Genomic DNA, 72,089 nt, shown 5'->3' on the forward strand with positions numbered 1-72,089 from the left:
CATATAATGTTGGGAAATGGACGCTTGCCCCTTCCTCCGAGTGGGTGGCTGTTGCAGATCCTCGTGCTTGGTCACTGTCCCTAAGCAGCCAGAACGCAGATGGTCAGGTAGCCATCCAAGAGTTCTCCATGACACCTGGGGAGCTGGCAGGATAAGAGGCCTGCTTGGGTGCTGCTGAAAGGGCACTAGCAGCCCACCTGCCAGGGCAGCCACTGAGACATAACAGCCAGCAACACCTTCTGCCCTCAATAAATTTATTTCTAGAACCTCTGCTATCTGACTGTGTACTCATCCAGCTCAAGTAAGCCTAACGGGCCACAGATTCTCCTACTCAGGGCCCCACGTACAAAGACTTCAGCTGAATGCACTTTAACTCCTTAAAGTTACTGAATATTTACCACCCCACCCCCGGTCTTCTGTAGAGATTTGAAATGTCAGAGAATCTTAGAGATAATAATCAGCACTCATACTAAACTGCAAGGCTCCATGATTCTCTGGGAAGAAACCATGACATTTAAACCTTTGCAGGGATTGTAACCTGGACATAAAAGAGAGAGGAGTTAGAGTTATTGAGGAGGCTTACAGATTCATTTTAAAGCAGTTTTTCTACCACTAGTGATGAATGTGAATGTTACAAGACAGGGGCTCCTCTACTCCTTGGGGAACATGTGTCATTGAGAGGAGCAATATTTCCTGACCAGAAAGCAGAATGCAGATAGATTCTGGGAAAGCCTCATGTAGTTTCAGATAATATGATCAACGAGTTGGGATAAAGTTTGGGGACGTCTTGCTGCTGTGAAGCTGGTGTGAAAAATAAAGAAAGGAGGCACGTCCTTCGGAATAACCCTGCCATGCTGAATCATCAGTTGCTTAAAGCATGGTGCTGATATGGCCCAGGTGGAGTTCAGCCAGCTCCTGCACTTTGAATTGGTCAATGAGAGGCCTGCACAGGTGAGAGGGGATGCCTCGCTGCTGAAAGGCCATTGGCTGCCCACCTGCCAGGGCAGAACAGAGCCTGTTCAGTCTTCTGCTGCACTGGTGTTAAGTAAGAAGACAGGCCCAAAGAAACCAGTCTCCTTTCAAAATCTTTGAACGTTAAACAAGAAAGTGGTGGTGCCGGCTGCAGAGAGAACCAATTCCTTGCAAGTACGGAACGTACCTTACGTAGCACTGGTAAAAGTGTCAGTTCCACATATAGGGATGTTGTACACGAATAAGGGGCTCAGACAAACATTAGCCAATCAGTGCTCCCTCATCACAAGGCAGCAGAGAATTAAGGTCACAATCTTCCTTCTCCATTTTGCAAACTCTGCATCTTGCCCTCAAGAAGATAAGGGAAGAAGATTATATATTTTGTGTTCTCATGTTGTACTTTTATGTTCTGAACTGCCTGTGATTTGCTAATGAAGGGTGGTATACAAATTAAATAATAACCATAGGCAAAATTCCCCATAGCTATTAGGATTTCCCACAAACCCTAATTACACTCAAGTTTCTGGAAGGACTTTCTGAGAACCTCACAGAATAGCCTCTTCTTGGATTGTCTGGGTGGAGCTACTGATGGGAAACATATCTCACCAAAGTCTCTCAGGATGCTATATAAGTAGGCCTGGTGGCCCACATGCCATTCACACTGAATCCTAAAATGTGGGCCAAGATCTTCTTACCATTTGTGGGACTCCTTTGCGGGGCCAGCCTGCACTGACTTCTTCCCAGGCTGATACAGGTGAGTTTGCTTCTCTTTCCTTCCTCTTTGCAGCCTTCTCATGCATGTACCTGAAATCTGGGCATCTGGAACCACCCTTAGAAACAGAGCAATAACAACCTTTGGATTCTCTTACCCCAACTTTTCTGCTTATTTGCCAGCAGTAAACGGGATAGTCATTCCAAAGGGACAGATCCCATGGTTCCAAAACAAATACCCTTTTATTAACATTTGTAAGTGCCTATTTCTGTGTGCTGAGATCTTTGTAGGTTTAGGGGACAGAAGAGACATTCTTCTGATAGGGGAAAAGAAGGAAGGCTCTCACAAACTATGTAGCTGAAATTATTTAGCTGAGATTTCTGCATTACAAGGGGAGGTTCTATCAGGGAGGTTCTATCTATACAGAAACGCAGCTATCATCAAGCCTTGACCGAAGAACGGGACACTCCTTCTACCTGGGATGGTCGTCTTCTTCCAGTGAGCGTGCAGCTTAGGGAGGGACGCACATGGAGCTATCATCAACCCTTGATTGAAGAACGTTACACTCCTATCTGGGATGGTCTTCCTCTTCCACCGAGCGTGCAGCTTAGGGAGGGACACACATGAAACGGGGACACCTGCCTAGCCAGCCAGGTCAGTCAGATCAGCCCTGGCGATCAATGGGGTGACAGATGTCTCAGTGGGATCACCCTCACATCCGTCTTGAGACATCTCCTGGGGCTCCCAAGTTCAATCATGTATGAGATAATGTGTGCAGAACTAGGTATACACACAATGGAATATTGAGTGTGGGATAGCACTATAAAATACTGGTTGCATTTCCATTTTGTTGCCAACCTTTGAGTCTACTCTCTGACCTCCTTACAGACTCTTACAAATCCAGAAGTTCCAACTCTTACATAGGAAAATCAGATCTATTGGTATTCAAATCAGATCTTGAAACCCTTGTATAATTCGAGTCAACAATATATTCATTGCAATTGTCAAAACAGATTAAGGTACATTGGGGGGGAGGGGGAAACAACATCAAGTCAGTTGTAAATATAATTTGCTCCCCCGAAATAACGGGGTCACATATCTCAAAATTAATAATTTCTGTCCAAAGCAGGACCTTTATCTTAGCCCAGCTGAATGTTTTTCCTTCAGCTTTTGTCAAGGGCAGATTTTTAAACATCCCCTGAAATGATAGACATTGTGGATGTTCTTTGAATGTGCCAGACACTGTAGAACATAACCTTTTCTACTGTCCATTTTACAACCTGCTATGCAAACTCATGCTACCTCCCCATTTTTTGGTAGTCTAACATCACGGCACAATGAAAATATCCGATTCTATTTGTCTGACATTAATCTGGAATTAACTGCAAGGGGGTTTGAGGTTTTGTTAATAGTATCTCTTGAAATGCTACGTGACATTCAGAAGACATCTGAAGGCAGCCCTGTTCAGAGAAGTTTTTTATGTCTGACATTTTAGTGTATTTCTGGTCCCTGTGGAAACCCAGCCAGATGTGCGGGTACAACTAATAAATTATTATTATTATTATTATTATTATTATTATTATTATTATTATTATTATATATTTTAAATGTTTTAGGATGCCCTATAGTTGTAATGCCTAGAAAAGTTTTACTGAAGTAAGTAAGTAAGCATTACAGGGGCTTGGACTAGATGAGCATTGGGGTCCCTTCCAATTCAAGAATTCTATGATTCCACAAAAAGAGAATATGCATGGGAAAGAGGGTCAGAGAGAAGGAAAATCACAGGGGTGTAGAGAAGAACAGATGGCAGACAAAAGCAAGACTGGAAGGACGGAGATGAAAAGCAGAGGTTTTAACCTACGGCATTTATTCATTTGCTGATTTTTAAATCATTTCTAAGCTGCTTAAATCTTAAACAGTGCACTAAGCAACATAAAAACTGTAAAGCAATATGTTGTTGTTGTTGTTTAGTCATTTAGTCGTGTCCGACTCTTCGTGACCCCATGGACCAGAGAACGCCAGGCACCTCTGTCTTCCACTGCCTCCCGCAGTTTGGTCAAACTCATGCTGGTAACCTCGAAAACACTATCCAACCATCTCGTCCTCTGCCGTCCCCTTCTCCTTGTGCCCTCCATCTTTCCCAACATCAGGGTCTTCTCCAGGGAGTCTTCTCTTCTCATGAGGTGGCCAAAGTACTGGAGCCTCAGCTTCACAATCTGTCCTTCCAGTGAGCACTCAGGGTTGATTTCCTTCAGTATGGAGAGGTTTGATCTTCTTGCAATATACCCCCCCATAAAAACAGCAATATAAAGTCATTAAAAAACCAGGAATTTTGTTTGTCTCTGTCTATTTTGTTCCCTTAGGTGAAATATTGGTGTGCACTCTCTCTGGCTCTGTCTCCGAAGGCATGATGATTACGTGGCAGGTAGGTGGGTAATCAGGTAACGCCTCCAGCATCCTAAGTGCACGCATTGGGAGCGTCAGCATTGCATTTCCAGACTTTTCGTGGGGGAACAACTACGTCTGTCGATTATCCCTTCCTGGGTCCTAAACAAAAGTCAATGAACCTGAAGGTAAAAACTGTTGACAAAGTTGGGACTTAGTTTTCCTTTGAAAAGCATGGTTTGGGAGAGGGATGATAGTTTCCAGATTGCTTAAGATCCTCTCAGGGACTGACCATTTTAAGACTGCTTCCTCCTTAATTCAGAAATTTATTTCTGCTTTCCATTATGGCCTGTTGAGATAAGAATTTCCCCACCAGTTGCCATGATTTCGGTGCTAGTATTGGCTAAAGACACAACTTGAAACTGCAATCAGTCCGGTGGAGGTCTGAACAGTAATTCTCCTCTTATCTCTGCAGAAAGGTTTTCACCGTTCTTGAACAATACTAAATGCATGTTTTTATCAGAAGGTAACAATGGGAGAAGGAAAGGAAAGAACGTGTATCCTGCAAGGGCCAAGGTGTCTCCCACAATAATTTCCACCCCCATTAAAAACCATTCCCACCTGCAGCCAAGGATCCTTCTAACCTTCATTTGCCTGTTGATGTTTACGCAGAATAGGGTGACCTAGATGAACAGATGGTGCCTTTCTATTGGAGGAAGATTTATATATCCTTACCCTGGTGGCCAAGTCCACACATTTAAGGAGCTCCGTACCTAGTTAGCTGCTCTAGGAGCAACTGTGCAGAGATGGTATCATTGGGTAGGGGAAGTTTTTAGCTATCCTTGGTTTTCAAACCCAGCCTATACACCAGTACCTTCTCTGGGAAGACTGGGATGCTTTTTGTGCTGGGCACTTTCTTTATACATGTTGGGGAAAGGAGCTGTGTAAATATTCCTGGAATCTCCACTATCCCACCGTGTCCTCATCCAGCTCAAGGAAGCCCCATGTATGTGCCACAAATATTCCTACTCAGGTCCACACACATAAGAACTTCAGTTAAATCCCCTTTGCTCCTTAAAGCTTTCATTAAGGATCTACACCCTCTATCTACAGATTAAAAATGTTTGTCAGAGAATCCAGCAGAAAATAATCAGCACTAAATAGTGTCATAAATGTTGTCCATCAATTATGTCTAAACTTAATAGCTGTTGCCTCTCCCTTTCTCTGATACTTCCCCCACCCCAAAACTTAAAAAGACCAAGGGAATCGTCTCCATGAGAACCTCTATCGCGCCAACCATAACAAAAGCAGCCTTCCTCGAGCACTGTTAATCCTCACCGGCATGCTCATATGGATCAATGCAAATGAAGTTTCTGTCCAGTGGGTGAAGAATGCCCTCCCTGAAGGTCACCATGTGAATCCCCAAGTCTTGAAGGGCAGCATCAAGGATTCCCTCTTGGCCCTCAGCCAGGTGGTTGTCCCCTACTCTGACTGGAACAACGGCACTTCATACTCCTGTACGTTTACCCGCACAGCAGGCACCGTGGAGCCCACCCAGAGGCCTGAGGAGAAATCCCACCCAGAGGCTTGAGGAGGAAAATGATGCACACCCCTTCCTCAGCATTGCAAGCTCTTCAGCCTATACTACATTTTTCTCTTCAGCCTATCCCGGATTCAATGATTTCCATGCTTCATCTATAGATAAATAAAATCTCAATATCTCTCAGCTTAATGTACATCACAGGAGTTATCTAATGATAATATAGAGAGGCATAGTAGTGTGTATGCTAACTTCAGCTCTTTGGAGAAACGGTGGGATACAAATCAACACTAGATGAAGCATATCCTACTGTATCCATCCCATCTGGGGGCAAATTTCTGATGAATGGGGCATGGGCCACCTGTCACTTTTTAGATTAGCAAATGGAATGTCCTGAATTCTTCTTATTATGTCATAGTATGATAGAAAGCTTAGGCCATTCATATATAATGCTAAAAGGGTAGTTGCAAAATGCTGCCCTTGAACATGTTGATTTCTGTTCCTTCCCGGAGTGCAGTTCCTATGGGGATCTCTTAGCTACCTGCTACTTAGTATTATAATGCTGCAAAGAACAGTGGAGAGTCATTATCAGATCTCAAAAAAGGAATTAACAGATTTGCTTTGGTGATGCGGTTGAGGTACAGCCCAAAAATGGTAAAGGGCTAATCACTGGCCTCCTAGGATCATGGAAGCCCCTATAATTTGTTCCAACTGCCCAAAGCTCCAAAGACTTGCCAGAAGTTACTAGAAAATGATCAACCAGTAAACCTGAAGATTAATATAAATACGCCCCCAAGCAATGTACACCTGAGAGTAGGTGAAAAGACGGGCAGGGCTCTGTCACTTGCCTTTCATACTCTTCCCCTTTTATTCCACCTTACATCAACTAACCTTGCTAGCACTTAAGGCATGCATTGGTGTCTCAGTCAAAGACATAGCTGATGTATTTCTCTTAAGAGATGTGTTAGCAGAATTAGCCACCAACCTATGTAGACTGTTAAGTCTGGTAGTTTCTGTTTCTGTACAGAGGAGATTCTCAATCTAGAGGGATGCTTTGCTGATTGGATGTTGTGGCTTCTGATAGCTCTACCTTTGTTGCTTCCTATGGGGTACAAAGTAGATACTCTGGAGTGTCCCAGAAATGATCCCCACCCTGTTCCACATGAGTGGTTCCAGCCAGGAGCTCTCTTCATTGGTGGAATTGCTTCTCAGTGAGTTTACCATATTCATGAAGTTTCATTCAGTGAACATCCTTCTCAGAACCAGCTTGATGTTCCAGATTAAGAAATTGCTTTGTTTGCTCTGCATCTTTTGTAGCTGCCCAAATGACAAATATATTTTTTCTGTAAATGGCAGAATGTTAAGTGTGTGTGTGTGTGTGTGTGTGTGTGTGTAGGTTATTCCAATCCCCCCCATAGAATCTATTAGAAATTACCAACATTGTGATATGATAGCAAGAAACATACTCATTATACAAAGGGATGAACAATTTCTACCTCTATATGCAGAACGGTGACAAAATTCTACCAGCACATCCTTGCTTTGGCATTTGCTGTGAACGAAATCAATGAGAAACCGAAGTTCCTACCCAATGTCACACTGGGATTCCATATCTATGATAGCTACTACAATGCAAGGATGACTTATCGTACCACTTTGGGTGTGCTCTTCAAAACAGGTAATTTTTTCCCCTAACTACCAGTGTGACAGACACAAAAAGCTCATGGCTATCATTGGCGGACTTGGCTCTAATACCTCAAATCAGATTTTCCTACACAGGGCCACACGCCCTAAGTATTTCATTATATATTTTACATGACAAAAGCAAGACTGGAAGGAGTTAGACGAAAAGCAGAGGTTTTAACCTACGGCATTTATTCATTTGTTGATTTTTAAATCATTTCTAAGCTGTTTAAATCTTAAACAGTGCACTAAGCATCGTAAAAACTGTAAAGCAGTATAACCCCCCCCATAAAAGCAGTAATATAAAGTCATTTAAAAACCAGGAATTTCATCTGTCTGTCTGTCTGTCTGTCTGTCTGTCTGTCTGTCTGTCTATCTATTTTGTTCCCTTAGGTGCAACATTGGTGTGCACTGTCTCTGGTTCTGTCCCCGAAGGCATGATTATTATGTGACTGGCAGATGGCCAATCAGGTAACACCTCCGGCATCATAAGTGCACACACTGGTAGCACAGCATACCTCACCGTTGCACAACTCGTCGTTTCGCAGGTGGGAGGGGGCAAAGAGAGAGAGGACAAAGTTAAGCCACGCAGGCAAATCTTGAAGTTGGGTTAAAAAGAAAAAGGGTGGAGAGCTTCCTTGTTCTCTGGCTCACGACAAGCAACCTTGGCTGGGTCTCCCTAACCGGTGGCCTCCGCTTGCTCTACATGGGCGATTTGGTGGGTGGGGGAGGACACACACGCCTGCATGGTCTAAGGAGGGTGAGAGGCACCCATTGCCTAAGGCAGTGGTTCTCAACCAGTGTGCCTTGGCACCCTGAGGTGCCTGGAATTGTGGGCAACACTGGCCTCTGTCCCTCTTTCCTTCCCTCCCCCTATGATGGCTCTCAAAGGCTTGCACAGCTGTTTGTTGCAACCCTAATACAAGCTCCACAGGGGAACGCTGCCTCTGGGGCTGGCCATTGGGTGCTGGTTGCCAGGAGGTGAGGTGGCCTTGAAGTAAGCAAGCAAGCGGGCGAGGAGCCAAGCTGGCCAGTCTGCCAGCCATTGCTGTTGGGAATGGACAGGCAAGTGGGAAGCTGGGCAAGCAGGCACCATGCTGGCTTTTATTGTGCTTTCTGTATGCAATGCCTGCCTGGAAGCTGAGTGCCCAATCCTGAAGGAGAGCCTTTCTTCCATGCAGGCCCGGCAGGGCCCACTGCTGCCATAGCTGCTCCCTGGGTAAGACGCTGGCCTCACTATCACCCTTGGCCAGTCTCTGTTGGGCCACCAAGTCTGGGGACATCTTCTTCCCAGGCCCCTGTGGGGCTGTGTGAGGAGGAACCTCTCTTTAGGGCAGGAAGGGGGCAGCTCTGAGACCAGGAGGGGCGGCAATGGCTACCCGGAGTTCTCCCTAGGAGAGGAGGCTGAGAGAACCTTTCACCATGGAGGGTGTGTGGAAAAGGGTGAGAATCTGCCAGCTCTGCAGGCAAGGGTGACATAAATGGGCTTCTGAGCCCCACAGGGGTGCTGCAGAAAGCATGCAGTTGATCAAGGGAGCCATGGACTCAGGAAAGTTGAAAACCTCTGGCTTAAAGAGAAAGCTTAAAGAAGGAGAGGGTGGATGTGTAGGGAAAAGGCGTGAGACACAGTGTCTCTTCATCAGTGGGGAGCAAACAATTCGTTTTCTTTCTCTCTCCTCTTCTGCTTCCTTTAGCCAGCAACGGTGTGTAAAAAGTAAGCAAATGCTCATGTATTAATGCATTAATGGGAGGTTTTTCTGGGTAAACGTAGGAATGTGTTGCCTTTTTAAAGCATCTTTGGCTCTTTGTTGATGCTGCAAACAGGGCGACTTCTCTAGAAATAAATGGCGTAATACATTATTACTGACTTAACTGCAAATTTAAGATACCAGAAAATGCAAAGTTAGGAAATGTGCCTTGATTTTTATTAGTCCCCTCATTGCTTTCCTTTTTGTGAAGGGCTTGTAGAACAGGTTGAGGTTTTTAATTGCTGGTGAACCTGGTGTACGTGCGAGACGTGTACCCTTTTCTTGCACATGCAAGTCTTGTGACCAGTGTCTGATGATCCTTGTGACTTGGCATCTGGCAAAGAATGGGATGATCCTTGGACTGTTCATTGCCTTTTGCTCTGCTGCGTGCAAACTCTGCTAGATTGGTATCAAATATTAATAAAGCAATATTTGTTTTGGAACCAAGAGATCTTTCCCTTGGGAATGACTATCCCAATCTTCTTTAGAGGACAAGATGCAGAATTAGCAAAACAGAGAAGGAACACTCTGACCTTACACCTCCGCTGCCTTGTGACTAGACTCATTAGTGAGAAAGGAATAACATACACGTCCACTGTCCTGAATTTTCTGAGGCTGCCTTGAAAGCAATTAAATAAAAAAACATGGTGTGTATGCATAAGCAAAAGCAAAATAACAAAATGTACATGGAAAGGCTGATTTGAAAATTTGTGGGAATGGCAGTGTATTCAGCCTCAAATGTTACTGAGTAAAAGATAAATGGAGTAGCTAGCCTATAGCATGTCCTTCCAACATAAGTTGTATCAAAAATACTCCAAAAATACTATTGCCACAATTAGGTCACTTGAAATGATAAATAATTGTTGTTCACCAATCTTATTATCAGACAAGCTTCACTGAAAAAATATTTTCTGGTGCCCTGATCTTAATATGAAATTCTATTGTCTCCTAGTTATACCACAACACAAAGTCTGTTGGTTACACCTGAAACACACCTTAAAAGTATGCTGTTACCATTCAGACTGGAAATGTTGCCAAATACTGCTTAGCTAAATGTTACGATACAAATGCCCATAAAATGGGTTAAGCTGATTAAACAACCTTTAAATATAAGAACTCAGGTCAAGATGTGAATTTAGACCTGAAGGAATCATTGTCTTCGAACGGTACCTTTATATATAAGGTTCCCTTGGTCGTAATCTATGTTCAATATTTACAATACAACTTTTATTGTATTGATGGAATTGATTATTTATTTGAGCAGGGTCTCATGGTTTTAAAAATGTTTATAGATCGTATATTGAACAGACAGCAATATTTTTTTTGTGTTTGGCTTTGTCAGGTCTGCAGGCATGCACGGAAGTTTCCGATAAGAATTAATGAGCCTCCAACAGGTTTATAGTCCATTTATTTACAATAACACAGAGAGTGGCATCGAGCCAACTTCTCTCAAGACATCAGTTGCTCAGTCTGAGTTTCCTGCCCTTCCGCAGCACTAAGCGCCAGTTCCCCATCATCCTGCCCCTGTGCTTCCCTTGCTCTTTAACCCTTTCCTGCCTCCTAATCCAAGGGGAAGGAGCAGCATCACCTGCTGCTCTCAGAGGCAGAGCCTTCCAGACGCTCCCTCCCTCCTGGTTACCTAGCAAAGTTCTCAGGGCTGTCTATTTCCCTCAACCTCCAACTGTGAGACTTCTGAATCTGCTATTCTCCCTGTTCCTGGGAATCTTGAAGGAAGCCCCCCCCCAGTTCTTCTCTTCCTCCTCTGTTAAAGGCTGCTCTGTCTGGGACTGTCTTTCTTCCTGGTCAGAGTCAGACCAGTCTCTGGCATCCAACGCTGGCCAGCCCCTGACAGCTTTACAGCAATACACTGATTAAGGAAGTATTTGGAAACAGGCGTTTCATGCTAGCTACTCCATGTTTTTTGCTCATTAGCATTTGTTGCTGAATACACTACTGTTCACATAGAATGAATTTTCAAGTCAGGTTTTTTATGCACTCCCCCCCCCCCCCCGGTTTCTTTATGGAAGCAATTAACCCATCACGGATTGTTCCTTAAGATGGGCTTAAAGAGGCAATGGGCTTGCAGCTACCTTTCACTTTGTAGCGTAGCTGCAATTTCGCCCACGTCCCTTTGAAGAGTCCCTTGGCTCCCCATCTTCCCTGGGCGCTACCTTGACATTGAGATTGGGAAGGGGGCTTGACATCATGAGGGTGTCACTGGGCATACACGGAAAGATTGTCAGTGAACTACCCTGCATGAGGGGATATGGGGTGGGATGCCTGTGTACACATGTGTCTTTCGGGGCACCCCCCATGTCCCATTTACACTGAGGAGCGCTAGTTCCCCCGGCTGGGGGGCTGGGAGGGATACACGCCCAGTGCCTAAGCCAAGTTCTTCCTATATTTGAAAGGTTAATAAAGTTGTGGCCAAATTTCCATTCCATAACACGTTGTCATGAGTCATTATTCCTTTCTGGTTGTCCCTGGGAAGGTCGCCACCTGGTCACGCAATGTTTACCCAGCCTAGGGTGACTTAGATGAACAGGTGGTGCACTCCTATTGAAGGCAGATTTTTATATCCTTGCCTGTGCAGAGGTTATGGGATATGGTGTGGGATGTAATACATCAGTACAGTCATTTACAACATGCTTTGCTTCCTAGAGTGGACACTGTCAGGCGGGTGTTTAACTTCCTGTTCCCCCTGTAAGTGACTCAGCAGATGGGCATGGTTCTATAAAAGGGCAAGTCATGCAGTCATCTTGTCTCAGTTAACTCTCAGTTCATTCTCACAACCATTTTGTTGTCTGCTGGCTCTCAGCCAGCAGTACTTGGGCCCATCCTCACAAAGGATGTAAGCCACGTTCTATGTTTGCACCCTTAAGCTTAAAGCCTGCCTTCTAGGATGTGTACTGTGAACAACTTGTGAGTAAACTTATTGCTATACTTTTAAAGACAGACTTGTGAGTCTTTATTGTATTTTAAGAGGGAGAAAAGGGGACACCAGGAATAAACCATCTAGTGAGGAAAGGAAGTTCCCCCCAAACGTCTGCTTTATAGCTATTATTTACACAATGGGCCCCATGTTATTGGCTAATTCTAGGATTCTCCTGTAGGCCAATCAGGTTGCGTATTCACTTCTATCTGGAGTTGGGTTGGGTGGCTCCTGCGGACCAATCAGACTCCTGCATTCTGGATCCTATTGTTCTAGGACCAATCAGACTGCTACATTCTGAATCCTATTCTAGGACCAATCAGACTGCCGCATTTTGGAGCCTATTCAACTAAGTACATAACATCTACCAACTAGCTTCCATGAATATAGAGGGGATATACTCTGCTACATCACTCACTAGCATAAGTGAAGGGAGGATACTACTTAATAAATATTTCCTTGCCTATTACAGTGGTACCTCGGGTTAAGTGCTTAATTTGTTCTGGAGGTCCGTACTTAACCTGAAACTATTAGCACCACTTTAGCTAATGGGGCCTCCTGCTGCTGCTGCGCTGCGGCAACAACCGCACGATTTCTGTTCTCAAACTGAAGCAAAGTTCTTAACCTGGGGTAATATTTCTGGATTAGCGGAGTCTGTATGGGTTAGCATATGTAACCTGAAGCGTATGTAACCTGAGGTACCACTGTCTCCTAAACATCCCCACAAGGGGGATGTTTTAGCTATCCTTGGTTTACAAACCCAGCCTATGCAGCAACCTGAACATGCCAATACCTTCTCTGGAAAGGCTGGGATGCTGGGTGTCTTCCATATAATGTAGGGAAATGGACGCTTGTCCCTTCCTCCGAGTGGGTGGCTGTTGCAGATCCCCCTGCTTGGTCACCGTCCCCAAGCAGCCAGATCGCAGATGGTGAGGTAGCCATCCAAGAGTTCCCCATGACACCTGAGGAGCTGGCAGGATAAGAGGGCTGCTTGGGTGAGAGGGGATGCTTTGCTGCTGAAAGGGCACTAGTAGCCCACCTGCCAGGGCAGCCACTGAGACATAAAAGCCAGCAACACCTTCTGCCATCAATAATTTTTTTCTAGAACCTCCGCTATCTGACTGTGTCCTCATCCAGCTCAAGTAAGCCTAACGGGCCACAGATTTTCCTTCTTGGGGCCACACGCACAATGACCCCCGGTCTTCTGTAGAGATTTGAAATGCCAGAGAATCTAACAGATAATAATCAGCACTCCTACCAAACTGCAAGCCCCCATGATTCTCTGGGGAGAAACCATGACATTTACAATCCTTTGCAGGGATTGTAACCTGGATATAAAAGAGAGAGAAGTTAGACTTACTGAGGAGGCTTACAGATTCATTTTTAAAGCAGTTTTTCTACCACTACTGATGAATGTGAATGTTACAAGACAGGGGCTCCTCTACTCCTTGGGGAACATGTGTCATTGAGAGGAGCAATATTTCCTGACCAGAAAGCAGAATTCTGGGAAAGATTCTGGGAAAGACTCATGTAGTTTCAGATAATATGATCAACGAGTTGGGATAAAGTTTGGGGACGTCTTGCTGCTGTGAAGCTGGTGTGAAAAATAAAGAAAGGAGGGACGTCCTTTGGAATAACCCTGCCATGCTGAATGCATCAGTTGCTTAAAGCATGGTGCTGATATGGCCCAGAACGTACCTGACGTAGCCCTGGTAATAGTGCCAGTTCCACATATAGGGATGTTGTACATGAATAAGGGGCTCAGACAAACATTAGCCAATCAGTGCTCCCTCATCACAAGGCAGGAAAGAATTAAGGTCGCAATCTTCCTTCTCCATTTTGCTATTTCTGCATCTGGTCCTCTAAAGAAATAAGGGAAGAAGGTTATATATTTTGTGTTTTCATGTTGTACTTTTATGTTCTGAACTGCCTGTGATCTGCTAATGAAGGGTGGTATACAAATTAAATAATAACAATTAAATAATCCCAATTACACTCAAATTTCTGGAAGGACTTTCTGAGAACCTCACAGAATAGTCTCTTCTTGGATTGTCTGGGTGGAGCTACTGATGGAAAACATATCTCACCAAAGTCTCCCAGGATGCTATATAAGCAGGCCTGGTGGCCCACATGCCATTCACACTGAATCCTAAAATGTGGGCCAAGATCTTCTTACCATTTCTGGGACTCCTTTGCGGGGCCAGTCTGCCACTTACTTCTTCCCAGGCTGCTACAGGTGAGTTTGCTTCTCTTTCCTTCCTCTTTGCAGCCTTCTCATGCATGTACCTGAAATCTGGGCATCTGAAACCACCCTTAGAAACAGAGCAATAACAACCCTTGGATTCTCTTCCTCCAACTTTTCTGCTTATTTGCCAGCAGTAAACGGGATAGTCATTCCAAAGGGACAGATCTCATGGTTCCAAAACAAATACCCTTTTATTAACATTTGTAAGTGCCTGTTTGTGATTGCTGCGATCTTTGTAGGTTTAGGGAACAGAAGAGACATTCTTCTGATAGGGGCAAATAAGGAAGGCTCTCACAAACTATGTAGCTGAAATTATTTAGCTGAGATTCCTGCATTACAGGGGGAGGTTCTATCAGGGAGGTTCTATCTCTACAGGGAGCGCAGCTATCATCAAGCCTTGACTGAAGAACCAGTAGAGTCCTATCTGGGATGGTCTTCCTCTTCCACCGAGCGTGCAGCTTAGGGAGGGACGCGTATGAAACAGGGGGACACCTGCCTAGCCAGCCAGGTCAGCCAGATCAGCCCTGGCAATCAATGAGGTGACAGATATCTCAGTCGGATCACCCTCACATCCATCTTGAGACGTCCTCTGGGGCTCCCAAGTTCAATCATGAATGAGACAATGTGTGCAGAACTAGATATACACACAATGGAATATTGGGTGTGGGCTAGCAATATAAAATACGGGTTGCATTTCCATTTTGTTGCCAGCATTTGAGTCTACTCTCTGACGGAATTACGGACTCTGATAAATCCAGAAGTTCCAACTCTTACATAGGAAAATCAGATCTATTGGTATTGACTTGGAACCCTTGTATAATTCGAGTGAGCAATATTTATTGCAATAGTCAAACCAGATTAAGGTACATTGGGGGAATAAACAACAAGTCAGGTGTAAATAAATTTGCTTCCCCAAAATAATTGTATCACATATCTCAAAAATAATAATTTCTGTCCAAAGCAGGACCTTTATCTTAGCCCAAATGAATGTTTTCCCTTCAGCTTTTGTCAAGCGCAGATTTTTAAACACCCCCAGAAATGATAGACATTGTGGATGTTCTTTGAATGTGCCGGACACTGTAGAACATATCCTTTTCTAATGTCTATTTTACAACCTGCTACGCAAATGCATGCTACCCCCCCTTTTGGGCACAATGAAAATATCTGATTAACCTGGAATTAACTGCATGGGGGGGGCTGAGGTTTTGTTAATAGTATCTCTTGGAGTGCCAAATGGCAATATTTAGCGGGAAGAAATCCCAGTGAAATTCCTCATCATTATATATTCTACATGGCTGCTTATTTGTATATATTTTAAATGTTTTAGGATGTCCTATATTTGTAATGCCTAGAAAAGTTTTGCTGAAGTAAGTAAGTAAGCATTACAGGGGTGGGACTAGATGAGCATTGGGGTCCCTTCCAATTCTAGAATTCTATTGTAGCAGGAGACCCCCCCTTCATTACAACGTAATGCACAAGCACCACACACACACACACACACACACACACACACACACACACACACCTCCCACCTCCCTGAGCCCAGAGATGTCCCTTCTAGAGGGGCATCCCCTAAAAGCCTTCCGTAAATAAGGAAGCGCTAGCTTGACAGCTCCGCATGTAACCCCTTTATTTTCGTATATTTTCCCTTAGTAGACCGTAACACTCTACCTCGCCCTATCCTTATTATGGGTAGACCAACTGTCTGAACTCAGGGTCAATCGGCCGCCGTTTTAGCCAATCAGCGTTACCGAACAGCACCTCTTTTGGCGGCCACGCAGGTACTGCAGGCAGCAGGAGCCCGCTTCTCTATCTTTGACAGCTCTCAAATACAAAGTTTCTGAGTCCAATTGACCGTGACTGATTTAATCAAAATGTTGCAAACCGCTTCCGGAAAGGCGAAAGTGCTTTGAATTTCAAGGACAGTATTCTTCATAAATTCACTATAAATCAGCCGTATATCGGATTTTCACGGACCACTTTTATTCTGCTTCGTATTACAAGGACTATCAAAGGGGGGTGGCCTGATACCAGTCGGCCATAATCCCTTGACCGAGCAGGCACGTACTCTACAGCCCTTCCCAGTTGACATGGCAACCTTGATAGTCATCTTGATGGGCTCAGACAGAAGACTATCAAGGACACAACAAACTGCATACACTAGTGTATTCAACACGGACTATGACAAAGGGACCGTGACCGGATTCCCCTCAGGGGGCAGGAAACTGCACCTTTCCGTTTGTTTTCTGAAAATGACTCATGGGGAGGGAGAGAAGGGGCTCCGGCCAGGTGTCAGGATACTCAGATTACCTGTGCAACCCCTCCCCTGACTCCTCCTGTTTTTAATGTAGTCATGATGTAAATATGATGTATTTCTAGGGGTGTAACTTAGGAGATTAGGAGCTAATAAAATTTGGTGTCTTCTTTTGTTCTGGGCTTCCATCTTGCTTTATCTTGTGGGTGGTGGGAGACCTGTCGTGACAGTTTTTCTTCAATAAAGACTGAGCCTACAGGCTGCTGATTTGCTCCAAATTGCTCTGGTTGGTGTCTTGATTTCTGCCCAAGGGAGCCCTCGGATTCTCCGGTAATACTATGATTCCACGAAAAGAGAATATGCATGGGAAAGAGGGTCGGAGAGAAGGAAAATCACAGGAGTGTAGAGAAGAACAGATGGCAGACAAAAGCAAGACTGGAAGGACTGAGATGAAAAGCAGAGGTTTTAACGTGCGGCATTTATTCATTTGCTGATTTTTAAATCATTTCTAAGCTGTTTAAATCTTAAAAAGTGCACTAAGCAACATAAAAACTGTAAAGCAATATAACCACCCCCATAAAAACAGCAATATAAAGTCATTTAAAAACCAGGAATTTCATCTTTCTTTCTGTCTGTCTATCTATTTGTTTTGTTACCTTAGGTGTAATATTGATGTGCACTGTCACTGGCTCTGTCCCCGAAGGCATGAAGATTACGTGGCAGGCAGGTGGCCAATCAGGTAACACCTCCGGCATCATAAGTGCAGGCATTGGTAGCAGAGTATACCTCAGCTTTTTAGAACAATTCATTACGGCGGTGAACAACAACGTCTGTGAAATAACCCGTTATATTTCCAACCTTGACTACCAAACTGAAGTCAATGAACCTGAAGGTAAAAACTCTTGACACAGTTGGGACTTAGTATTCCTTTGAAAAGCATGGTTTGGGAGAGGGATGATAGTTTCCAGATTGCTTAAGATCCTCTCAGGGACTGACCATTTCAAGACTGCTTCCTCCTTAATTCAGAAATTTATTTCTGCTTTCCATTATGGCCTGTTGAGATAAGACTTTCCCCACCAGTTGCCATGATATCGGTGCTAGTATTGGCTAAAGACACAACTTGAAACTGCAATCAGTCCGGTGGAGGTCTGAACAGTAATTCTCCTCTTATCTCTGCAGAAAGGTTTTCACCGTTCTTGAAGAATACTAAATGCATGTTTTTATCAGAAGGTAACAATGGGAGAAGGAAAGGAAAGAATGTGTACCCTGCAGGGGCCAAAGTGTCTGCCACAATAATTTCCACCCCCATTAAAAACCATTCCCACCTCCAGCCAAGGATCCTTCTAACCTTCATCTGCCTGTTGATAATGTTTACCCAGCATAGGGTGACCTAGATGAACAGATGGTGCCCTTCTATTGGAGGCAGATTTCTATATCCTTGCCCTGGTAGCCAAGCCCACACATTTAAGGAACTCTGTACCTAGTTAGCTGCTCCAGGAGCAACTGTGCAGAGATGGTATCATTCAATATGGGAAGTTTTTAGCTAACCTTGGTTTTCAAACCCAGCCTATACACCAAAACCTTCTCTGGGAAGGCTGGCATGCTTTTTGTGCTGGGCGCTTTTTTATATATGTTGGAGGAAAGGAGCTGTGTAAAGATTCCTGGAATCTCCACTATCCCACCGTGTCCTCATCCAGCTCAAGGAAGCCCCATGTATGTGCCACAAATATTCCAACTCAGGTACACACACACAAGAACTTCAGTTAAATCCCCTTTGCTCCTTAAAGCTTTCATTAAGGATTTACACCCTCTATCTACAGATTAAAAATGTTTGTCAGAGAATCCAGCAGAAAATAATCAGCACTAAATAGTGTCATAAATGTTGTCCATCAATTATGTCTAAACTTAATAGCTCTTGCCTCTCCCTTTCTCTCATACTTTCCCCACCCCAAAACTTAAAAAGACAAAGGGAACGGTCTGCATGACAACCTTTTTCGCGCCACCCATAAAGAAAGCAGCCTTCAGCGAGCACAGACAATCCTCACCGGCATGGTCATAGGGCTCAATGCAAGTGAAGTTTCTGTCCAGTGGGTGAAGAATGCCCTCCTTGAAGGTCACCATGTGAATCCCCAAGACTTGAAGGGCAGCATCAAGGATTCCCTCTTGGCCCTCAGCCAGGTGGTAATCCCCTACTCTGACTGGAACAACGGCACTTCATACTCCTGTACGTTTACCCGAACAGCAGGCACCGTGGAGCCCACCCAGAGGCCTGAGGAAAAATCCCAGAGTGAAAAATGATGCACACCCCTTCCTCAGCATCACAAGCTCTCCAGCCTATACTACATCATTCTCTTCAGCCTATACCAGATTCAAAGATTTCCATGCTTCATCTATAGATAAATAAAATCTCAATATCTCTCAGCTTAATGTACATCACAGGGGTTCTGTAATGATAATATAGAGAGGCGTAGTAGTGTGTATGCTAACTTCAGCTCTTTAGAGAAACGGTGGGATACAAATCAACACTAGATGAAGCATATCCTACTGTATCCATCCGATCTGGGTGTCAGCATCGCCCTTGAGCCAGTGCACCAACTGGACTCATGCACTTCAGCCCTGACTGGGCTAGGCGAGCTGGGTAGCACTTCCAGAGACCACCTTTCTCACAGGAACAGGTCAAAGTGCTGTGGACTCACAGCTTAGAGTTGTGAGCACCCGATTCACTTCCATAATACAGTCGTTGCACAGCAGAGTATAGCAGAGTCTTGCAGTGTATAAACCACTCGGAGAGCAGCTCTGTAGAATATCTTCTTTTATTCTATAACTACAACTATGATACAAAACTATATACAGAGCTAAATAGGTCTAAGCATAAATGAATGCTGCACTGAGTGTCTGCAGCTGCTCTTAGCAGCAACCTTATCTCTACACACGATCTCTAACACTCAGTCTCTCTCTCTCTCCGACACACTGACTGACTGACTGACTTGGTGCTGGAGCTGAATAAGTAGAAAGCAGAACACTGCTCCTCCTCTCTGGAGAATCAGCAGACTTGTCAGGAGATTCTTGGATATGGGGGCAAATTTCTGGTGAAAGGGGAATGGGCCCCCTGTCACTTTTTAGATTAGCAAATGGAATGTCTTGTATTCTTCTTATTCTGCCATAGTATGATAGAAAGCTTAGGCCATTCATATATAATATTAAAAGGGTAGTTGCAAAATGCCAACATTGAACATGTTGATTTCTGTTCCTTCCTGGAGTGCCCATGGGGATCTCTTAGCTACCTGCCACTTGTTATTATAGTGCTGCAAGGAACAGTGGAGAGTTATTATCAGATCTCGAAAAAGGAATTAACAGATTTGCTTTGGGGGTGGGGTTGAGGAACAGCACTCAAATGGTAAAGGGCTAATCACTGGCCTCCTAGGATCATGGAAGCCCCTATAATTTGTTCCAACTGGCCAAAGCTCCAAATACCTGCCAGAGGATACTAGAAAATGATCAACCAGTAAATCTGAAAATTGATATAAATACCCCCCAAGCAATGTACACCCGAGAGTAGGTGAAAAGGCGAGCAGGGCTCCGTCACTTTCCTTTAATACGTTTCCCCTTTTATTCCACCTTACATCAGCTAACCTTGCTAGCACTTTAAGGCATGCATTGGTGTCTCAGTCAAAGACATAGCTGATGTATTTCTCTTAAGAGGTGTGTTAGCAGAATTAGCCACCAACTTATGTAGACTGTTAAATCTGGTAGTTTCTGTACAGAGGAGATTCTCAATCTAGAGGGATGCTTTGCTGATTGGATGTTGTGGCTTCTGATAGCTCTACCTTGGTTGCTTCCTATGGGGTACAACGTAGATACTGTAGAGTGTCCCAGAAATGATCCCCACCCTGTTCCACATGAGGGGTTCCAGCCAGGAGCTCTCTTCATTGGTGGAATTGCTTCTCAGTGAGTTTACCATTCTCATGAAGTTTCATTCAGTGAACATCCTTCTCAGAACCAGTTTGATGTTCCAGAGTATGAAATTGCGTGTGTGTGTGTGTGTGTGTGTGTCCATCTCTCTCTGTGTGTAGTGTTTTCTTCCCACTGCGATTAAACCATAACAAAAGTCTTCCCTGACATTCTGTTCAATCAGGAAGTGGTCCGTGGACTTTCACAATGGGCCTTGATTTGCTACAAAGCATTATGCTTCAGGAGCACCTCAAGTCCTGTTTCCTGTTCCTGAGCTCTTGTCATTTGCATGCATTGATTTGCAGGAGTCAGTTTTTCAAGAGGCGCTGCCATTCTTTCGTGTAACAAAATGATTGAAATCGTTGGTGACAACCAGTGCAAATGACTTAATTTCCACCCCCCCCACCCCCTTCACTTTGCCAGAATGAATGATTCCTCTGTTTGTCAGGACAGGTTATTGTAAAAGCGTTTAAAAGCGTTTAAAAGCATGTAAAAGCCAATCCCTCCCCCAATAGAATCTATTAGAAATTACCAATATTGTGATATGATAGCAGGAAACATACTCATTATACAAAGGGATGAACAAATTCTACCTCTATATGCAGAATGGTGACAAAATTCTACCAGCACATCCTTGGTTTGGCATTTGCTGTGAATGAAATCAATGAGAATCCGAAGTTCCTACCCAATGTTAGACTTGGATTCCATATCTATGATAGCTACTATGATGCAAGGATGACTTATCATACCACTTTGGATGTGCTCTTCAAAACAGATAAATTTGTTCCCAACTACCAGTGTGACAGACACAAAAAGCTCATGGCTATCATTGGTGGACTTGTCTCTGATACCTCAAATCAGATTTTCCTACACAGGGCCACACGCCCTGAGTATTTCATTATATATTTTACATGACCAAAGCAAGACTGGAAGGAGTTAGACGAAAAGCAGAGGTTTTAACCTACGGCATTTATTCATTTGCTTATTTTAAAATCATTTCTAAGCTGCTTAAGTGTGCTGGTCCCGGGGGGAAGGTACCGTGATCGTAGTCAGAGTTCACAAGATGAGAGGCGAGGTCCGAAACAGGGAGCCGGGCGGGGAACAGGAACGCTGGGAGGTCAGAAGCTGGGAGCCGGGCGGGAACAGGAACGCTGGAAGGTCAGAAGCAGGAGGCCGGGCAGGGAACAGGAACGCTGGAAGATCAGGAGCAGGAGGCCGGGCAGAGAACAGGAACACTGGAAGGTCTGAAGCCAGCAACGACGTTGCTCCCGCAACCTGGGACCGGGCTGACTGACCTTTATCTTCTTCTAAGGCCAGGAGCGGTCCCGGCCCCCAGGAGCCACGCCTCCTCTGGCCTTAAGGCGAGCACTCCTCCTGGGAGCAACTAGTTCCCTTCGCCTCTCTGCCCTAAGCCTCTGCAGTTCAGGAGAGGCCGAAGGGTTACTGGGCCTCGGAGGAGGCTCACCTGTAGACACTGAGTCCTCAAGCACCTCTGGGGCCAGAATGGTTTCACCTGGTGCCTGCTCCTGAGGGTCTGACACAGGTGCAGGCTCCTCAGAATCTAGGCCTTGCCCCAGTTCAGCCGGCCCTGGAGGCGGGGACTCCTGTGCAGGCTGGGATTCCTCTGGTTCAGCCTCTGAATCGGAATCCCAGGCCATTACATTAAGGGATGCAGGTGGCACTGTGGGTTAAACTGCAGAGCCTAGCACTTGCTGATGAGAAGGTCGGCAGTTCGAATCCCCGCGACGGGGTGAGGTCCCGTTGCTCGGTCCCTGCTCCTACCAACCTAGCAATTCGAAAGCATGTCAAAGTGCAAGCAGATAAATAGGTACCGCTCTGGCGGGAAGGTAAACGGTGTTTCCGTGTGCTGCTCTGGTTCACCAGAAGCAGCTTAGTCATGCTGGCCACATGACCTGGAAGGTGTATGCCGGCTCCCTCGGCCAATAAAGCGAGATGAGCGCCACAACCCCAGAGTCGGTCACGACTGGACCTAATGGTCAGGGGTCCCTTTACCTTTAGATTTAAGCTGCTTAAATCTTAAACAGTGCACCCAAAATACATTTGAATCAGCAAATAAATGCGGGAAATTATTGGCTTGGCAAATGAAAAAAAGACAAAACCTTAATACTATTACGAACTTGGAAGTGGAGGGAAAGAATATACAGAATCCAGTGGAGATTAGGTAGTGCTTTCAGAGCTATTTTAAACAACTATACACACAGGAGACGCAGAAAGAATTGGACATTGATCGATTTTTGAAAATAAATGGACTACAAAAAATCTCTCAAGAAAATAAGCTAATGCTGAATTACAAAATAACAGACCAGGAGGTAGAAGGGGCCATTCAAAACATGCAATTAGGTAAATCTCCAGGGCCGGATGGTCTGACTTCAAGATATTATAGATCCTTGAAAGAATGGTTAGTACAACCTCTAAAGGAAGTTTGTAATGAAATATTGGAAGGGAAAAAGGCACCAGTGTCATGGAAGGAAGCTTATATTACACTTATATCGAAAACAGAGTCTGAGAAGACACAGCTTAAGAACTACCGCTCCATATCCCTGCTTAATGTGGATTATAAAATTTTTGCAGATATCATGACTAAAAGACTAAAAAAGGTTTTAGTAGAAGAAATACATAAAGATCAAGCGGGCTTTCTCCCGGGTAGGCACTTGTCTGACAATACGAGGAATATAATCAACATTTCAGAAAAATTACAAGTGAATATTTACACCAAAGCAGTTTTGATATTTGTGGACGTGGAGAAAGCCCTTGACAATATTTCTTGGAGTTTTATGAAGAAGAATTTACAGGGGATGGGGGTTGGCCAAGGTTTTGGAAATGGTATAGGTGCAATTTACTCAGAACAAAAGGCTAAATTAATTGTTAATAATGTGGTGACGGGAGAATTTAAGATAGAGAAAGGAACACGACAAGGTTGCCCAATCTCTCCTTTGCTTTTTATATCGGTCCTGGAGGTCCTTTTAAATATGATTAGAAGGGACCCATTAGTTAAAGGTATACAAGTCGGAGCTAAACAGTACAAATTGGAAGCATTTGCCGATGATCTGGTATTGACATTACAGGAGCCAGAATCTATTACCAAAAGAGTACTGGAATTGATTCAAGAATTTGGTCAGGTAGCGGGATTTAAGTTGAATAAGATGAAAACTAAGGTTTTAGAGAAAAATCTAACAGTGATTGAGAGAGAGAGGTTTCAGAAGGAGACAGGTTTAACACTGGTTAAGAAAGTGAAATACCTAGGGGTTAATATGACTTCCAAGAATGTGAAATTATTTAAAGACAATTATGAAAAATGCTGGACGGAAGTCAAAAAAGATTTAGAAATATGGTCAAATCTGAAGTTATCATTGCTAGGCCGAATTGCTGCCATAAAAATGAATGTATTGCCAAGGATGCTGTTCTTGTTCCAAACATTGCAAATTTTGGACAAAATGGATTGTTTCAAGAAGTGGCAGAGAGACATTTCTAGATTTGTTTGGCGGGGCCCGAATAAAATTTAAGATATTAACTGATGCTAAAGAAAGAGGTGGAATTGCCCTGCCAGACCTTAAGCTTTACTATGAATCAGCCGCATTTTGTTGGCTGAGAGAATGGCTGCTTCTTGAAAACACTGACATTCTGGACTTAGAAGGTTTTAAGGGGTGGTATGCAAACTTGTGGTATGACAAGGTCAAAGCACATAAAGCGTTTAAAAACCATATTGTCAGAAAAGCACTGTTTAACGTCTGGGTAAGATATAAGGACTTGCTTGAAAATAAAACCCCAAGGTGGTTGTCACCAATGGAAGCGAAGGCTCAGAAAAATCTCAATATGGAGGCCAAATGGCTGAAATATTGGGAAATTTTGGAACAAGAGGGAGACAGATTAAAACTGCAGAGCTTTGAAAAACTAAAAAATAGAGTGCGAGACTGGCTCCATTATTATCAAATAATGGAGGCATATAATTTGGACAAAAAAATTGGCTTCCAGGTGAAGAAATCAAAATTGGAAACAGAACTGTTAGATCCCAAAATTAAGAATTTGTCAAGAATGTATAACTTGCTGTTGAAATGGAACACTCAGGATGAAATGGTGAAATCAGCTATGATTAAATGGGCACAAGATGTTGGACATAATATTATGATGGCTGACTGGGAACAGTTATGGACCACAGGTATGAAGTTCACGGCATGTAATGCCTTAAGAGAGAATATAATGAAAATGATCTACATGTGGTACATGACACCAGTCAAGCTTGCCCGAAAATAAATGTTGGAAATGCAAAGAGACTGAAGGTACATTCTTTCACCTTTGGTGGACATGCCCAAGGATTAAGATTTTCTGGGAGATGATCTATAATGAAATGAAAAAGGTATTTAAATATACCTTTCTGAAGAAACCAGAGGCCTTTCTCCTGGGCATGGTCGGCCAATTGGTGTCACAGAAGGATAGAACTTTCTTTATGTATGCCACAACAGCAGCAAGAATACTTATTGCAAAGTACTGGAAGACACAAGATCTACCCACCTGGGAAGAATGGAAGATGAAGGTGATGGACTACATGGAACTGGCGGAAATGACTGGCAGAATCCGAGACCAGGGAGAAGAGTCGGTGGAAGAAGATTGGAAGAAATTTAAAGTTTATCTACAGAAACATTGTAAAATTAAGGAATGTTAGAAGGATGTTGGAATGAAGTTATGTGGTTTTAGCAGAAATGTTATAAAGGACTAAGTAAAAATGGATTGTTAATTAGTGAAAGAAGAGAATGTAAAATTCAGCCAACTCTAGTTTCTCTACCCAATCATTCTGTCTCTCGCTGACGTAGCAGCGTAGGTATTGCTGGAGTATACTGTTCGCTCTTTCTGCTTGTCTGTTGGTTTCTGGGTGCCTCGCCGTCGAGAAGCCCACCTCAACCTGTAGCAAGCTCATGAGCTTCCTCCAGAACCGGGAAGTAAATTGTTTCCCGCGATCCGAGATGACCCTCGAGGGAGCCCCATGCAGCCTGAAGATGTGATCTACAAACAACCTGGCCGTCTCCTCTGCCGTCACCACATGTGAGCAAGCACATCTTGGTCAGTAGATCGACTACTACCATGACTGCTGTCTTCCCCCTCGACTTGGGCAAATCGGTCATGAAATCAATGGACACCACCTCCCAGGGTCTTCCCGGTGTGGGTAAAGGTTCCAGAAACCCTGCGGGGGCAGCCCTCTCCACTTTTGCCCTCTGGCATCTGTCACACCCCCGTACATATTCCCGCACATCCTCCCTCACCTTTGGCCACCAGAACTGCCTGGTGACGAGCAGTATGGTCTTGTGCTGTCCAAAGTGTCCAGCGGTTGGATTGTCGTGGAGCTGTTTGAGTACCTTCCCCCTCAAGGTCTCCCCCGGTACATACAGTGCCCCCTTATAGTACAGTAGCCCTTATTTTTCCTCAAACCCTCCATTGTCTTCCCTTCCATCCCGGAGTTCTCTCATTTTCGCTTGAGCGAACGCGTTGTCTCTGGTAAGCCCTACCAGTTCTCGTTTCCCAACCAACGCTCCCCCCCACACCCATCTGTCCTCGGGAGACACGTGTCGGATCTCCGACGGTCCCTCTCCTTCCATGTACTCTGGCTTCCTGGAGAGAGCATCCGCTCTTACGTTTTCCTCTCCCGGCACGTATCGTATCTTGAAGGAAAACTTGGAGAACTCCTGAGCCCATCGAATCTGCCTCTGGTTGAGTACTCGCACAGTCCGCCAGTATTCCAAGTTCTTGTGGTCAGTACAGACCTGGATCTTGTGCCACGCCCTATCAACAGATGTCTCCATTGCCGAAAAGCCGCATAGATTGCCAGCAGTTCGCGGTCATACACGGTAGTTTTGCTCCGGCTTGCTCAGCTTCCTTGAGAAAAAGGCACACAGTCTCCAGCCCTGCTTGGCCCCCGGCTACAAAAGGACCGCCCCAACGGCTCGGTCGGACGCGTCCGTCTCCAGTCTGATGGGCTTCTCCAGATCCACGTGCAGGAGCTGCTCCTCCAAAGCAAACGTCTTCTTCAGTCTTTCAAAGGATTGCTGGGCACTTTCGGTCCACGCGAACTTCTTTTTGCTACTCACACAATCTGTGATGGGCGCGGTCAAGTGAGCGAAGTTCTTTATGAACTTCCTGTAGAAGTTGCTGAACCCGAAGAACCTCTGCACATCCTTCCGGGTTTTAGGGGCCTTCCATTCCTGCACTGCCTTCACCTTGCTTGGGTCCATAGCTAGGCCCTTGTCTGACAACTTGTACCCCAGAAACTCGACCTCTCTGGCGTGAAATTGCCATTTTTCCAGCTTGACCCACAACTGGCGCTTCTGCAGTATCTGTAGTACTTCTCTGACGTCTCTGACGTGTTGCTCCTCATTGTCCGAATAGATTAAGACGTCATCCAAAAAGGCTACGTAATTCTTGTACAGCAGGGACCCCAACACGTGGTGCATGAATGCTTGAAAACAGGCGGAGCCCGATTGTAATCCAAATGGCATAACTAAGTACTCAAAGGCCCCTAGGGGGGTGAACATGGTAGTTTTCCATTCATCCCCCTCCCTTATCCTAATCAAATTGTATGCTCCCCTGAGGTCCAGTTTGGTAAAAATTTTCCCCTTCCTCACCCATGTTAAAATGTCGTCAATCCTGGGCATTGGGAAGGTCACGGGCTCTGAGACCAGGTTGAGGGCCCTATAATCTACGACTAGTCTGGGCTGCTTAGCCTCCTTTTTGTCCATAAAGAACACCGGACTACCCCCACCGCCTTTGATTCACTTATGAACCCCCTCTGCAGATTCTTGTCAATAAATTGCCACAACTCCTGCATCTCCCGGTTAGACATAGCATACAGCTTACCCACCGGCAGCTGAGCCCCTGGGAGTAGGTTGATTTGGCAGTCAAAGGGCCTATGGGGGGGTAGTCTATCTGCCTCCTTCTCGCTGAAGACTTCCTTCAGGTCAGCATATTGTGGTGGCACCTCCGCTTTTCGTTCCACCGCTAGCCCAGCCACCCTGGCCACTGTCATCCTTGGGATTTCCTCTCCTAGACAGTGTTCCAAGCAGTACGCTGACCCAAAGGTGACTGACCGCTGATGCCATGACACTACTGGATCATGCAGTGCCAACCAGCTCATTCCCAATATAATTGGGGGTCCTGCCAGTGTGGCCACGTGAAAGGTGATGGTCTCTGTGTGCCTGGAAACCCTCATGCGCATTGGTGGGGTCTGGTGGGTCACTCCCCCCCCAGAAGTTCCCAGCCATCTATGGTTGTGACTTGCAAGGGAAAATCAAGGGGTAGTAGGTGGAGCTGGTGCTCTAGAGCGAAGTCTCTACTGAAGAAATTACACGAGCTGCCCGAATCCAGCAGCCCCTTAACCTTGACAGGGTGCCCATTTGGGAGTTCTAGCACTACTTCTATGGCTATAGCTGCTTTGGGGGGTGGTCAGGTTGGGGCACTTCTATTTGTTGCTGGCCTGGCTGCTGCCCCCTCTGGTTGGCAGCCAGGCATTGTCGTTTCCCTGCGCCTGCCCTTCCTCCCCCTTCTCCTCACAGCCGGCAGCCCCCACCATCCCTTGCCAGGCCTTTCTTTGAGGGCAGACCTTAGCAAAATGTCCTGGTCGCTGGCAGAGGAAACACTTCTTGGTAGTTTTCCAATCCTTCCCCTCCCTTTTGCGACCTTCACTGAAGTTTGAAACCTTGCGTGCGCGCCATCAATTTCCATTGGCTCCGCCGCCTGGGAAGGCTGTCTTGGTATTTCAGGAATGCGGTAGTCATGGCAAAGTTCCCCTCTCACTTCGTGTTTCTCCTGAGCCCGCGCTTCCTGCCGTACTCCAATCACGAGCACAGCCTTGGTGAGCTGATCCATCGACTGTGGGCGGGGCGCGCAGGACAACTCGTTCTTCACCGCTGGGGACAGGCCCTCCTCAAACAACATTTGAATAGGTTCCGAGTCCAGATCCCACCCGATCCTTTCAAAATCCTTGAACATTAAACAAGAAAGTGGTGGTGCCGGCTGCAGAGAGAACCAATTCCTTGCAAGTACGGAACGTACCTTATGTAGCACTGGTAAAAGTGTCAGTTCCACATATAGGGATGTTGTACATGAATAAGGGGCTCAGACAAACATTAGCCCATCAGTGTTCCCTCATCACAAGGCAGCAGAGAATTAAGGTCACAATCTTTCTTCTCCATTTTGCAAATTCTGCATCTTGTCCTCTAAAGAAGATCAGGGAAGAAGATTATATATTTTGTGTTCTCATGTTGTACATTTATGTTCTAAACTGCCTGTGATCTGCTAATGAAGGGTGGTATACAAATTAAATAATAACAATAGGCGAACTTCCCCGTGGCTATTAGGATTTCCCACAAACCCTAATTACACTCAAGTTTCTGGAAGGACTTTCTGAGAACCTCACAGAATAGCCTCTTCTTGGATTGTCTGGGTGGAGCTACTGATGGGAAACATATCTCGCCAAAGTCTCCCAGGATGCTATATAAGTAGGCCTGGTGGCCCACATGCCATTCACACTGAATCCTAAAATGTGGGCCAAGATCTTCTTACCATTTGTGGGATTCTTTTGCGGGGCTAGCCTGCCACTGACTTCTTCCCAGGCTGCTCCAGGTGAGTTTGCTTCTCTTTCCTTCCTCTTTGCAGCCTTCTCATGCATGTACCTGAAGTCTGGGCATCTGGAACCACCCTTAGAAACAGAGCAGTAACAACCCTTGGACTCTCTTATGCCAACTTTTCTGCTTATTTGCCAGCATTAAACGGGACAGTCATTCCAAAGGGACAGATCCCATGGTTCCAAAACAAATACCCTTTTATTAACATTTGTAAGTGCCTATTTCTGTGTGCTGAGATCTTTGTAGGTTTAGGGGACAGAAGAGACTTTCTTCTGATAGGGGCAAAGAAGGAAGGCTCTCACAAACTATGTAGCTGAAATTATTTAGCTGAGATTTCTGCATTACAGGGGGAGGTTCTATCAGGGAGGTTCTATCTATGCAGAAAACAGCTATCATCAAGCCTTGATTGAAGAACGTTACACTCCTATCTGGGATGGTCTTCCTCTTCCCCCGAGCGTGCAGCTTAGGGAGGGACGCGTATGAAACATGGGGACACCTGCCTAGCCAGCCAGGTCAGCCAGATCAGCCCTGGCGATCAATGAGGTGACAGATATCTCAGTCGGATCACCCTCACATCCATCTTGAGATGTCTCCTGGGGCTCCCAAGTTCAATCATGAATGAGACAATGTGTGCAGAACTAGGTATACACACAATGGAATATTGGGTGTGGGCTAGCAATATAAAATACGGGTTGCATTTCCATTTTGTTGCCAGCATTTGAGTCTACTCTCTGACGGAATTACGGACTCTGATAAATCCAGAAGTTCCAACTCTTACATAGGAAAATCAGATCTATTGGTATTGACTTGGAACCCTTGTATAATTCAAGTGAGCAATATTCATTGCAATAGTCAAACCAGATGAAGGTACATTGGGGGAATAAACAACAAGTCAGGTGCAAATAAATTTGCTTCCCCAAGATAACTGTATCACATATCTCAAAAATAATAATTTCTGTCCAAAGCAGGACCTTTATCTTAGCCCAAATGAATGTTTTCCCTTCAGCTTTTGTCAAGGGCAGATTTTTAAACACCCCCAGAAATGATAGACATTGTGGATGTTCTTTGAATGTGCCAGACACTGTAGAACATATCCTTTTCTACTGTCCATTTTACAACCTGCTACGCAAACGCATGCTACCCCCCCCCCCCTTTTTGGGCACAATGAAAATATCTGATTAACCTGGAATTAACTGCATGGGGGGGGGTGAGGTTTTGTTAATAGTATCTCTTGGAGTGCCAAATGGCAATATTTAGCGGGAAGAAATCCCAGTGAAGTTCCTCATCATTATATATTCTACATGGCTGCTTATTTGTATATATTTTAAATGTTTTAGGATGTCCTATATTTGCAATGCCTAGAAAAGTTTTGCTGAAGTAAGTAAGTAAGCATTACAGGGGGTGGGACTAGATGAGCATTGGGGTCCCTTCCAATTCTAGAATTCTATTGTAGCAGGAGACCCCCCCTTCATTACAACGTAATGCACAAGCACCACACACACACACACACACACACACACCTCCCACCTCCCTGAGCCCAGAGATGTCCCTTCTAGAGGGGCATCCCCTAAAAGCCTTCCGTAAATAAGGAAGCGCTAGCTTGACAGCTCCGCATGTAACCCCTTTATTTTCGTATATTTTCCCTTAGTAGACCGTAACACTCTACCTCGCCCTATCCTTATTATGGGTAGACCAACTGTCTGAACTCAGGGTCAATCGGCCGCCGTTTTAGCCAATCAGCGTTACCGAACAGCACCTCTTTTGGCGGCCACGCAGGTACTGCAGGCAGCAGGCGCCCGCTTCTCTATCTTTGACAGCTCTCAAATACAAAGTTTCTGAGTCCAATTGACCGTGACTGATTTAATCAAAATGTTGCAAACCGCTTCCGGAAAGGCGAAAGTGCTTTGAACGTCAAGGACAGTATTCTTCATAAATTCACTATAAATCAGCCGTATATCGGATTTTCACCAGACCACTTTTATTCTGCTTCGTATTACAAGGACTATCAAAGGGGGGTGGCCTGATACCAGTCGGCCATAATCCCTTGACCGAGCAGGCACGTACTCTACAGCCCTTCCCAGTTGACATGGCAACCTTGATAGTCATCTTGATGGGCTCAGACAGAAGACTATCAAGGACACAACAAACTGCATACACTAGTGTATTCAACACGGACTATGACAAAGGGACCGTGACCAGATTCCCCTCAGGGGGCAGGAAACTGCGCCTTTCCGTTTGTTTTCTGAAAATGACTCATGGGGAGGGAGAGAAGGGGCTCCGGCCAGGTGTCAGGATACTCAGATTACCTGTGCAACCCCTCCCCTGACTCCTCCTGTTTTTAATGTAGTCATGATGTAAATATGATGTATTTCTAGGGGTGTAACTTAGGAGATTAGGAGCTAATAAAATTTGGTGTCTTCTTTTGTTCTGGGCTTCCATCTTGCTTTATCTTGTGGGTGGTGGGAGACCTGTCGTGACAGTTTTTCTTCAATAAAGACTGAGCCTACAGGCTGCTGATTTGCTCCAAATTGCTCTGGCTGGTGTCTTGATTTCTGCCCAAGGGAGCCCTCGGATTCTCCGGTAATACTATGATTCCACGAAAAGAGAATATGCATGGGAAAGAGGGTCGGAGAGAAGGAAAATCACAGGAGTGTAGAGAAGAACAGATGGCAGACAAAAGCAAGACTGGAAGGACTGAGATGAAAAGCAGAGGTTTTAACGTGCGGCATTTATTCATTTGCTGATTTTTAAATCATTTCTAAGCTGTTTAAATCTTAAAAAACCAGGAATTTCATCTGTCTGTCTGTCTGTCTGTCTATATATTTTGTTCCCTTAGGTGCAATATTGGTGTGTACTACCTCTGACTCTGTCCCCGAAGGCATGATGATTATGTGGGAGGCAGGTGGCCAATCAGGTAACACCTCCGGCATCATAAGTGCAAGCTTTGGTAGCACAGGATACCTCAGCCTTGCATTTGCAGACTTTGCACGGATTAACAGCTACGTCTGTCAAGTATCCCTTCCTGGGTCCCAAACAAAAGTCAAGGAACCTGAAGGTAAAAACTCTTGACACAGTTGGGACTTAGTTTTCCTTTGAAAAACATGGTTTGGGAGCGGGATGATTGTTTCCTGATTGCTTAAGATCATTTCAGGGACTGACCATTTCAAGACTGCTTCCTCCTTAATTCAGAAATTTATTTCTGCTTTCCATAATGGCCTGTTGAGATAAGACTTTCCCCACCAGTTGCCATGATATCGGTGCTGGTATTGGCTAAAGACACAACTTGAAAATGCAATCAGTCCGGTGGAGGTCTGAACAGCAATTTTCCTCTTATCTCTGCAGAAAGGTTTTCACCGTTCTTGAACAATACTAAATGCATGTTTTTATCAGAAGGTAACAATGGGAGAAGGAAAGGAAAGAATGTGTACCCTGCAAGGCCCAAGGTGTCTCCCACAATAATTTCCAGCCCCATTAAAAAACATTCCCACCTCCCGCCAAGGATCCTTCTGACCTTCATCTGCCTGTTGATAATGTTTACCTAGAATGGGGTGACGTAGATGAACAGATGGTGCCCTTCTATTGGAGGGAGATTTATATATCCTTGCCGTGATGGCCAGGTCCACACATTTAAGGAGCTCCGTACCTAGTTAGCTGCTCCAAGAGCAACTGTGCAGAGATGGTATCATTGGATATTGGAAGTTTTTAACTATCCTTGGTTTTCAAACCCAGCCTATACACCAATACCTTCTCTGGGAAGCCTGAGATGCTTTTTGTGCTGGGCACTTTCTTTATATATGTTGGGGAAAGGAGCTGTGTAAATATTCCTGGAATCTCCACTATCCCACCGTGTCCTCATCCAGCTCAAGGAAGCGCCATGTATGTTCCACAAATCTTTCTACTCAGGTCCACACACACAAGAACTTCAGTTAAATCCCCTTTGCTCCTTAAAGCTTTCATTAAGGATTTACACCCCTCTATCTACAGATTAAAAATGTTTGTCAGAGAATCCAGCAGAAAATAATCAGCACTAAATGGTGTGATAAATGTTGTGCATCAGTTATGTCTAAAATTAATAGCTGTTGCCTGTTTCTCTCATATTTTCCCCTGCCAACCATAAAGAAAGCAGCCTTCAGCGAGCACAGACAGTCCTCACTGACATGGTCATAGGGCTCAATGCAAGTGAAGTTTCTGTCCAGTGGGTGAAGAATGCCCTCCTTGAAGGTCACCATGTGAATCCCCGAGTCTTGAAGGGCAGCATCAAGGATTCCCTCTTGGCCATCAGCCAGGTGGTAATCCCCTACTCTGACTGGAACAACGGCACTTCATACTCCTGTACGTTTACCCGCACTGCAGGCACCGTGGAGCCCACCCAGAGGCTTGAGGAGAAATCCCAGGGTGAAAAGTGATGCAAACCCCATCCTCAGCATCACAACCTCTTCAGCCTATCCTAGATTAAATAATTTCCATGTATCCATGTTTGGCCTAAGGCTGAATAAAAGTGAGAAAATTCACAGATATTTCATGATGTGATCACTTGATTGAGGTGGTGGGTGGGTTTTGGAAAGAAGTGGGGAATGAATTAATCTCCCTGCAAAATCGTGTTGAAGTTTGATTATTGTAGAACTAAAATGTGTTTAGCACATAACCATGAAGTTCACAGGGGGGCTTTTGGCTAGTCACTGTCTCTTAGCCTATCCTTCCTCACCAGGGTTTAGACTCTCCCCGAGCACAGATTTTTGTGTCTCCCCCCCCCCAGCAGAGCATGTCCTATAAAAAAAAAGGTGAGTGGAGTGACAACAATTCCTTTTGCTGACCAGTGTCTTCTGCCTGTTGATCATGTTTACCCAGCATCAGTTGACCTAGATGAACAGGTGGTGCAGTTCTGTTGGAGGCAGATTTTCATTTCCTTGCTGTGGTGGTCCAGTCCACACATTAAGGAGCTACATAGCTAGCTGAGATTCCTGCTTTGCAGGGGGTTGGAATAGATGACCCTTGGGACCCTTCCAACTCAATAATTCCACGATTCAAGGAAAAGAAGATATGCATGGGAAAGAGGGTCAGAGAGAAGGAAAATCACAGGGGTGTAGAGATGAACGGACGGCAGACAAAAGCAAGAAGTGAAGGAGTGAGATGGAAAGGGGAGGTTTTAATCCAAGGCATTTCTTCATTCAATGATTTTAAAATCATTTATAAGGAGTGCAAAAAGACAATGTGCTGCTGCTGTGAAGCATGTAGGAAAAATACAGAAAGTAGGCAAACCCTTCAGAATAACCCTGTCAAGAATTCCTGTGTTCATCAGAATGTCATCATTAAATTCTCTTTTAAGGCATTACATGCCGTAAATTTCATACCAGTGGTCCATAACTGTTCCCAGTCAGCCATCATAATATTATGTCCAACATCTTGTGCCCATTTAATCATAGCAGATTTCACCGTTTCATCTTGAGTATTCCATTTCAACAGCAGGTTATACATTCTTGACAAATTCTTAATTTTGGGATCTAACAGTTCTGTTTCCAATTTTGATTTTTCCACTTGGAAGCCTATTTTTTTTGTCCAAATTATATGCCTCCATTATTTGATGATAATAATGGAGGCAGTCTCGCACTCTGTTTTTTAATTTTTCAAAGCTCTGCAATTTTAGTCTGTCTCCCTCTTGTTCCAAAATTTCCCAATACTTCGGCCATTTAGCCTCCGTATTGAGTTTTTTTCTGAGCCTTTGCTTCCATTGGTGACAACCATCTTGGGGTTTTATTTTCTAACAAACCCTTATATCTTATCCAAACATTAAACAATGCTTTTCTAACAATATGGCCCGCACAGCAGGCACCATGGAGCCCACCCAGAGGCCTGAGGAGAAATCCCAGGGTGAAAAGTGATGCACACCCCTTTCTCAACCTATCCCAGTTTTCCCTCCTCAGCCCGTCCCAGATTCAATAATTTCCATGTAATTATGTAGCCTAAGGCTAAATAAAAGTGAGCAAACTCACAGATATCTCTTGATGTGATCACTTGATTGAGGTGGTGGGTGGGTTCTGGAAAGAAATGGGGAATGGATTAATCTGCCTGCAAAATCGTGTTGAAGTTTGATTATTGTAGAAGCAAAGTGTGTGTAGCACATAACCATGAAGTTCACTAGAATGCTTTTGGCTAGTCACTGTCTATCCACATAACCCACCTCACCAGGGTTTTTTGAGGATAAAATGGGGAGGCAGAGTACACTGTATGTATACTCTCCAACATTCCTCATTTGAAAATAAGGACATTTCTCACTCTCACTCCCTCCGCCATATGACCCTCCTCAATGGCACGTTTTTTTTTAAAAAAATTTTTTTTAATTGCATTTTCACATTTTATAACAACACAAACAAAAAACACACATAAATGCTTTCATGTCCTTGCTTTCATAACCCTCTTTCCCTGACTTCCCCCACCCCCCCATACATCCCAATTTCCATGTTTAATTCAGCAAGTTCTTATTCCTCTCCTTAACCTATTCTGTTATGTTTAAACTTAATTCTTTTTGTTAGGCCCAATTTTGTTGTCCCATTCTCTTATATACATTAGATCCTTTTTCTAAGATCGATCGAGGTTCTTATACCATAAATTTTCCCTTTTTTATATTAAAATATAAATCAAAATTACAAAACACAAAAATCGTAAAATTTTTCAAATTCTGTTTTCCCCCTCCCTCCCTGCCCAGGTATCTGTCCCTTCCCAAATAACTATCCTCCCATAGAACTCCTAGCCCGGATTCCTCACATCAGAGGCCTTTAAGTCTCTTTCAGTCTCTCTCTGTCTATTTTGTTGGTAGTCCTTTTTGTTGGTCTTCAGATCTCGAGGGATGTCTGTCACAGTCACTTCATCGTCTCTCAGTCCAAACCTGGTTGAAGAAACTTGCTGCCAAGGTTCTGCCAAAGATCCCCCAAATTCAAAATCATAAAGGCCAGAAAAGAGGAGGAGGTCCCAGTTATGTTTCTTTACTCTTTTAACTTCCAATGTTCCATAATATCCGACGACTTCCTCCTTTACTTTTCTCCTCTGTCTCGTCTTTTCATAGTTTATAATCTAAAAAAAACTTCTTCTTTGTTTCCTGACCACGTAAATTTCTGTTCAATATTTTTTTATCTGTACTTTTCCCCCTCCATCCTCCTTTTCCTCCAGCTCCAAAGATGTCTTTTCTGGTTCAGCTGCAGAATCTTTCGCAATCAAGTCTTTAGTTCCATCAGCAGGGTTGCTTGTTTTAGAGATCAAGGTCGTAAGTTGTTTGTCCATAACCATAGCCTGCTCTTGCAAGGTTCCCACGAGAAAAAAGGCTCTTTCTATTTCTGCTAGTAATTTTCCTTCTGCAGCCATTGTAATGTCACTGGTTCCCCCTAGGGGGATTGCCATTATTCAGAGTTCTTTACCAACAGTCTTTTACCCTGTTGTTTACTTTGTTTCCAACCACTTCTAGTTAAATGTAGCACCTTTAAACCAGAGACATATAAAGTAATACAGTTCTTATCTTTATCCAACCATTTGACAGCTCAATTCACAGCTGTCAAACTCCTGTTCTTTCACGCTAGGTTCATGCGGGACGCTCCCGGATCCGGGGGGGGGGGGTACACAAAAGTTTTCAAAATCCTCTTCCCTCCAGCACAACTTAAAAAGAAAATAAAAGCTTATTCTCACAAATTAATGGAATCTCTTGTCAGTCTCAAAAGACACGAGATTTTTTCCCCCCGATCTTAGTTTTTCGCTCCTTGCTTCAAATTATCTGTATGTAGGGGGGGTGCGGACTTCCCTTTAGCACATCCCCCCGTTCGTTCCAAATTAAAGGTATAAATCTCTTTTAGAGTCCAAATTTCCTTCTACTCACGGGGTATTTGTTTCCAGTCCAAATTTCGGGAAGAAAGTTGACGCTCTCCGGCAATGGCTTGCGGCTTCACTCCACTGAAGTAGCGGTCTACTCCCAGCACCACGCCGCTCCTCGTACCCTCTCCGCAGCCTTTAAAAAGGCTCTTCGATTGTCGAGGAGGGCGCTTAAGGTGCCCACTGGGTCACCAAGTCCACACGTATCAGCACCTGTGGTTTCTGAGGGTCCCCGCGTCGCCGGCGCGGCAAGACCCGTCTTCAGCGGAGCCGATTCCCTCCGGAGCTCGGAGGGAATCCGCCATTAAACCGATCGCGTCAACCCAGAAGTCCTCAATGGCACGTTTTTTATCTGTTGCCCACTCCTGCAAAACATTTCCTATCAGATGAAGGTTCAGACGCTTGCCCTGGTGGCCCAGTCCACACATTTAAAGACCTCCCTAAATAGATAATTTAGGGTGTTCTCACAGCTACCAACATGAGTTTGACCAAACTGCGGGAGGCAGTGGAAGACAGGAGTGCCTGGAATGCTCTGGTTCCGGGGGGTCACAAAAGTTGGACATGACTAAATAACAACAACAAATAGCTAATTCAGGGGCAACTGTGCAGAGGTTACCCTATAAGATACGAGAGGTTTTAAGACAATTTGTTTTTTCCCAACCCAACCTATGCAGCAACTTGAAATCACCAATACCAATTGTTGTCCATCAGTTATGTCTAAACTTAATCGCTGTTGCCTCTCCTTTTCTCTCATACTCCCCCCACCCCAAAATGTAAAGAGAGAAGGGAAATGGTCCCAGGATCCTAACATTTCTTCATTTCTTGGGTTTAGGGGGATCCCCACCACTCATAGCTATCAACGTTTCCCTTTTTTTAAGGGAAATTTCCTTATTCCGAATAGGATTCCTCGCAAGAAAAGGGAAATGTAGCGTGGGGGGGCAGGGGGGCCCGGCTGCACTGGGCGCAACATCTGGGGGTTAGGGTCAGGGGGCGTTAATCCACGGGTTAGGGGGTGCAAATTACATGCCTTGCCCCGGGTGCTGACAACCCACGCTACGCCACTGATGCCACCACTAAATCTATAACAATACATTCAAAGTTGGATCATGTGATTTTATGCAGTCACTGGACATCGCACACACAGTCCCTCCACCGCCCTGACAAAAAACCTTAGTCCCCATTTTGTTCCATTTTATTCTTTGGTAAATTTACACAGACAAACACAAACAAAGCAATAAATATTTTTGTATGAAAGGGGTAAGATTAAACAAGCTCCAGTCCCCCTTTCGTCCCACCCAGGCCGGCCCTACCCTCCGCCTGCCCCTCAGAGCTAGCGCATCACACACAGGGCTGGACCTTGCTGGTGGCAATCTCCCCTCCTCTTCGCCTGCCCTCTGGCAGCGGCTACAATCAGCAGCATGTGATATTTGCAATGTTCCCTGCCCTGCTTTCCATGACCCCCAGAGCGTCACTTCAATCCTGTTTGTCTTCACGTGGCTGCTGTCCTTTGAACCAAGTTCTACTCTAGAGCCATGTTCACAGGCCACAGCCATCCACCAGGGTAGCACAAAAGCCCACTTCTGTGTAGATTCTGCAGCCAGCTGGTAACCCCTCCCTCTGTCTGCTTCCGCTACAGCCAGCAAGATCCTCCATTTCACTGGCATTTCCCTCCTGCTGAAAAAGTTGCAGAAATCTCCTTCTTCTCACCTACAAACACGGAAGAATTGTGTTCTGGCTCAAATCCAAAAAATGACGCTAATTGGAAACCTGTAAAATACATGGGTATGGCCCTGTGTGGTGTATCACAATAACACCAGCAAGAATGAGAAGGAAATATACAAGGATAGGATCCAACTCCAGGGGGCCGTGGGTGCTTGGGCAGCCACAATAATGTACTTTGCAGGGACTGGGCACCCACAAAGTCAATGAGCACTATGTGCAGCCGTGCGCGTGTGATGTTGCACCTCCATGTTATGGCTGTGGGCACCCACAATCCTGAGGACAAGATGGCACCCCTGTATACAAGCCCACATCCTGTGTCCTGACTCCATGCATTGCAGCTTGAAGAACCAGATTGGGGTTAAGAAGACTGGTTGCTGGGAACCCCTTCATTTAAAACAGATCCCTGCAGCCACATTAGGAAAAGAACTGAAAATAAAACAGCCAATATTGTAATGCTGTTATACAAATCTATGGTGTGACCTAAAATATTGTTACAAAAGTTGAATGCCTGCCCTTCTTGTTGCTGAGTGGGGGCAAGAACCCATGGGGTCCCTGGCACTGACACAGGGTCTGTGTCCCTTTGGAGGAATAGAAAACGTAGTAGAGACTATTGTAGGTTTAATAAATATGGTTTATTCACCTATTTACACCTCCTGTCTGCATGGTGGGAGTCCAAATCTTACAGCATGGTCATTTCATGGGGCGGCAGCGCAGGAATCCTTCAGCCTGCCTGCCCAAGATGGAGCTCAGCTCCTGTCTTGCCGCTTCTTCCCAGCAAACCTTGCTCAAAAACTGCCTTTTCCTGTCCCCTCAAACACCCCACCCCATCACCTGAAATCCCTGCCTCTGTTCACACCTCAGGGCAGGGGGGAAAGGAGTTTTCTTGTGTTGTTAATGGCCCTCCATTATACACATTGAGGCACCAGGCAAAAATGTTCCTCTTTAACCAGATCTTTGGTTGGTTGCTATCCAATGCCCTTTTAAAATGTGTTCTGGTGGGATTATAAGGTTATTTTCATTTTCATTTTGCTTATGTATTTGGTTTTTTTCTATTGTGATTTTATCCTTTGAACCACCAAGACCTGCGAGTATAGGGGAGTATAGAAATCTTAACAACAACAACAACAACAACCATCACAAAACTAACCACAGACCACGCAAAAGGATAAAATGTTCCTCAAAGGACATGCAACTTACAAAACCCTTTCTAAAAATAATATCTCTGAATTCCTCTTTTCTCTTCCCAGATGCTTCTGCTATTCTCAAATTCAGGGTCTGGGAAAGGCTTCTAGGGTTGGAGGGTGGGGCAAGGCAGGAGAAAAAAGCCGTTGCCCAATTAAATTTTTTACTGATGATGGTGCTGGCAGACCAAGAGATGGAGAGAAGCAGAGCCAGCCGCTCCCAAGTCTGAGACTTTCCCTTGGCCTCTGGGTCCTCCATGCAGTTGGTGCACCCAGCTCTGGAGATGGCAACAAGGAGGTCCAGGCTGGAATGACCACAGAAACCACCCCAAGGGTGTGGGCCACCTGCAGGTTCACAGGAAGGTCCAGCAGGGAGTCGTAGACCTTGCCCTGCATCTGGCTGGTGCTCTCATAGAAGCAGTTCATTCACAGCCTCTAGCTCCTACCAGTGTGTTGTGACATCGACCCCCCTCCCAAACTCAATGACTGGTGGGCACCTATGGAAGATGGGGAGCCAAGTGACTCTTAAAAGGGAAATGGGCAAAATTTCAGCTACACTAAAAGTGCAAGGTAGCTTCAAGCCCATTACCCCTTTAAGAGCAGCTTAAATCGGGACGTTTCAGGGCAAAGGAAGAATCCATGGTGGGTTAATTGCTTCTATGGCAGTTTCAGAAAATTTGGGGCAGATGAGCTGTATGTTATTCCTTGGGGTTTACTGCCCAAACCTTTCACTATTGAGTATAGCCACAAGCAGTGCTCTTTTCTGGGGGTACACAGGGGTACACATACCCCTAAACATTTTGTGAATCTTTGTACTTTTGTCCATTTACTATATTTATTTTCCCCGATTTGAACTATAAAATCGTGATTTTCTTGAGTCAAACTGAGAGAACCCCTAAACATATTTTAAGGGAGGGAAAGCACTGGCCACAAGGCAGCAGAGGTTTTAGGTCAGAGTGTTCCTTCTCCATTTTGCTAATTCTGCATCTTGTCCTCTAACGAAGGTCAGCGAAGAGGATTATGTATTTTGTGTTCTCATGTTGTACCTTTATGTTCGGAACTGCCTATCATCTCCAGATGAAGGGAGGTGTACAAATTGAAATAAGAACAATAGAACTTCCCAATAGCTATTGGGATTTCCCACAAATCCCAATTACACTCAAGTTTCTAGAAGGACTTTCTGGGAACCTCACAGAATAGCCTCTTCTTGGATTGTCTGGGTGGAGTTACAGGGATTGAGTGGGAAAGTATCTCACCAAAGTCTTCCGGGGTGCTATATACAGTAAGCAGGCCTGTTGCCTACATGCCATTCACAATGTATCCTATAATGTGGAACCAGATTTTCTTACCACAGCTGTGCAAGCCTTTGGGAGTCAGAGATGTGAGAGGACATCATAGGGGGGAGGGAAGGAAAAAGGGACAGAGGCCAGGGTTGCCCGCGACAGCCCTGACCACAATTCAAGGCACCTCAGGGTGCCACGACACACTGGTTGAGAACCACTGCCTTAAGCAATGGGTGCCTCTCACCCTCCTTAGACCATAGAGGCGTGTGTGTCCTCCCCCGCCCACCAAATTGCCCATGTAGAGCAAGCGGAGGCCACCGGTTAGGGAGACCCACCCAAGGTTGCTTGCCGAGAGATAGAGAACAAGGAAACTCTCCATCCTTTTTCAACCAAATGTCTGGTTAAAGAGGGACATTTTTGCCAGGGGCCTAAAGGTGTATTATGATGGCGCCAGGTGAACAGGAAGCTGAGTGCCCAGTGCTGAAGGGGAGCCTTTCTTCCATGCAGGCCCGGCAGGGCCCACTGCTGCAATTGCTGCTCCCTGGGTAAGATGCTTCGCCAGTCTCCCTTGGGCCACCAAGTCTGGGGACATCTTCTTCCCAGGCCCCCGTGGGGCTGTTGTGAGGAGACACCTCTCTTTAGGGCAGGAAGGGGGCAGCTCTGAGACCAGGAGCGGAAGCAGCGGCTACCCAGAGTTCTCCCAAGGAGAGGAGATAGGAGAGGAGGCTGAGGGAACCCTCCACCAGGGAGGGTGTGTGGAAAAGGGTGAGAAGCTGCCATCTCTGCAGGCAAGCGTGACATAAATGGGCTTCTGAGCCTCACAGGGGTGCCGCAGAAAGAATGTAGTTGGTCAAGGGAGCCATGGACTCAGAAAAGTTGAAAACCTCTGGCTTAAACAGAAGAAGAGGGTGGATGTGTAGGAAAAGGGCGTGAGACACAGTGTCTCTTCATCAGTGGGGATCAAACAGTTTGTTTTCTCTTTCTCTCTCCTCTTCTGCTTCCTTTAGCCAGCAATGGTGTGTAAAAAGAAAGCAAATGCTCATGTATTAATGCATTACAGTGGTACCTCGGGTTACATACACTTCAGGTTATGTACGCTTCAGGTTACAGACTCTGCTAATTCAGAAATAGTACCTCGGCTTAAGAACTTTGCTTCAGGATGAGAACAGAAATCGTACTCCGGCGGCGCGGCAGCAGTGGGCGGTCCCATTAGCTAAAGTGGTGCTTCAGGTGAAGAACAGCTTCAGGTTAAGAACGAACATCCAGAACGAATTAAGTACTTAACCCGAGGTACCACTTTAATGGGATTTTTTTTTGGTTAAATATAGGAATGTGTTGCGTTTTTAAAGCGTCCCGAGGCTCTTTGTTGATGCTGCAAACAGGGCGACTTCTCTGGAAATAAACGGCGTAAAAGGTAAAGGTAAAGGTACCCCTGCCCGTACGGGCCAGTCTTGACAGACTCTGGGGTTGTGCGCCCATCTCACTTAAGAGGCCAGGGGCCAGCGCTGTCCGGAGACACTTCCGGGTCACGTGGCCAGCGTGACATCGCTGCTCTGGCGAGCCAGAGCCGCACACGGAAACGCCGTTTACCTTCCCGCTGGTAAGCGGTCCCTATTTATCTACTTGCACCCGGAGGTGCTTTCGAACTGCTAGGTTGGCAGGCGCTGGGACCGAGCAGCGGGAGCGCACCCCGCCGCAGGGATTCGAACCGCCGACCTTTCGATCGGCAAGTCCTAGTCACTGAGGCTTTAACCCACAGCGCCACCTGCGTCCCACAATAAACGGCGTAGTACATTATTACTGACTTAACCGCAAATTTAAGATACCAGAAAATGCAAAGGAATACAATGTGCCTTGATTTTTATTAGTCCCCTCATTGCTTTCCTTTTTGTGAAGGGCTTGGAGAACAGGTTGAGGTTTTTAATTGCCGGTGAACCTGGTGTACGTGCGAGACGTGTACCCTTTTCTTGCACGTGCAAGTCTTGTGACCAGTGTCTGACGATCATTGTGACTTGGCATCTGGCAAAGAATGGGATGATCCTTGGACTGTTCATTGCCTTTTGCCCTGCTGCATGCTAACTCTGCTAGATTGGTATCCAATATTAATAAAGAAATATTTGTTTTGGAACCAAGGGATCTTTCCCTTGGGAATGACTATCCCAATCTTCTTTAGAGGACAAGATGCAGAATTAGCAAAACAGAGAAGGAACACTCTGACCTTACACCTCCGTTGCCTTGTGACAAGACTCATTAGTGAGAAAGGAATAACATACACGTCCGCTGTCCTGAATTTTCTGAGGCTGCCTTGAAAGCAATTAAATACAAAAAACATGGCGTGTATGTATAAGCAAAAGCAAAATAACGAAACGTACACGGAAAGGCTGATTTTAAAATTTAATTTATGGGAATGGCAGTGTATTCAGCATCAAATGTTATTGATCAAAAGATAGATGGAGTAGCTAGCCTATAGCACGTCTTTCCAACATAACTTGTATAAAAAATTCTCCAAAAACTACTATTGCCATAATTAGATCACTTGAAATGATACATAATTGTTGCTCACCAATCTTATTATCAAAGGAGCCTCACTGAAAAAATATTTTCTGGTTCCCTGATATTAATATGAAATTCTCTTGTATCAGAGTTATACCAGAACACAAAGTCTGTTGGTTACTCCTGAAAAACACCTTAAAGATATGCTGTTACCATTCATACTGGAAATGTTGCCAAATTCTGCTTAGCTAAATGTTACGATACAAATGCCCATAAAAGGGCTTAGGCTGATTAAACAACCTTTAAATATACGAACTCAGGTCAAGATGTGAATTTAGACCTGAAGGAATCATTGTCTTTGAACGGTACCTTTATATATAAGGTTCCCTTGGCCGTAATCTATGTTCAATATTTACAATACAACTTTTATTGTATTGATGGAATTGATTATTTATTGTATCTGGGTCTCATGGTTTAAAAATGTTTATAGATCATATATTGAACAGACAGCAATTTTTTTTCTGTGTTTGGCTTTTGTCAGGTCTGCAGGCATGCACGGAAGTTTCTGATAAGAACTAATGAGCCTCCGACAGGTTTATAGTCCATTTATTTACAATAACACAGAGAGAGTGGCATCGAGCCAACTTCTCTCAAGACATCAGTTGCTCAGTCTGAGTCTCCTGCCCTTCCGCAGCACGAAGCCCCAGTTCCCCATCATCCTGCCCCTGTGCTTCCCTTGCTCCTTAACCCTTTCCTGCCTCCTAATCCAAGGGGAAGGAGCAGCATCACCGCTGCTCTCAGAGGCAGAGCCTTCCAGACGCTCCCTCCCTCCTGGTTACCTAGCAAAGTTATTTCCCTCAACCTCCAATTGTGATACTTCTGAATCTGCTATTCTCCCTGTTACTGAGAATCTTGAAGGAAGGGGCCCCCAGTTCTTCTCTTCCTCCTCTGTTAAAGGCTGCTCTGTCTGAGACTGTCTTTCTTCCTGGTCAGAGTCAGACCAGTCTCTGGCATCCAACGCTGGCCAGCCCCTGACAGCTTTACAGCAGTACACTGATGAAGGAAGTATTTGGAAACAGGTGTTTCATGCTAGCTACTCCATGTTTTTTGCTCATTAGCATTTGTTTGACTAAACTGCGGGAGGCAGCGGAAGACAGGAGTGCCTGGCGTGCTCTGGTCCATGGGGTCACGAAGAGTTGGACACGACTAAACGACTAAACAACAACACCACCACCACACTACCATTCATATAAGATGAATTTTCAAGTCAGACTTTTTGTGCATGTTTTGTTTTGTTTTAGTTTTTTGCTTTATGGAAGCAATTAACCCATCATGGATTCTTCTTTAAGCTGATCTTAAAGAGGCAATGGGCTTGCAGCTACCTTTCACTTTGTAGCTGAAATATACTCAGAGTAGCGTAGCTGCAATTTAGCCCACGTCCCTTTGAAGAGTCACTTGGCTCTCCATCTTCCCTGGGCGTTAACTTGACATTGAGATTGGGAAGGGGGCTTGACATCATGAGGGTGTCACTGGTCACACACTGAAAGATTGTCAGTGAACTACCCTGCATGAGGGGATATGGGGTGGGCTGCCTGCGTACACATGTGTCTTGCGGGGCACCCCCTTATCCCATTTACACTGAGGAGCCCTAGTACGCCCGGGTGGGGGGCTGGGAGGGATACACGCCCAATGCCTAAGCCAAGTTCTTCCTATATTTGAAAGGTTAATAAAACTGTGGCTAAATTTCCATTCCATAACACGTTGTCGTGAGTCATTATTCCTTTCTGGTTGTCCCTGGGAAGGTCGCCACCTAGTCACGCAATGTTTACCCAGCCTAGGGTGACTTAGATGAACAGGTGGTGCACTTCTATTGGAGGCAGATTTTTATATCCTTGCCTTGGTGGCCCATTCCACACATTTAAGGAGCTACCTGGGTAACTGTGCAGAGGTTATGGGATATGGTGTGGGATGTAACGCATCAGTACAGTCAATTACAACATGCTTTCCTTCCTAGAGTGGACACTGTCAGGTGGGTGTTTAACTTCCTTTCCCCCTGTAAGCATGGTTCTATGAAAGGGCAAGTCACACAGTCATCTTGTCTCAGTTAACTCTCAGTTCATTCTCGCAACCATTTTGTTGTCTGCTGGCTCTCAGCCAGCAGCACTTGGGCCCATCCTCACAAAGGATGTAAGCCACGTTCTATGTTTGCAACCTGAAGCTTAAAGCCTGCCTTCTAGGATGTGTACTGTGAACAACTTGTGAGTAAACTTATTGTTATACTTTTAAAGACAGACATGTGAGTCTTTATTGTATTTTAAGAGGGAGAAAAGGGGACACCAGGAATAAACCATCTAGGCAAACCAGATTGGATTAGTCATCTTGTAGAGATTCAAAGATATCTACTGAAATATACTTGGAGTCGATTGTGGAGTCGTTTATTCAGCTCATAGTAGCGAGGAATGGAAGTTCCCCCCAAACGTCTGCTTTATATATATTATTTACACCATGGGCCCCACGTGATTGGCTAATTCTGGTATTCTCCAGTAGGCCAATCAGATTGCGGATTCACTTCCACCTGGAGCTGGATTGGGTGGTTCCTGTGGACCAATCAGACTACTGCATTCTGGATCCTATTGTTCTAAGACCAATCAGACAGCTGCATAATTGATCCTATTTTTCTAGGACCAATCAAACTGCTGCATTTTGTATCCTATTCAACTCAGTACATAACATCTACCAATTAGCTTCTGGGAATATAGAGGGGATTTGCTCTGCTACATCACTCACTAGTGTGAGCGAAGGAAGGATATTACTTAACAAATATTTCCTTGCCTATTACAGTGGTACCTCGGGTTATGTACTTAATTCGTTCCGGAGGACCATACTTAACCTGAAACTGTTCTTAACCTGAAGCACCACTTTAGCTAATGGGGCCTCCTGCTGCTGCCACGCCACCACCACACAATTTCTGTTCTCATTCTGAAGCAAAGTTCTTAACCTGAGGTAATATTTCTGGGTTAGGGTTAGCGGAGTCTGTAAACTGAAGCGTATGTAACCCGAAGTACCACTGTCTCCTAAACATCCCCACAAGGGGGTTGTTTTTAGCTATCTTTGGTTTTCAAACCCAGCCTGTACAGCAACCTGAACATGCCAATACCTTCTCAGGAAAGGCTGGGATGCTGGGTGTCTTCCATATAATGTTGGGAAATGGACGCTTGCCCCTTCCTCCGAATGGGTGGCTGTTGCAGATCCTCGTGCTTGGTCACTGTCCCCAAGCAGCCAGAACGCAGATGGTCAGGTAGCCATCCAAGAGTTCCCCATGACACCTGGGGAGCTGGCAGGATAAGAGGCCTGCTTGGGTGAGAGGGGATGCCTCACTGCTGAAAAGCCATTGGCTGCCCACCTGCCAGGGCAGAACAGAGCCTGTTCAGTCTTCTGCTGCACTGGTGTTAAGTAAGAAGACAGGCCCAAAGAAACCAGTCTCCTTTCAAAATCCTTGAACGTTAAACAAGAAAGTGGTGGTGCCGGCTGAAGAGAGAACCAATTCCTTGCAAGTGCAGAACGTACCTTACATAGCACTGGTAAAAGTGCCAGTTCCACATACTGTATAGGGATGTTGGACATGAATAAGGGGCTCAGACAAACATTAGCCAATCAGTGCTCCCTCATCACAAGGCAGCAGAGAATTAAGGTCCCAATCTTCCTTCTCCATTTTGCAAACTCTGCATCTTGTCCTCTAAAGAAGGGAAGAAGATTATATATTTTGTGTTCTCATGTTGTACATTTATGTTCTGAACTGCCTGTGATTTGCTAATGAAGGGTGGTATACAAATTAAATAATAACAATAGGTAAATTTCCCCATAGCTATTAGGATTTCCCACAAATCCTAATTACACTCACGTTTCTGGAAGGACTTTCTGAGAACTTCACAGAATAGCCTCTTCTTGGATTGTCTGGGTGGAGCTACTGAGGGGAAACATATCTCACCAAAGTCTCCCAGGATGCTATATAAGCAGGCCTGGTGGCCCACATGCCATTCACACTGAATCCTAAAATGTGGGTCAAGATCTTCTTACCATTTGTGGGACTCCTTTGTGGGGCCAGCCTGCCACTGACTTCTTCCCAGGCTGATACAGGTGAGTTTGCTTCTCTTTCCTTCCTCTTTGCAGCCTTCTCAGGCATGTACCTGAAGTCTGGGCATCTGGAAGCACCCTTAGAAACAGAGCAATAACAAGGTCTACTCTCTGACCTACTTACGGACTCTGATAAATCCAGAAGTTCCAACTCTTACATAGGAAAATCAGATCTATTGGTATTGACTTGGAACCCTTGTATAATTTGAGTGAGCAATATATGTATTGCAATAGTCAAACCAGATTAAGGTACATTGGGGGAATAAGCAACAAGTCAGGTGTGAATAAATTTGCTTCCCCAAGATAACTGTATCACATATCTCAAAAATAATAATTTCTGTCCAAAGCAGGACCTTTATCTTAGCCCAAATGAATGTTTTCCCTTCAGCTTTTGTCAAGGGCAGATTTTTAAACACCCCCAGAAATGATAGACATTGTGGATGTTCTTTGAATGTGCCAGACACTGTAGAACATATCCTTTTCTAATGTCCATTTTACAACCTGCTACGCAAACGCATGCTACCCCCCCTTTTTGGGCACAATGAAAATATCTGATTAACCTGGAATTAACTGCATGGGGGGGGTGAGGTTTTGTTAATAGTATCTCTTGGAGTGCCAAATGGCAATATTTAGCGGGAAGAAATCCCAGTGAAGTTCCTCATCATTATATATTCTACATGGCTGCTTATTTGTATATATTTTAAATGTTTTAGGATGTCCTATATTTGCAATGCCTAGAAAAGTTTTGCTGAAGTAAGTAAGTAAGCATTACAGGGGTGGGACTAGATGAGCATTGGGGTCCCTTCCAATTCTAGAATTCTATTGTAGCAGGAGACCCTGCTTCATTACAACGTAATGCACAAGCACCACACACACACACACACACACACACACACACACACACACCTCCCACCTCCCTGAGCCCAGAGATGTCCCTTCTAGAGGGGCATCCCCTAAAAGCCTTCCGTAAATAAGGAAGCGCTAGCTTGACAGCTCCCCATGGAACCCCTTTATTTTCGTATATTTTTCCTTAGTAGACCGTAACACTCTACCTCGCCCTATCCTTATTATGGGTAGACCAACTGTCTGAACTCAGGGTCAATCGGCTGCCGTTTTAGCCAATCAGCGTTACCGAACAGCACCTCTTGTGGCGGCCACACAGGTACTGCAGGCAGCAGGCGCCCGCTTCTTTGTCTTTGACAGCTCTCAAATACAAAGTTTCTGAGTCCAATTGACCGTGACTGATTTAATCAAAATGTTGCAAACCGCTTCCGGAAAGGCGAAAGTGCTTTGAATTTCAAGGACAGTATTCTTCATAAATTCACTATAAATCAGCCGTATATCGGATTTTCACCGGACCACTTTTATTCTGCTTCGTATTACAAGGACTATCAAAGGGGGGTGGCCTGATACCAGTTGGCCATAATCCCTTGACCGAGCAGGCACGTACTCTACAGCCCTTCCCAGTTGACATGGCAACCTTGATAGTCATCTTGATGGGCTCAGACAGAAGACTATCAAGGACACAACAAACTGCATACACTAGTGCATTCAACATGGACTATGACAAAGGGACCGTGACCAGATTCCCCTCAGGGGGCAGGAAACTGCGCCTTTCCGTTTGTTTTCTGAAAATGACTCATGGGGAGGGAGAGAAGGGGCTCCGGCCAGGTGTCAGGATACTCAGATTACCTGTGCAACCCCTCCCCTGACTCCTCCTGTTTTTAATGTAGTCATGATGTAAATATGATGTATTTCTAGGGGTGTAACTTAGGAGATTAGGAGCTAATAAAATTTGGGGTCTTCTTTTGTTCTGGGCTTCCATCTTGCTTTATCTTGTGGGCGGTGGGAGACCTGTCGTGACAGTTTTTCTTCAATAAAGACTGAACCTACAGGCTGCTGATTTGCTCCAAATTGCTCTGGTTGGTGTCTTGATTTCTGCCCAAGGGAGCCCTCGGATTCTCCGGTAATACTATGATTCCACAAAAAGAGAATATGCATGGGAAAGAGGGTCGGAGAGAAGGAAAATCACAGGAGTGTAGAGAAGAACAGATGGCAGACAAAAGCAAGACTGGAAGGACTGAGATGAAAAGCAGAGGTTTTAACCTGCGGCATTTATTCATTTGCTGATTTTTAAATCATTTCTAAGCTGTTTAAATCTCAAAAAACCAGGAATTTCATCTGTCTGTCTGTCTGTCTATATATTTTGTTCCCTTAGGTGCAATATTGGTGTGTACTACCTCTGACTCTGTCCCCGAAGGCATGGTGATTATGTGGGAGGCAGGTGGCCAATCAGGTAACACCTCCGGCATCATAAGTGCAAGCTTTGGTAGCACAGGATACCTCAGCCTTGCATTTGCAGACTTTGTGCGGAGAAACAGGTACGTCTGTCAAGTATCCCTTCCTGGGTCCCAAACAAAAGTCAAGGAACCTGAAGGTAAAAACTCTTGACACAGTTGGGACTTAGTTTTCCTTTGAAAAACATGGTTTGGGAGCGGGATGATTGTTTCCTGATTGCTTAAGATCCTCTCAGGGACTGACCATTTCAAAACTGCTTCCTCCTTAATTCAGAAATTTATTTCTGCTTTCCATTATGGCCTGTTGAGATAAGACTTTCCCCACCAGTTGCCATGATATCGGTGCTGGTATTGGCTAAAGACACAACTTGAAAATTCAATCAGTCCGGTGGAGGTCTGAACAGCAATTCTCCTCTTATCTCTGCAGAAAGGTTTTCACCGTTCTTGAACAATACTAAATGCATGTTTTTATCAGAAGGTAACAATGGGAGAAGGAAAGGAAAGAATGTGTACCCTGCAAGGCCCAAGGTGTCTCCCACAATAATTTCCAGCCCCATTAAAAAACATTCCCACCTCCCGCCAAGGATCCTTCTGACCTTCATCTGCCTGTTGATAATGTTTACCTTCTATTGGAGGCAGATTTTTATATCCTTGCCCTGGTGGCCAAGTCCACACATTTAAGGAGCTCCGTACCTAGTTAGCTGCTCCAGGAGCAACTGTGCAGAGATGGTATCATTGGATATGGGAAGCTTTTAACTATCCTTGGTTTTCAAACCCAGCCTATACACCAATACCTTCTCTGGGAAGACTGGGATGCTTTTTGTGCTGGGCGCTTTCGTTATATATGTTGGGGAAAGGAGCTGTGTAAATATTCTTGGAATCTCCACTATCCCACTGTGTCCTCATCCAGCTCAAGGAAGCCCCATGTATGTGCCACAGATCTTCCTACTCAGGTCCACACACACAAGAACTTCAGTTAAATCCCCTTTGCTCCTTAAAGCTTTCATTAAGGATTTACACTCTCTATCTACAGATTAAAAATGTTTGTCAGAGAATCCAGCAGAAAATAATCAGCACTAAATGGTGTCATAAATGTTGTGCATCAGTTATGTCTAAAATTAATAGCTGTTGCCTGTTTCTCTCATACTTTCCCCTGCCAACCATAAAGAACGCAGCCTTCAGCGAGCACAGACAATCCTCACCGGCATGGTCATAGGGCTCAATGCAAGTGAAGTTTCTGTCCAGTGGGTGAAGAATGCCCTCCTTGAAGGTCACCATGTGAATCCCCGAGTCTTGAAGGGCAGCATCAAGGATTCCCTCTTGGCCCTCAGCCAGGTGGTAATCCCCTACTCTGACTGGAACAAGGGGACTTCATACTCCTGTACGTTTACCCGCACAGCAGGCACTGTGGAGCCCACCCAGAGGCCTGAGGGCAAATCCCAGGGTGAAAAATGATGCAAACCCCACCCTCAGCATCACAACCTCTTCAGCCTATCCCAGATTAAATAATTTCCATGTATCCATGTTTGGCCTAAGGCTGAATAAAAGTGAGAAAATTCACAGATATTTCATGATGTGATCACTTGATTGAGGTGGTGGGTGGGTTTTGGAAAGAAGTGGGGAATGAATTAATCTCCCTGCAAAATCGTGTTGAAGTTTGATTATTGTAGAACTAAAGTGTGTTTAGCACATAACCATGAAGTTCACAGGGGGGCTTTTGGCTAGTCACTGTCTCTTAGCCTATCCTTCCACACCAGGGTTTAGACTCTCCCCGAGCACAGATTTTTCTGTGTCCCCCCCCCAGCCGAGCATGTCCTATAAAAAAAAAAGGTGAGTGGAGTGACAACAATTCCTTTTGCTGACCAAGGTCTTCTGCCTGTTGATCATGTTTACCCAGCATCAGTTGACCTAGATCAGGGGTCTGCAACCTTTAAGACAAAAAGAGCCACTTGGACCCATTTCCGAAGAAGAAAAAAAACTGGGAGCCGCAAAACCATTGCGACATTTAAAACAAATATATCTCCAGAGCCGCGATCTGACAGCGGGTGGGAAGGTGACGTCGGGACAGTGCGTGACTAACGCACGCACCGCCCCCATGCGACATCACAGCCAGTACAGCGCCCGTCACAGTGGGGAGTGTCAGGGCGCACAATGCGCCTCCTCCCCTCGCTAGTATCCGCCCCGGAGCCGCGGCAAAGGTGTAAAAGAGCCACATGCGGCTCCGGAGCCGCGGGTTGCAGACCCCTGACCTAGATGAACAGGTGGTGCAGTTCTGTTGGAGACAGATTTTCATTTCCTTGCTGTGGTGGTCCAGTCCACACATTAAGGAGCTACATAGCTAGCTGAGATGCTTTTGGCTAGTCACTGTCTATCCACATAACCCACCTCACCAGGGTTTTTTGAGGATAAAATGGGGAGGCAGAGTACACTGTATGTATACTCTCCCACATTCCTCATTTGAAAATAAGGACATTTCTCACTCTCACTCACTCCGCCATATGACCCTCCTCAATGGCACATTTTTTATCTGTTGCCCACTCCTGCAAAACATTTCCTATCAGATGAAGGTTCAGACGCTTGCCCTGGTGGCCCAGTCCACACATTTCAAGACCTCCTTAAATAGCTAATTTAGGGTGTTCTCACAGCTACCAACATGAGTTTGACCAAACTGCGGGAGGCAGTGGAAGACAGGAGTGCCTGGAATGCTCTGGTCCACGGGGTCACAAAAGTTGGACATGACTAAACAACAACAACAAATAGCTAATTCAGGGGCAACTGTGCAGAGGTTACACTATAAGATACGGGAGGTTTTAAGCCAATATTGTTTTTCAAACCCAACCTATGCAGCAACTTAAAATCACCAATACCAATTGTTGTCCATCAGTTATGTCTAAACTTAATCACTGTTGCCTCTCCTTTTCTCTCATACTCCCCCCACCCCAAAATGTAAAGAGAGAAGGGAAATGGTCCCAGGATCCTAGCATTTCTTCATTTCTTGAGTTTAGGGGGATCCCCACCACTCATAGCTGTCAACGTTTCCCTTTTTTTAAGGGAAATTTCCTTATTTCGAATAGGATTCCTCACAAGAAAAGGGAAATGTTGACAGCTATGCCACCCAGTGGCGTAGCATGGGGGCAGGGGGGCCCCGGCCGCACCGGGCGCAACATCTGGGGGTTAGGGTTAGGGGGCGTTAATCCACGGGTTAGGGGGTGCAAATTACATGCCTTGCCCCGGGTGCTGACAACCCACGCTACGCCACTGATGCCACCACTAAATCTATAACAATACATTCAAAGTTGGATCATGTGATTTTAAGCAGTCCCTGGACATCGCACACACAGTCCCTCCACCGCCCTGACCAAAAACCTTAGTCCCCATTTTGTTCTATTTTATTCTTTGGTAAATTTACACAGACAAACACAAACAAACCAATAAATATTTTTTTAAGAAAGGGGCAAGATTAAACAAGCTCCAGTCCTCCTTTCGTCCCACCCAGGCCGGCCCTACCCTCCGCCTGCCCCTCAGAGCTGGTGCATCCCACACAGGGCTGGGCCTTGCTGGTGGCAGTCTCCTCTCCTCTTGCCTGCCCTCTGGCAGCTGCTACAATCAGCAGCATGTGATATTGCAATGTTCCCTGCCCTGCTTTCCATGACCCCCAGAGTGTCACTTCAATCCTATTTCTCTTCACGTGGCTGCTGTCCTTTGAACCAAGTTCTACTCTAGAGCCTTGTTCCCAGGCCACGGCCATCCACCAGGGTAGCACAAAAGCCCACTTCTGTGTAGATTCTGCAGCCAGCTGGTAACTCCTCCCTCCATCTGCTTCCGCTACAAGATCCTCCATTTCACTGGCATTTCCCTCCTGCTGAAAAAATGGCAGAAATCTCCTTCTTCCCATCTTCTCACCGACAAATATGGCAGAATTGTGTTCTGGCTCAAATCCAAAAAATGACACTAATTGGAAACCTGTAAAAATACATGGGAATGGCCCTGTGTGGTGTATCACAATAGCACCAGCAAGAATGAGAAGGAAATATACAAGGATAGGATCCAACTCCAGGGGGCCGTGGGTGCTTGGGCAGCCACAATAATGTAATTTGCAGGGACTGGGCACCCACAAAGTCAATGAGCACTATGTGCAGGCATGTGCATGTGATGTTGCACCTCCATGTTACGGCTGTGGGCACCCACAATCCTGAGGACAAGATGACACCCCTGTATACAAGCCCACATCCTGTGTCCTGACTCCATGCATTGCAGCTTGAAGAACCGGATTGGGGTTAAGAAGACTGGTTGCTGGGAACCCCTTCATTTAAAACAGATCCCTGCAGCCACATTAGGAAAAGAACTGAAAATAAAACAGCCAATATTGTAATGCTGTTATACAAATCTATGGTGTGACCTAAAATATTGTTCCAAAAGTTGAATGCCTGCCCTTCTCTTTGCCGAGTGGGGGCAAGAACCCATGGGGTCCCTGGCACTGACACAGGGTCTGTGTCCCTTTGGAGGAATAGAAAACACAGTAGAGACTATTGTAGGTTTAAGAAATATGGTTTATTCACCTATTTACACCTCCTGTCTACATGGTGGGAGTACAAATCGTACAGCGTGGTCATTTCATGGGGCGGCAGCGCAGGCATCCTTCAGCCTCCCTGCTCAAGATGGAGCTCAGCTCCTGTCCTGCCGCTTCTTCCCAGCAAACCTTGCTCAAAACTGCCTTTTCCTGTCCCCTCTAACACCCCACTCCCTCACCTGAAATCCCTGCCTCTGTTCACACCTCAGGGCAGGGGGGAAAAGGAGTTTTCTTGTGTTGTTAATGGCCCTACATTATACACATTGAGGCACCAGGCAAAAATGTTCCTCTTTAACCTGATCTTTGGTTGGTTGCTATCCAATGCCCTTTTAAAACATGTTCTGGTGGGATTATAAGGTTATTTTCATTTTCATTTTGCTTATGTATTTGGTGTTTTTCTATTGTGATTTTATCCTTTGAACCACCAAGCCCTGCGAGTATAGGGGAGTATAGAAATCTTAACAACAACAACAACAACCATCACAAAACTAACCACAGACCACGCAAAAGGATAAAATGTTCCTCAAAGCACATGCAACTTACAAAACCCTTTCTAAAAATAATATCTCTGAATTCCTCTTTTCTCTTCCCAGATGCTTCTGCTATTCTCAAATTCAGGGTCTGGGAAAGGCTTTTAGGGTTGGAGGGTGGGGCAAGGCAGGAGAAAAAAGCCGTTGCCCGATTAAATTTTTTACTGATGATGGTGCTGGCAGACCAAGAGATGGAGAGAAGCAGAGCCAGCCGCTCCCAAGGTCTGAGACTTTCCCTTTGGCCTCTGGGTCCTCCATGCAGTTGGTGCACCCAGCTCTGGAGATGGCAACAAGGAGGTCCAGGCTGGAATGACCACAGAAACCACCACAAGGGTGTGGGCCACCTGCAGGTTCACAGGAAGGTCCAGCAGAGAGTCGTAGACCTTGCCCTGCATCTGGCTGGTGCTCTCATAGAAGCAGTTCATTCACAGCCCCTAGCTCCTACCAGTGTGTTGTGACACCAACCCCCCTCCCAAACTCAATGACTGGTGGGCGCCTATGGAAGATGGGGAGCCAAGTGACTCTTAAAAGGGACATGGGCAAAATTTCAGCTACACTAAAAGTGCAAGGTAGCTGCAAGCCCATTACCCCTTTAAGAGCAGCTTAAATTGGGACGTTTCAGGGCAAAGGAAGAATCCATGGTGGGTTAATTGCTTCTATGGCAGTCTCAGAAAATTTGGGGCAGATAGGGTGTATGTTATTCCTTGGGGTTTACTGCCCAAACCTTTCACTATTGAGTATAGCCACAAGCAGTGCTCTTTTCTGGGGTACACAGGGGTACACATACCCCTAAGCATTTTGTGAATCTTTGTACTTTTGTCCATTTACTATATTTATTTTTCCTGATTTGAACTATAAAATCATGATTTTCTTGAGTCAAAATGAGAGAACTCCTAAACTTTTTTTTTTGGGGGGGGGGAGCACTGGCCACAAGGCAGCAGAGGTTTTAGGTCAGAGTGTTCCTTCTCCATTTTGCTAATTCTGCATCTTGTCCTCTAACGAAGGTCAGGGAAGAGGATTATGTATTTTGTGTTCTCATGTTGTACCTTTATGTTCGGAACTGCCTATCATCTCCAGATGAAGGGAGGTATACAAACTGAAATAATAATAGAACTTCCCCATAGCTATTGGGATTTCCCACAAATCCCAATTACACTCAAGTTTCTAGAAGGACTTTCTGGGAACCTCACAGAATAGCCTCTTCTTGGATTGTCTGTGTGGAGTTACAGGGATTGAGTGGGAAAGTATCTCACCAAAGTCTTCCGGGGTGCTATGTACAGTAAGCAGGCCTGGTAGCCTACATGCCATTCACACTGTATCCTATAATGTGGGACCAGATCTTCTTACCACAGCTGTGCAAGCCTTTGAGAGTCATAGATGTGAGAGGACATCATAGGGGGGAGGGAAGGAAAGAGGGACAGAGGCCAGGGTTGCCCGCGGCAGCCCTGACCACAATTCAAGGCACCTCAGGGTGCCACGACACACTGGTTGAGAACCAATGCCTTAAGCAATGGGTGCCTCTCACCCTCCTTAGACCATGCAGGCGTGTGTGTCCTCCCCCACCCACCAAATCGCCCATGTAGAGCAAGCGGAGGCCACCGGTTAGGGAGACCCACCCAAGGTTGCTTGCCGAGAGATAGAGAACAAGGAAACTCTCCATCCTTTTTCAACCAAATGTCTGGTTAAAGAGGGACATTTTTGCCAGGTGCCTAAAGGTGTATTATGATGGCGCCAGGTGAACAGGAAGCTGAGTGCCCAGTGCTGAAGGGGAGCCCTTCTTCCATGCAGGCCCGGCAGGGCCCACTGCTGCCATTGCTGCTCCCTGGGTAAGATGCTTCGCCAGTCTCCCTTGGGCCACCAAGTCTGGGGACATCTTCTTCCCAGGCCCCCGTGGGGCTGTTGTGAGGAGACACCTCTCTTTAGGGCAGGAAGGGGGCAGCTCTGAGACCAGGAGCGGAAGCAGCGGCTACCCAGAGTTCTCCCAAGGAGAGGAGATAGGAGAGGAGGCTGAGGGAACCCTCCACCAGGGAGGGTGTGTGGAAAAGGGTGAGAATCTGCCAGCTCTGCAGGCAAGGGTGACATAAATGGGCTTCTGAGCCCCACAGGGGTGCCGCAGAAAGAATGCAGTTGGTCAAGGGAGCCATGGACTCAGGAAAGTTGAAAACCTCTGGCTTAAAGAGAAGGCTTAAAGGAGAGAGTGGATGTGTAGGGAAAGGGCATGAGACACAGTGTCTCTTCATCATTGGGGAGCAAACAGTTCATTTTCTCTTTCTCTCTCCTCTTCTGCTTCCTTTAGCCAGCCATGGTGTGTAAAAAGTAAGCAAATGCTCATGTATTAATGCATTACAGTGGTACCTCGGGATACATACGCTTCAGGTTACAGACTCTGCTAACCCAGAAATAGTACCTCGGCTTAAGAACTTTGCTTCAGGATGAGAACAGAAATCGCGCTCCGGCGGCGCAGCAGCAGTGGGCGGTCCCATTAGCTAAAGTGGTGCTTCAGGTGAAGAATAGCTTCAGGTTAAGAATGAACATCCGGAACGAATTAAGTACTTAACCCGAGGTACCACTTTAATAGGATTTTTTTCTGGTTAAACGTAGGAATGTGTTGCGTTTTTAAAGCGTCCCAAGGCTGTTTGTTGATGCTGCAAACAGGGCGACTTCTCTGGAAATAAATGGCGTAGTACATTATTACTGACTTAAGCGCAAATTTAAGATACCAGAAAATGCAAAGGAAGGCAATGTGCCTTGATTTTTATTAGTCCCCTCATTGCTTTCCTTTTTGTGAAGGGCTTGTAGAACAGGTTGAGGTTTTTAATTGCTGGTGAACCTGGTGTACGTGCGAGACGTGTACCCTTTTCTTGCACATGCAAGTCTTGTGACCAGTGTCTGAAGATCCTTGTGACTTGGCATCTGGCAAAGAATGGATTAATCCTTGGACTGTTCATTGCCTTTTGCTCTGCTGCATGCAAACTCTGCTAGATTGGTATCAAATATTAATAAAGCAATATTTGTTTTGGAACCAAGGGATCTTTCCCTTGGGAATGACTATCCCAATCTTCTTTAGAGGACAAGATGCAGAATTAGCAAAACAGAGAAGGAAGACTCTGACCTTACACCTCTGCTGCCTTGTGACTAGACTCATTTGTGAGAAAGGAATAACATACACGTCCACTGTCCTGAATTTTCTGAGGCTGCCTTGAAAGCAATTAAATACAAAAACATGGCGTGTATGCATAAGCTAAAGCAAAATAACAAAATGTACACGGAAAGGCTGATTTGAAAATGTAATTTATGGGAATGGCAGTGTATTCAGCATCAAATGTTATTGAGTAAAAGATAGATGGAGTAGCTAGCCTATAGCACGTCTTTCCAACATAAGTTGTATCAAAAATACTCCAAAAAATACTATTGCCACAATTAGGTCACTTGAAATGATAAATTATTGTTGCTCACCAATCTTATTATCAAACAAGCTTCACTGAAAAAATATTTTCTGGTGCCCTGATCTCAATATGAAATTCTATTCTATCATAGTTATACCAGAACACAAAGTCTGTTGGTTACACCTGAAAACACACCTTAAAGGTATACTGTTACCATTCATACTGGAAATGTTGCCAAATACTGCTTAGCTAAATATTACCATACAAATGCCCATAAAAGGGGTTAAGCTGATTAAACAACCTTTAAATATAAGAACTCAGGTCAAGATGTGAATTTAGACCTGAAGGAATCATTGTTTTTGAACGGTAAAGGTAAAGGTACCCCTGCCCGTACGTGCCAGTCGTGTCCGACTCTAGGGTTGTGCGCCCATCTCACTTAAGAGGCCGGGGGCAAGCGCTGTCTGGAGACACTTCCAAGTCACGTGGCCAGTGTGACAAAGCTGCATCTCGTGAACCAGCGCAGCACACGGAAACGCCGTTTACCTTCCCGCCAGTAAGCGGTCCCTATTTATCTACTTGCACCCGAGGGTGCTTTCAAACTGCTAGGTTGGCAGGCGCTGGGACCGAGCAACGGGAGCGCACCCCGCCGCGGGGATTTGAACCACCGACCTTTCGATCGGCAAGTCCTAGGCACTGAGGCTTTTACCCAAAGCGCCACCCGCGTCCCTTTATATATAAGGTTCCCTTGGCCGGAATCTATGTTCAATATTTACAATACAACTTTTTTTGTATTGATGGAATTGATTATTTATTTGAGCAGAGTCTCGTGGTTTTAAAAATGTTTATAGATCATATATTGAACAGACAGCAATAATTTTTTTGTGTTTGGCTTTTGTCAGGTCTGCAGGCATGCACAGAAGTTTCTGATGTGAATTAATGAGCCTCCCACAGGTTTATAGTCCATTTATTTACAATAACACAGAGAGAGTGGAATCGTGCCAACTTCTCTCAAGACATCAGTTGCTCAGTCTGAGTCTCCTGCCCTTCCGCAGCACGAAGCGCCAGTTCCCCATCATCCTGCCCCTGTGCTTCCCTTGCTCCTTAACCCTTTCCTGCCTCCTAATCCAAGGGGAAGGAGCAGCATCACCGCTGCTCTCAAAGGCAGAGCCTTCCAGACGCTCCCTCCCTCCTGGTTATCTAGCAAAGTTATCAGGGCTGTCTATTTCCCTCAACCTCCAACTGTGATACTTCTGAATCTGCTATTCTCCCTGTTCCTGGGAATCTTGAAGGACGGGGCCCCCAGTTCTTCTCTTCCTCCTCTGTTAAAGGCTGCTCTGCCTGGGACTGTCTTTCTTTCTGGTCAGAATCAGACCAGTCTCTTCCTTAAGCTGGTCTTAAAGAGGCAATGGGCTTGCAGCTACCTTTCACTTTGTAGCTGAAATATACTCAGAGTAGCGTAGCTGCAGTTTAGCCCACGTCCCTTTGAAGAGTCACTTGGCCTAGGCTCCACAGAAAAGTATTAATAAATAAAAGGCTTGGCCAGGAATTTATATCTTCGGACAAAGTTAAGAAGAGAGGAGTGGTGATATATGCAAAAGAGAGCCTATCACCTAAATTTTTATTTAAAGACGACCATGGAAGAATTTTGGCAATTGAAATACAGCATCAAGGAGAGAAAATTTTGATATTAGGAATCTATGCTCCAAATGAAGGGAAATCAGAATTTTACAAGAAGTTGCAAGGGATTATGTTGGAATATCTGGACTTTGATAACATCATTATGATGGGAGATATGAATGGGATCGTATCGACCAATATGGATAAGTCACAAAGACAAAATGTTACCAAAGATGGCAGACTACCAAAGACCTTTTTTGAAATGACAGATAATATGGACTGGATTGATATATGGAGAACAAAGAACCCCTTGGGAAAAGAAGGAACATTCTTTTCTGAAGCCCAGCTGACATGGACAAGAATCGACCAAATATGGATTTCTAGAGGTCTGGCACCTAAGGTGAGAAAAGTGGAAATCTGCCCAAAGACCTGCTCCGACCATAATGCTTTGAAAATGGACATGATACTAGTACCAACCGGTTCCTTTAGATGGAAGATGAATGACAATTTGTTCAGAGATCAAGAGATCATTAAGAAGGCCCAAAAAGTTATAAAGGACTACTTTGAAATAAATTTGAATACGACGGTGGAAAAAAGAACAATCTGGGATGCAAGTAAAGCGGTCATGAGAGGGTTCTTGATACAACAGAATTCTATAAAGAAAAGGACACAGAATGAAAAGAAAGACAGGATTTTGGAGAAAATTAAAGAACTAGAGAAGAAGTTAAGAGCAAATCCAAAATCGCAGCCGATCTTGAGAGAAATTAAACTCCACCAGGCACAATATTCTAAATTGACAAATCAGGAAATTGAATGGAAGATTAAGTTGATGAGACAAAAAACGTTTGAATCGGCAAACAAATGTGGGAAACTGCTGGCTTGGCAGTTGAAAAAGAGGCAAAAGTTGAATACAGTAACAAATTTGGAAATTGAAGGAAGAAATATCCAGAACCCCGTGGAAATTAGAAAGTGTTTCCAGAAATATTTCAAAAAACTATACACTCAAGGGCCGCAAAATGAGATGGAAATTAAACAATTCTTGGAAAAAAATGGGCTCAAAAGACTGTCACAGGAAAATAGAACACTCTTGAATAGCAAAATAACTCGACAAGAGATCGAACTTGCCATTCAGAACATGAAACTGGGCAAATCTCCAGGGCCAGATGGTTTGACCTCCAAGTATTATAAGACATTAAATGACTATCTGATACAACCACTGATGGAGGTCAGCAATGAGATTATGGAGGGGAAGAAGGCGCCGGAATCGTGGAAAGAAGCCTTTATCACATTGATACCAAAATCAGAAACTGAAAAGACACAGCTTAAGAACTACCGTCCCATCTCCCTTCTAAATGTGGATTACAAAATATTTGCTGAAGTTTTGGCAAACAGACTTAAAAGAGTTTTAAGTGAAGTAATACACAAGGACCAAGCAGGCTTTCTCCCAGGCAGACACATGTTTGCCAATACAAGGAATATTATTGACATTTTGGAGCTGTTGCAAACAGAAATTAATACCAAAGCAGTGTTAGTTTTTATAGATGCGGAGAAGGCCTTCGACAATATCTCTTGGAAGTTTATGAAGGGAAATTTAAAAGAAATGGGAGTGGGGAGGGGTTTTGAAAACGGGATTGATGCGATATATTCAGAACAAAAGGCAAAACTGATAGTCAACAATGTGGTTACGGAAGGGTTTAAAATTGAAAAAGGAACACGACAAGGCTGCCCAATTTCCCCGCTGTTGTTTATTACAGTCCTGGAGGTGCTCCTGAATCTTATCAGAGGGGACCGGTTGGTGCAAGGGATTCAGGTCGGAGCGAAACAATATAAACTTAAAGCTTTTGCAGATGACCTAGTTTTGACCCTGCAGGAGCCAGAATCTAGCACAAAAAGAGTTTTGGAATTGATTCAAGACTTTGGTCGGGTGGCGGGATTTAAATTAAATAAACAGAAAACTAATGTATTAGGGAAAAACTTGACAGACATAGAGTCAGAACGGTTTCAGAAAGAAACAGAACTAACATTGGTGAAAAAAGTTAAGTACCTAGGGGTAAATATAACAGCAAAAAATCTGAGTCTATTTAAGGATAATTATGAAAAATGCTGGTCTGAAATTAAGAGAGACTTGGACTGTTGGACAAAATTGAAACTTTCTTTGCTAGGCCGAATTGCCGCTATTAAGATGAATGTATTGCCAAAGATGTTGTTTTTGTTTCAAACATTACAAATTGTGGATAAGACGGAGTGCTTCAGGAAGTGGCAGAGAGATATTTCTAAATTTGTCTGGCAGGGCAAAAAGCCTAGAATTAAGTTTAAGATACTAACTGATGCGAAAGAAAGAGGTGGCTTTGCCCTGCCGGACTTAAAGCTGTACTATGAAGCAGCAGCTTTCTGCTGGCTCAAGGACTGGCTACTTCTTGAAGACACGGATGTGTTGGATCTGGAAGGTTTTAACAATGCATTTGGTTGGCATGCATATCTATGGTATGATAAAGTCAAGACCAATAAGGCCTTTAAGAACCATATTGTCAGGAAAGCTGTATTTAATGTCTGGACAAAATACAAAGACTTGTTGGAAAACAAAACCCCAAGGTGGCTTTCACCTCTGGAGGCTAAGGCCCGGAAGAGACTCAATATGGAGGCCAATTGGCCAAAGTATTGGGAAATATTAGAAAAAGATGGTGACAATTGGAAATTGCAGAGTTTGGAGAAAATGAAGGGTAAAGTGCTAGACTGGTTACATTATGCTCAGATTAAAGAAGTTTTTAAAAATGACAAAAAGTTAGGATTCCAGGTGGAAAAATCGAAGTTAGAGACAGAACTGTTAGAACCAAAGAGTAAGATATTATCAAGAATGTATAACTTGCTGTTGAAATGGAACACACAAGATGAAATGGTTAAATCTGCTATGATAAGATGGGCACAGGACATTGGGTATAATATTATGTTTGAAGATTGGGAAAGGTTGTGGACCACTGGGCTGAACTTCACTGCATGTAATGCTCTAAAGGAAAATGTAATGAAAATGATATATAGATGGTACATGACCCCTGTTAAACTTGCTAAAATATACCACTTGTCCGAAAATAAATGTTGGAAATGTAAGGAAAATGAAGGAACATTCTTTCACCTCTGGTGGACTTGCCCGAAAGTGAAGGCCTTCTGGGAAATGATATATAACGAGCTGAAAAAAGCATTTAAGTATACTTTCACTAAGAAACCAGAGGCCTTCCTCCTGGGTATAGTCGGCCAGAAGGTGTTAAAGAAGGACCGAACATTCTTTATGTATGCTACAACGGCAGCAAGGATACTTATCGCTAAGAACTGGAAAACTCAAGATTTACCCACACTGGAAGAATGGCAGATGCAGCTGATGGACTATATGCAATTGGCGGAAATGACCGGCAGAATCCGAGACTTGGGAGAAGAAAAGATTGAAGAAGACTGGAGGAAATTTAAGATTTATTTACAAAAATATTGTAATTTGGTGGAATGTTAAGAAGGGTGCTTGATTACAAAAAATTGGCCATCACTAATTTGGACTTGAATTGGAAGATAAGTGAGATTTTAGAAAACAAAAATTGCTGAAGAATTGTTATTTATCATTTAAAAGAGCGACTATAAATTACATGATAATTTGCTTGGAAAAATGTATTGACAATGTAAGTGTGAACGGGAAACGTGAGGAAGTCCAAAAAGGTTTGAAAATTTGTTAAGACAAAAGGAATGTTGTTTATTATTTTTGTATTTTTTATAAAAAACCCTAATAAATATCTTTATAAAAAAAAAAAGAAGAGTCACTTGGCTCCCCATCTTCCCTGGGCGCTAACTTGACATTGAGATTGGGAAGGGGGCTTGACATCATGAGGGTGTCACTGGTCATACACTGAAAGATTGTCAGTGAACTACCCTGCATGAGGGGATATGGGGTGGGCTGCCTGCGTACACATGTGTCTTGCGGGGCACCCCCTTATCCCATTTACACTGAGGAGCCCTAGTTCTCCCGGCTGGGGAGCTGGGAGGGATACATGCCCAATGCCTAAGCCAAGGTCCTCCTATATTTGAAAGGTTAATAAAGTTGTGGCCACATTTCCATTCCGTAACACGTTGTCATGAGTCATTATTCCTTTCTGGTTGTCCCTGGGAAGGTCGCCACCTGGTCACGAAATGTTTACCCAGCCTATGGTGACTTAGATGAACAGGTGGTGCACTTCTATTGGAGGCAGATTTTTATATCCTTGCCTTGGTGGCCCATTCCACACATTAAAGAGCTACCTAGGTAACTGTGCAGAGGTTATGGTATATGGTGAGGGATGTAACGCATTAGTACAGTCAATTACAACATGCTTTGCTTCCTAGAGTGGACACTGTCAGGCGGGTGTTGAACTTCCTGCTCCCCTGTAGGTGACTCAGCTGATGGGCATGATTCAATAAAAGGGCAAGTCACGCAGTCATCTTGTCTCAGTTAACTCTCAGTTCATTCTCGCAACCATTTTGTTGTCTGCTGGCTCTCAGCCAGCAGCACTTGGGCCCATCCTCACAAAGGATGTAAGCCACGTTCTATGTGTGCAGACTGAAGCTTAAAGCCTGCCTTCTAGGATGTGTACTATGAACAACTTGTGAGTAAACTTATTGTTATACTTTTAAAGACAGACTTGTGAGTCTTTATTGTATTTTAAGAGGGAGAAAAGGGGACACCAGGAATAAACCATCTAGGCAAACCAGATTGGATTAGTCATCTTGTAGAGATTCAAAGGTATCTACTGAAATATACTCGGAGTCGATTGTGGAGTCGTTTATTCAGCTCATAGTAGCAAGGAATGGAAGTTCCCCCCAAACGTCTGCTTTATATATATTATTTACACCATGGGCCCCACGTGATTGGCTAATTCTGGTATTCTCCAGTAGGCCAATCAGATTGCGGATTCACTTCCACCTGGAGCTGGATTGGGTGGTTCCTGCGGACCAATCAGACTACTGCATTCTGGATCCTATTGTTCTAGGACCAATCAGACGGCTGCATAATGGATCCTATTGTTCTAGGACCAATCAAACTGCTGCATTTTGGATCCTATTCAACTCAGTACATAACATCTACCAATTAGCTTCTGGGAATATAGAGGGGATTTGCTCTGCTACATCACTCACTAGTGTGAGCGAAGGAAGGATATTACTTAACAAATATTTCCTTGCCTATTACAGTGGTACCTCGGGTTATGTACTTAATTCGTTCCGGAGGACTGTACTTAACCTGAAACTGTTCTTAACCTGAAGCACAACTTTAACTATTGATTGATTGGTTTATTACGGCCATTGGCCCATATCTAAAAACAATACATCAAAATTTATCCATAAACAATACAATTTAAACAGTTCCAAGTTAAAACACCCCTATAAAACCAATTTTAATTCAATTAAGTAAACTATACACAATAAGCTCCCTCTATGTCCACCACTTTAGCTAATGGGGCCTCCTGCTGCTGCCACGCACAATTTCTGATCTCATCCTGAAGCAAAGTTCTTAACCTGAGGTAATATTTCTGGGTTAGGGTTAGCGGAGTCTGTAAACTGAAGCGTATGTAACCCGAAGTACCACTGTCTCCTAAACATCCCCACAAGGGGGATGTTTTTAGCTATCCTTGGTTTACAAACCCAGCCTGTGCAGCAACCTGAACATGCCAATACCTTCTCTGGAAAGGCTGGGATGCTGGGTGTCTCCCATATAATATTGGGAAATGGACGCTTGCCCCTTCCTCCGAATGGGTGGCTGTTGCAGATCCTCGTGCTTGGTCGCCGTCCCCAAGCAGCCAGATCGCAGATGGTGAGGTAGCCATCCAAGAGTTCCTCATGACACCTGAGGAGCTGGCAGGATAAGAGGCCTGCTTGGGTGAGAGGGGATGCTTTGCTGCTGAAAGGGCACTAGCAGCCCACCTGCCAGGGCAGCCACTGAAACATAAAAGCCAGCAACACCTTTTGCCCTCAATAATTTTTTTCTAGAACCTCCGCTATCTGACTGTGTCCTCATCCAGCTCAAGTAAGCCTAACGGGCCACAGATTCTCCTACTCAGGGCCACACGTACAATGATTTCAGCTGAATGCACTTTAACTCCTTGAAGTTACTGAATATTTACCACCCCACCCCCGGTCTTCTGTAGAGATTTGAAATGTCAGAGAATCTAACAGATAATAATCAGCACTCCTACCAAACTGCAAGCCTACATGATTCTCTGGGGAGAAACCATGACATTTAAACCTTTGCAGGGATTGTAACCTGGATATGAAAGAGAGAGGAGTTAGAGTTATTGAGGAGGCTTACAGATTCATTTTTAAAGCAGTTTTTCTACCACTACTGATGAATGTGAAAGTTACAAGACAGGGGCTCCTCTACTCCTTGGGGAACATGTGTCATTGAGAGGAGCAATATTTCCTGACTAGAAAGCAGAATTCGGGGAAAGCCTCATGTAGTTTCAGATAATATGATCAACGAGTTGGGATAAAGTTTGGGGACATCTAGCTGCTCTGAAGCTGGTGTGAAAAATAAAGAAAGGAGGCACGTCCTTCGGAATAACCCTGCCATGCTGAATACATCAGTTGCTTAAAGCATGGTGCTGATGTGGCCCAGGTGGAGTTCCTGCCAGCTCCTGCACTTTGAATTGGCCAATGAGAGGCCTGCTCAGGTGAGAGGGGATGCCTCGCTGCTGAAAGGCCATTGGCTGCCCACCTGCCAGGGCAGAAAAGAGCCTGTTCAGTCTTCTGCTGCACTGGTTTTAAGTAAGAAGACAGGCCCAAAGAAACCAGTCTCCTTTCAAAATCCCCTTGAATGTTAAATAAGAAAGTGGTGGTGCCAGCTGCAGAGAGAACCAATTCCTTGCAAGTGCAGAACGTACCTTACGTAGCCCTGGTAAAAGTGCCAGTTCCACATATAGGGGTGTTGTACATGAATAAGGGGCTCAGACAAACATTAGCCAATCAGTGCTCCCTCATCACAAGGCAGCAGAGAATTAAGGTCCCAATCTTCCTTCTCCATTTTGCAAATTCTGCATCTTGTCCTCTAACGAAGGTCAGGGAAGAGGATTATGTATTTTGTGTTCTCATGTTGTACCTTTATGTTCTGAACGGCCTATGATTTCCAAATGAAAGAGGTATACAAACTGAAATAATAACAATAGAACTTCCCAATAGCTATTGGGATTTCCCACAAATCCTAATTACACTCACGTTTCTGGAAGGACTTTCTGAGAACCTCACAGAATAGCCTCTTCTTGGATTGTCTGGGTGGAGCTACTGATGGGAAACATATCTCACCAAAGTCTCCCAGGATGCTATATAAGCAGGCCTGGTGGCCCACATGCCATTCACACTGAATCCTAAAATGTGGGCCAAGATCTTCTTACCATTTGTGGGACTCCTTTGCGGGGCCAGCCTGCCACTGACTTCTTCCCAGTTTGCTCCACGTGAGTTTGCTTCTCTTTCCTTCCTCTTTGCAGCCTTCTCATGCATGTACCTGAAATCTGGGCATCTGGAACCACCCTTAGAAACAGAGCAATAACAACCCTTGGATTCTCTTCCTCCAACTTTTCTGCTTATTTGCCAGCAGTAAACGGGATAGTCATTCCAAAGGGATGGATCCCATGGTTCCAAAACAAATACCCTTTTATTAAGATTTGTAAGTGCCTATTTCTGTGTGCTGAGATCTTTTCAGGTTTAGGGAACAGCAGAGGCATTCTTCTGATAGGGGCAAAGAAGGCAGGGCTCTCACAAACTATGTAGCTGAAATCATTTAGCTGAGATTCCTGCATTACAGAGGGAGGTTCTATCAGGGAGGTTCTATCTATACAGGGAGCGCAGCTATCATCAGGCCTTGACCGAGGAACAGTACACTCCGTCTACCTGGGATAGTCTTCCTCTTCCACCGAGCGTGCAGCTTAAGGAGGGACACACATGAGACAGGGGGACGCCTGCCTAGCCAGCCAGGTCAGCCAGATCAGCCCTGGCGTTCAATGGGGTGACAGATGTCTCAGTCAGGTCACCCTCACATCCGTCTTGAGACGTCTCCTGGGGCTCCCAAGTTCAATTATGTATGAGACAATGTGTGCAGAACTAGGTATACACATGATGGAATATTGAGTGTGGGCTAGCACTATAAAATACTGGTTGCATTTCCATTTTGTTGCCAACATTTCAGTCTACTCTCTGACCTACTTACGGACTCTGATAAATCCAGAAGTTCTAACTCTTACATAGGAAAATGAGATCTATTGGTATTCAAATCAGATCTTGAAACCCTTGTATAATTCGAGTGAGCAATATATTTATTGCAATAGTCAAAACAGATTAAGGTACAATGGGGAGAAACAACATCAAGTCAGGTGTAAATAAAATTTGCTCCCCCGAGATAACAGGGTCACATATCTCAAAATTAATAATTTCTGTCCAAAGCAGGACCTTTATCTTAGCCCGACTGAATGTTTTTCCTTCAGCTTTTGTCAAGGGCAGATTTTTAAACATCCCCAGAAATGATAGACATTGTGGATGTTCTTTGAATGTGCCAGACACTGTAGAACATATCCTTTTCTACTGTCCATTTTACAACCTGCTACGCAAACGCATGCTACCCCTCCTTTTTGGGCACAATGAAAATATCTGATTAAACCAGAATTAACTGCACGGGGGTGTGTGTGTGAGGTTTTGTAAATAGTATCTCTTGCAGTGCTAAATGGCACTATTTAGCGGGAAGAAAAGTGAATTCCTCATCATTATATATTTTACATGGCTGCTTATTTGTGTATAATAAGTTTTGATGAAGGAGGTAAGTAAGCATTACAGGGGGTTCAACTAGATGAGCATTGGGGTGTAGAGAAGAACAGATGGCAGACATAAGCAAGACTGGAAGGACTGAGATGAAAAGCAGAGGTTTTAACCTATGGCATTTATACATTTGCTGATTTTCAAATCATTTCTAAGCTGCTTAAATCTTAAACAGTGCACTAGGAAACATAAAAACTGTAAAGCAATATAAACCGCCCCCATAAAAACAGTAATATAAAGTCATTAAAAAACCAGGAATTTCATCTGTCTGTCTGTCTGTCTGTCTGTCTATTTTGTTCCCTTAGGTGAAACATTCGTGTGCACTGCCTCTGGCTCTGTCCCCGAAGGCATGATGATTACGTGGCAGGTAGGTGGCCAATCAGGTAAAACCTCCCGCATTATAAGTGCACACCGTCGTAGCATAGGATACCTCAGCGCTGCAGAACTACTCGCTTTCGCGATGGGAAAGGAAGTCTGTCAAGTAACCTTCGAAGAGTTCCAAACAAATGTCAATGAACCTGAAGGTAAAAACTCTTGACACCGTTGGGACTTAGTTTTCCTTTGAAAAATATGGTTTGGGAGCAGGATGATAGTTTCCAGATTGCTTAAGATCCTCTCAGGGACTGACCATTTTAAGACTGCTTCCTCCTTAATTCAGAAATTTATTTCTGCTTTCCATTACGGCCTGTTGAGATAAGACTTTCCCCACCAGTTGCCATGATATCGGTGCTAATATTGGCTAAAGACACAACTTGAAACTGCAATCAGTCCGGTGGAGGTCTGAACAGTAATTCTCCTCTTATCTCTGCAGAAAGATTTTCACCGTTCTTGAACAATACTAAATGCATGTTTTTATCAGAAGGTAACAATGGGAAAAGGAAAGGAAAGAATGTGTACCCTGCAAGGCCCAAGGTGTCTCCCACAATAATTTCCACCCCCATTAAAAAATCATCCCCACTCCCAGCCAAGGATCTTTATAACCTTCATCTGCCTGTCGATCATGTTTACCCAGCATAGGGTGACATAGATGAACAGATGGTGCCCTTCTATTGGAGGCAGATTTTTATATCCTTGCCCTGGTGGCCACGTCCACACATTTAAGGAGCTCCGTACCTAGTTAGCGGCTCCAGGAGCAACTGTGCAGAGATGGTATCATTGGATATGGGAAGTTTTTAGTTAACCTTGGTTTTCAAACCCAGCCTATACACCAATACCTCCTCTGGGAAGGCTGGGATGCATTTTGTGCTGGGCGCTTTCTTTATACATGTTGGGGGAAGGAGCTGTGTAAATATTCCTGTAATCTCCACTATCCCATCGTGTCCTCATCCAGCTCAAGGAAGCCCCATGTATGTGCCACAGATCTTCCCACTCAGGTCCACACACACAAGAACTTCAGTTAAATCCCCTTTGCTCCTTGAAGCTTTCATTAAGGATTTACCCCCCTCTATCTACAGATTAAAAATGTTGTCAGAGAATCCAGCAGAAAATAATCAGCACTAAATAGCCTAATAAATGTTGTCCATCAATTATGACTAAACTTAATAGCTGTTGCCTCTCTCTTTCTCTCATACTTTCTCCAACCCAAAACTTAAAAGACAAAGGGAACGGTCTCCATGAGAACCTCTATCCCGCCAACTATAAAGAAAGCAGCCTTCAGCGAGCACAGATAGTCCTCACCGGCATGGTTATAGGGCCCAAGGCAAGTGAAGTTTCTGTCCAGTGGGTGAAGAATGCCCTACTTGAAGGTCACCATGTGAATCCCCAAGTCTTGAAGGGCAGCATCAAGGATTCCCTCTTGGCCATCAGCCAGGTGGTAGTCCCCTACTCTGACTGGAACAATGGGACATCATACTCCTGTATGTTTACCCGCACAGCAGGCACCGTGGAGCCCACCCAGAGGCCTGAGGAGAAATCCCAGGGTGAAAAGTGATGCACACCCCTTTCTCAACCTATGCCAGATTCTCAGCATCACAACCTCTTCAGCCTATCCCAGATTAAATAACATCCATGTAATTATGTAGCCTAAGGTTAAATAAAAGTGTGCAAACTCACAGATATCTCCTTATGTAATCACTTGATTGAGGTGGTGGGTGGGTTCTGGAAAGAAGTGGGGAATGGATTAATTTCCCTGCAAAATCGTGTTGAAGTTTGATTATTGTAGAAGCAAAGTGTGTTTAGCATATAACCATGAAGTTCACTGAGGGGGCTTTTGGCTAGTCACTGTCTCTTAGCCTATCCTTCCTCACCAGGGTTTAGACTCTCCCGAGCACAGATATTTGTGTCTCTCTCCCCTCCAAGCAGAGCATTTCTTATAAAACGAAAGGTGAGTGGAGTGACAACAATTCATTTTGCTGACCAGGGTCTTCTGCCTGTTGATCATGTTTACCCAGCATCAGTTGACTTAGATGAGCAGGTGGTGCAGTTCTGTTGGAGGCAGATTTCATATCCTTGCCCTGGTGGTCCAGTCCACACATTAAGGAGCTGCGTAGCTAGCTGCGATTCCTGCTTTGCAGGGGGTTGGACTAGATGACCCTTGGGAAAGAGGGTCAGAGAGAAGGAGAATCACAGGGGTGTAGAGATGAACGGATGGCAGACAAAAGCAAGAAGTGAAGGAGCGAGGTGGAAAGCAGAGGTTTGAATCCAAGGCATTTTTTAATTCAATGATTTTAAAATCATGTCTAAGCTGCTTTATATTTAAAAATAACACACTTAAGGAGTGCAAAAAGACAATGTGCTGCTGCTGTGAAGCCTGTGTGAAAAATACAGAAAGTAGGCAAACCCTTTAGAATAACCCTGTCAAGAATTCCTGTGTTCATCAGAATGTCATCATAGCCCTTTCTAGATGCTCCTGCTTGTCCTTCTTTCAAGACCCCCATTTTCTAAATGCTGCCTGTCCATCAGGTATGTCTAAATCTAATAACTGTTGCCTCTCCTTTTGTCTCATACTAACCCCCACCGGAAACTTAAAAAGACAAGGTGAATAGTCCCCATGCCAATTTCTATTGCACTGCGAAGAAACCAGCCTTCAGCAAGCACAGACTGTAGATTGATTTATTGCCCAGATAAGCCTGGCGTCCGGCCCGCTTCTAAAGCTGAGCCAGGTCTCTGCATCACAGCCTGCATTCAGATGCTCTGAGGAAACAGCACAGTCCGGCAGCGTCC

General features: G+C 44.8%; 1 protein-coding gene and 1 long non-coding RNA gene across 2 annotated transcripts; both read left to right on the plus strand.

Moving 5' to 3' along the window:
- Positions 1–1,705: 1,705 nt before the first annotated feature.
- LOC310829062 (uncharacterized protein) lies at positions 1,706–34,997 on the plus strand. Its single transcript, XM_083707233.1, has 4 exons — positions 1,706–1,726; positions 31,889–32,107; positions 33,172–33,487; positions 34,957–34,997. Exons 2-3 carry the CDS (start codon positions 31,933–31,935, stop codon positions 33,456–33,458), a joined length of 462 nt encoding a protein of 153 aa, XP_083563359.1. The 5' UTR covers positions 1,706–1,726; positions 31,889–31,932; the 3' UTR covers positions 33,459–33,487; positions 34,957–34,997.
- A 12,640-nt stretch (positions 34,998–47,637) lies between these two features.
- LOC310829124 lies at positions 47,638–51,436 on the plus strand. Its single transcript, XR_014557169.1, has 3 exons — positions 47,638–47,722; positions 49,938–50,156; positions 51,185–51,436. It is a non-coding gene; the product is annotated as an uncharacterized lncRNA (long non-coding RNA).
- The last annotated feature ends 20,653 nt before the right edge of the window (positions 51,437–72,089 follow it).

Source organism: Podarcis gaigeae (genome assembly GCF_964106915.1).
Source record: "Podarcis gaigeae genome assembly, chromosome: 13".
Taxonomy (NCBI): domain Eukaryota; kingdom Metazoa; phylum Chordata; class Lepidosauria; order Squamata; family Lacertidae; genus Podarcis; species Podarcis gaigeae.

Coding starts and splice junctions, on each gene's coding strand:
- LOC310829062 (XM_083707233.1), top strand. CDS start 31,933: ATGATGATTATGTGGGAGGCAGGTGGCCAATCAGGTAACACCTCCGGC. Junction 32,108..33,171: donor AAAAGTCAAGGAACCTGAAG/GTAAAAACTCTT, acceptor CCAACCATAAAG/AAAGCAGCCTTCAGCGAGCA.